Consider the following 68,370-nt stretch of genomic DNA (forward strand, 5'->3'; position numbering starts at 1 on the left):
CTTGTCCTTAAGGCTCACCACCTGTGTGTGGTCCTTGCCTAGCAGCTCGTCCAGCTTGCGGTCCTCCCGGCGCTCGGAGATGCTCTTCTCCTCCTCCACGGGCTGGGGGCCCTTTCCCCGGATGAACCACTCCAGGTGGTAGCCCACAGCCCCGACCACGAAGGCCACCGGAAATGTGACATAGGGAGCATAGGTACGCACCACGGTCCAAAGCACCGGCCACATGGCATCTGCAGAAGAGGACGGGGCAGCGTTAGGGAGAAAGCAGTACTTTCCCCAGTGAATATGGTCAACTCACCAGGGCTCGCCACTCACCAGGCAGCCAGCCCCCGCTGCCTGAGCACTCGGCCTGTGCAGACCAGTGCCCGGCTCTCTGCTCTGTTCCGCAGCTGGGTTCCTGAAACTCTAGGGCAGGGGTTCTCCACCTTCCTCATGCCGCGACCCTTTCATACAGTTCCTCCTGTGGTGGTAACCCCCCAACCATTACATTATTTTTGTTGTTACTTCTTCACTGTCATTTTGCTACTGTTATGAATCGGGTGAATCCTGTGAAAGAGTCGTTTGACCCCCAAAGGGTCGCGACCCACAGGTTGAGAACCGCTGATCTAGGAAGTTCTGCAAGATTCACTTGTTGGGGAGTAGAGAGACACGTCTCCCGTTTCTCTGTGCTACTACCTGGTCACCAGAACAGGCTCGATGGCAGTGATCCTGAGTCCATGAGTGCTCCCCGACTGCTGTGCCCACCAGGATGGTTGTGTCCCCTGGGAGGGCCTCTGCACTTGATCTACCATAGCCCCAGCCTGGAGCTGAACCCAGGCCCGCCCTCTCTGGTCCGCTGACATTTCAAGACGGGAAAAGAAGTCTTTCTCTGCTCTACACAATTTCTGCAGGAGCACCGCCAGGTGCAGCCCTCCTTGCACAAGCCCACCAGGAGAGTCCTAACTGCAGGTCAAGAAGGAGCTGCCTTTCCCACGTGATGGAACAGACGCATGTTTAAATGGCCAAACTTCTAACCCGTTACCCGACCACTCTGAGTTCAACCAAGGGCTGTTTTGGTTTTTCTATTCTGAGCTTAGTTTTTCCAAAGCAGAAATGGGACAAACCTGTACTGTATCTATCTGCCGGCCAAGGCACGGTCAAAATGCACACACTTCACCAAGCCCATATCCTCCTCCGAGTTGCGTCATAAACCCCCAAAAAGCAAACCCAGTGCCATCAAGCGATTCCAATGCATAGAGACCCGACAGGATAGAACAGGGCAGCTCCCTTAGGGTTTCCAAGACTCTGTGTCTTTACAGGAGGACACAGCCTCAGTTTTCCCCCGTGCAGCAGCGGGTGGGCTCGAGCCACCAATCTTGCAGTGAATAGCCCATGCTGCAGCCACAGCATGAGCCAAGTGCCTCTGTGCATAGTAAGTTCCTGGCAATGTCACCAATCTGGACACCTACACCAAAGGCCATCCTGATCCCACTGTGTCCAGTCAATTCTGGTTCAGAGCGGCCCGACAGGCACAACAGCCCCAGAGGGTCCCCAAGGCTGCGGTCTTGGCTGAACCACTCAGTTATACGCCTCAGTTATCCGCCAAGCCCTTAACCACTGCACCATGAGGGCTCTGAGCCCTGAACCACTAAGTGCTTGAAAAGAAGTGAAATGCCTCCTGAAATGATGTCGGCTAGCTCCAAATAATATAAAACCCCACAGATTGGGTCCCTCTACTGGCCATTTAGTCTCAAATGATGATTTACGTTAATAAGGAGGATTCACAAATATCATAATGAAAAATAGGATGAAAGGAGGAAAATATTAAGAAAACCAAAATCCTTACAATAAGTAATGAGTAACATGATAATAAACGGAGAAGAGATGGGAGCTGTCAAGGACGTCATCATCTTGCGTGGATGCTCCTGGGAGCAGCAGTCAGATGAACCGTCGCATGTACTGCGCGGCTTTGCAGGCCGCCCAGAGGCAGTTTGGAAGAAATGCCTGGTGAGATCTACTTCTGAAAAACCAGCCCCTCAAAACCCTGTGAAGGCTCATGGCTTGAAAGCATCCTGGAGCCATGAGGGTTGGATAAAGCCCTAAAACTACTGTAGCCCTGAGATGAACTGTAATCTTAAACCAAAAATATCCCAAACTCCTTTAAAACCAGGTCAGCTTAATGAGTGAAAAAACCTCCCTTGGACACAATGTTCTCCTAGGAACAGTCTGCATGGGACCACGCTCACCAGGGCAACAACAAAGATTAGGAAGGGGCCTGAGAGGTCGGTGGTTTTCATGGGGTTTTTTTTTCTCACTGCTTTGGCAGAAATGTATCATATTTCATAAAATTATCCCAAATTTTGTTGTTATAACTACAAAAACACCTTTCTTAAGCCACATACGTCAATACACCCGTGATTGGTAGGCGCTCTTACGTAACAGAACAAAACACTGCCCGCTCCCTGTGCCGTCCTCACGATCGTTTCTACATCTGATCTTACTGTCGCAGCCACTGCGGCCAATCGGTCTCCTAGAGGCGGTCTTCCTATTTTCCCAACCCTTCTACTTTCCCCAGCAGGCTAGCCTCCTGGGGTCCATGCTTCCTGATAACATCTCCTAAGTATGTAGGACCAACGCTCAGGACTGTGCCTTCTAAGAAACATTCTGGCTTTACTTCTTCCAAGACAGATTGTTCTTTGGGCAGCCGTTGGCAACATTCTTCACCAGGACCATAACTCAAAGGCATTCGTTCTTTAGTCTTGCTTATGCATTGCCCAGTTTCCTCGAGCATCTGAGGTCTTTGAAAATACCATAGTTGCATCAGGCGCACCTTAGTCTCCAAAGTGGCATCTTTGCTTTGCACTGCTTGCAAGCAGTCTTTTGCCGCAGCTCTGGCCATTTGCAATACACGGTTTGATCTCTGGACTGCTGGTCCTATGAGCGTGGATGTGGAGCCAAGTAAAATGCAATCTCTGGCGACTTCTATCTTTTCTCCGTTTATCAGGACATTGCTTGTTGGTCCAGTTGTGAGGACATGTGTCTGATCTGTTGCCTTGTAATCCATACAGAAGCCAAACATCAAAATCTTTTATCTTGATCAAGTGCTTAAAGTCTTCTTTGCTTTCAACGAACAAGGTTATGTCATCTGTATATCTCTGACTTGTTAAGGAGTCTACCTTTGATCTTGACACTGTTCTTGTTTAAAAAGAGGCTTCAAAAACAAGCAGGTATGGGGGCCAAAAGGTTTGTTCGTGGAACGCCTAAGGCACAGAGTCAATGTTCTCAATCTTACTAAAATGCCGAACTGCATGTGTTGCTAACACGGAGTCAGCACAGAAAAGCTTACTGTGTGCCGAACATGGATTCACACTGAAATCTTAATGTGCACTTCCTGGACGGCCTGATCTCACCAGCCAGGTCCACGCACAGCACAGGCAAAGGGCAGGAGAGTCTCTCTGAGGTCGGTGCTTTATGTTAATGTGGGAAGAACAACTCAGGAAAGGCGTCTGAAATGATCACTCAAAGTTTATAGGCCCTATCACTAAATGGGACACAGAACTGGTTGAATTGGTCTGTGTTCTGCTACGTCCATTCTCAGCAGCAATTAAACACATAAAATTACTTTCCTAAAAAGACAAGAGCATCAGATGAAGCACGGTTCAGATACACTTGGGGTCACCGTGAGCTAGAGGCAACTCAACAGCAGCCAGCTGGCTGATTCCACGGCGGGCCTTACATTAATCCTCACGCTACTCTGAGGCAGGTGGCAGTGTCAAAGGTTTAAGGAACTTGGCCCAAAGCGTCAACTGAGAGATCACTGTGTGTGCTTGAGCCCCTGTGTAGGTATGTCTCCAACTAGGTGATCTCTTTTCTAGAGCATGGCAGCAAAACCTCATCAAGGAAGAAGACGATGGCGGTGGCTCTCCCAGGGTTATGGGGTTGGTGGTTCAGACCTCCTGCTTTGAGGATCTGCCCAATGAATAGTGGCCAGGCACTACCATATTGTTACTATTTTAATGCCCTCCTTGCTTTCTTATGACATGTATTAATCTGGGAGACATAGTTCTGCCTTTGTGAGTGTGTGTGTTATTTAAAGTGTTGCCCTATCACCAAGCTCCATTCTTTGTGTAAATAGTCATTTACGTATTTAATCTGTACAAGTTAACAACTCATATATTTTGTTCTGGAAAGCGGCTTATACATGTATAATTTCCTCTTCTCCACAGTGTTTTAAATTTTATACCATTGACATTATTGACACTATCAGTAGAATTACCTTATGCCCCAGGAGGATGACTGAGAATGTTCTCTATGATAAAATGATCACTATGTTTCTAAAGTGAACCAGAGGCATATATATAAACATAGATACATGGATTTTGAGCTTGCACTTATTCTAGCCCCAATCTAGGAACAATTCGTTCTTATGACATGGCCCTGCTCAATGCTCATCCTTACATGAGGAGATCACTGAAGATATGAGTGCTCTAGCAAAATGTGGCAAAGAAACCAGATGATGGCAGGCTACCAGAAAGAATAGTGTCTGGGGTCTTAAAGGCCTGTCTTAAAAAAAGCAGCCGTCTAAGTGAGGCGTCAACTAAGTCCACATGGAAGAAGCATCTTGGCCTGTGTGGTCCAAGCATTGTAAATACTAAAATCCAAATCTGAAGGAGGGAATGGTGCCTCTGGTGAATCCCCTCTGCACATAGTTCAGGGATGTGAATAGCCCTGTTATCAGAAAGAAAGCATTGTAAAGTTGATTATGACAGAGGTTGTTAGGTTAAAATGTGATATCTTATCATTTGAGCTCCCTTTTGATCTAAAGTTGTTTCAGTCTTTAATATTTTCTGCTTTCTTTTTTATTAAGGTTTTTCTGTTTTGTCTAATCATTGTTGTTGTTTTGGTTTGTTGCTTGTTTTGCTCCCGTGTTTTATATAATTTTCTGTATATGAAATCCAGGATAGGAAGATCTACAGAAGCAGTAACTGGACTGTATTGCCGAGGGGCATAGCAGAGGAGGGTGGGGGAAATAGCAGCTCACAAGTATGAGAAGAAAATATTCTGAAGTTAACTGTGGTGATGATTGCATAAACCTTCTTAAATATGATTGGTTAAATTGCATGACATGTGAAGGATATGCCAATAAAACTATTAAAAACCAAAAAACCTCACCAAGAGTAAGATGATTCTCTCCCGCTTTCTTTGGTTCCAATTTTCTCTTTGAATGAGTCCAGTTTTTTGTGAATCTAGGATATGATGGCTGGACCGTCATCAACAGGGAAGAAAAAAAGAAACAATTCTTGCGGCAACTTCAAGATTTCCCTCCTGGTGCTTCTCAGGACCAGGCACCATACTGGACAATTTATACAGGAGTCAACACCTGATTCTCACACTTCCTGAAATAGAACCCAGTAACCTGGTGTCTATCTAAGGCCACACAGATTACGAGAAGCAATGGCGTCACGGATTTTAAACCCAGGTTTCTCCAACTTCAAAGCCTAAGAATTCAATGCGGGGCAGGTATGTGCATGGTTGTCCTACAAATCCTGGATTGAGGGCCAGCTTCCTGCAGTTTTGCTCCCCCCCACACACCCCCTGCCAATCAGCTTAGCATTGCATTAGCTGGGAAAACCTCCCTTTCTGCTAATTTCAACAGTACTCAAGAGATTTATGAAATTCTAAGATTGAGAAGTTCAAAGTGGTCCCCCCACCGAGTCTCAAAACTAATCCTCCTCTGTTTTCTTTCTCACCTTTTGAACAAGTTCCCTCTTTACAAGGAAACCTTTTCCTAAGGCCCAACTTCCCCATCCCAGCTTCCAGTGTTGCCAAATCATACCAAGCATGAGTTCATACTGAAGATTGTCTCACAGGCAACACAGGGTCTCTCTGGTCCTGTTCACATGACAATTACTACTAAACAGCTCCATTTATTCATCTATTCAATGCGACAAAGCACTCTGTGCCTCCGCGCTACCCCAGGCTTATATCCCTCGTCTGTTTCCTCATAAAAACCTAAGTTCCAAGAAGCCAAGAACCGCTTCTCGACCACCTACCGTACCTACCATTATGCCCACCTCATTCATTCCCCTATCCCTTCACCCCGCCCCACCTGGCATAAAGAAGTGCTTGTTGGAATGAATGGCAACTTATGTAACTCACTAGGGGGGCAACACGACCATCACCCCCGCTCCTAACGGTGGCAGGGTCACCGCGGCAGCCGTTGCTGACTAGAGGAAGTTACAGCCACCCCTTCCAGTCATTCCCAAGCTATTTTGAGTGATGGATGTGTCTCGTACGTAAACACATGACGCGGATTTCCAGCCCAGCGCGGAGAGCACGTGCCAAAGCGTCCGGTAAAGGTCAACGGGGCGGCTGGTCAATGGGGCGTCCGTCCTTGTTCGGGGGCCCCGGAAGCTGCAGTCCCAAATTCGAGAACTGCTAACAGGGGGAGAGGAGGCCTGGGCCGAGTGGGAGAGGTAACCCTGGCCGTCACTAGAGTCCCTGTCCGGGAAGCGCAGGTGCGAGCAGGGCCAATCTACCCTTCCTCCGCTATAGTGTTCCGTCCTCTGCCTCTCTTCCTCCCAGTTTACGGCCCCGCGGCCTCCGGCCTCAACCGGGAGCCTGAGACCGAGCGCCGGGGGCGGGGCCTGGGGGGAGGGGTAGCCGGTGGGCCCTCAGATTCGGATCGAAGCCCCAGAAAGGGGAGAAGTCCGACCTGGGCCGGGAGGACCCTCGCGATCACCCCGCCCCTAATCCAGAGGTCACTGCCTGGAGCCGTCATCTTGGTAACAAACGCCCCGGCAACCCCCGCGGCCAGCGAGCTACCCGCCGGGGACCGGAGGCTCACCTGTGCCCCAGCCCCACTCGGTCCAGTATCCGCGAGCACCGACCTCGCCGTTCCCGGCGGCTCGCGGGGCCCCGCCCCCTGGCCCGCCCCCTGGCCGCCAGCTCTCTCGGAGCGTGGGGATTGGCTGAGCTCCCGGCCGCAGGAGAAAGCCATGCGTCTATAGCGGAGCCCCGCGCCACTAAATTAAGAGCAGCGCCCTCTCCTGGCCAGGAGGTTTCCCAACGGTGCCGCTGCGAGCTGTTCACGTGGAGAAAGTGAATAGTCTTCATCCATTCAATGATGTTTATCAGGTCTTCTTAAAGCCAGATCCGAGCGCACAGGAAAAGACCAGACATGATTCCCTGACCTCAAGAAACGTTCCTTAGTCGGGTGTAGCATCCAACTTAAAACCTCTTCCTATCTGAACTACCTTTCTATCTACGTGACCTTGGAAGCAGGACTCACCTGTCTGGAGCCTCCTTCCCCGCTTCTGAGTTAAGATCATAGTACCTATTTCATAGCGGTGCTGTGCACGACAGATGAGATGATAGATGTAAGGTGCTGTGCCTGCCGCTTAGTGTTGTTGTTTTTGTACCTGATGTTAGTCTGAAGTCCCTCCGAGGTGCAAGTGGTTTGCTAAGCTAAGGGTTGTCAGTTCAAACCAACCCAGCAATACAGTGGGGAAAAAGCCTGGAAGTCTGCTTCTACAAAGTCTATAGCCAAGAAAACCCTACGGAGCTCAGTTCTGCCGTAGCACACGAGTCCACGTGGCACGACAGCAGTCTGTCTGTTCCGTTTGGGGTCCAGGAGTCCCTGAGGAATGCACATGCCGAAGGGCTCGAGTAATAACGGAAAGGTTGGAGGTTGGAGTTCATCCTGAGGCCACTCAGCAGAAATGCCTGGCAAACTACTTCCCAAAAATTCAATCCTTGAAAACCTGGAGAACACGGCTGTACTGTTGATACATATGCCATGGTAAGTCAGGACAAACTCCATGGGAAATGGTTTGCTTTGGGCATTGTTAGTGTACAAGTAATTGAAATCTAGTAGAACTTAACCCAAGTCTTAACCTGATTCTTCAGGTACAAGTAGTTATACTTGCCTCTGTGCCCCTACTGTGCCCTCTACATAACCTATTTCATCAGCTACTGAAGGAAAAAAGCCTTCATCACATAAGCTCCTTGGCACGGTTCAAACAAACAAAAACCATAGTAGCCCCCAAGCCCATTTCCACTCACGCAGCCCCGTGTGTTATAGAGCAGACTGCTCCGTTGGTTTTCTTAGCGATAATCTTTACAGAAGTAGATCACCAGTCTTGTCTTCCCTGGCACCTTTGGGTGTATTCAAACCAGCAACCTGTAGGTCAGCAGCCAATGGAAAACCATTTGTACACAAGGCTCACCAGAGTCTCTTTAACATCCCTGCCTAGCCCTGTCTTTCCAAACTAATCCCACTGATCTCTGCTGGCACGATCATTTGCCTCTATTAACGCAGCCCTAACCAAACCAAACCCACTACCACCAAGTGGATTCAAACTCATGACTCCTGTTTTCCCCATCCCAGACTAAACTTTGCCTTCTTGTTGTTAGATGGCATCAAATTGACACTGACCCATTGCGACCCTATGCACAACAGAATGAAACATGGCACAGTCCTGCGCCATCCTCTCAATTATTTCTATGTCTGAGGGCCCACTGATGCAGTCACAGGGTCAATCCATCTCACTGAGGGCCTGCCTCTTTTTCACAGCCCCTCCTCTTTCATGAGCATGATGTCCTTCTCCAGGGACTGGTCTTTCTTAACAGTATATTCAAAGTATGTAAGACAAAGGCTTGCCATCCTTACCCCTAAGGAGCACTCTACCAAGACAGATGGGTGTGTTCTTTCCAGGGTACTTTCTGTAGTCTTCTCCAGCACTGCAATTCAAACGCATATATCCTTCCTAGGCCTTGCTTACTCAATTTCCAACTTTCACGTGCATATACATGATGCAATGGGAAATATTGTGTCTTGGGTCAGGTGCACCTTCTTCCTCAAAGTAGCATCCTTGCTTTTTAAGGCTCTCAAGATATCATGTGCAGCAGATTTACCTAATGTGATACAATGTTTGATCTCCTGACAGCTGCTTCCATGAGCATTGATTGTGGATCCAACTAAGACAAAGTCCTTGACAACTTCAAACTTTTCTCCATTTATCATGATGTTACCTATTGATCCAGTTGTAATGATTATGGTCTTCTTTACATTGAGTCATAGACCATACTGAAGGCTACAATTCTTGATCTCCATCAGCAAGTGCTTCAATTCCTCCCCACTTTCAGCCAGCGAGGTCGTGTCATCTGCATAGCGCGGGTTGTTACTAAGCCTTCCTCCAATCCTGATGCCGCACTCTTCTTCATGTAACCCAGCTGCTCTGTTGAGCTGCTCAGCACACAGGTTGAACAAGTATGCTGAAACACAACTTGCTGACTTTAAACCATGCAGTGTGCCCTTGTTTTCCCTTTCTTGGTTTTAAGCCATGCAGTATTGCCTTGTTCTGTTCTCACAACCGCCTCTTGATCCCTGTACTAATTCTGAAGGAGCACAATGAAGTGCTCCGGGACTCCCGTTCTTCTCAAGGTCATCCAGTTTCTTACGGCCAAACAGAATCCCTTTGTATAGTCAATCAAATGCAGAAGTTACATAATTCCGTGTCAATTTTAAGATAAAGTGTAAGGATGGCATTCAACCTGTCACTCAAGTCACAGTCTGATGGTACCTCCTTATGGGCGTGGCCTTCTCATAAGGAAGGTCCTGGGAACGTCCTCTCTCTGCCTTCACCTTCCTGCTGGAGGGCCACTCTGGGACCTGTCAGAGCCCCGTGATACTTCCACCACCATTGGACCCACAAGACTTTGTACCCATTGGCCTGTGATACTCCTGCATTCTGCATCACTGCACGTGACTTCATGAGCCTGTAGAAGGACTTAGGTGACTAGTATCAGACTTATGGACTTGAATTGGACTGGACTGAGATGTGTTCTCAATATATAATTACTTCTTGATATAAGGCTGTCTCATACATATATATGCATCTCTGAATTTTTCTCTGGTCAACCCAGCCTAATATAACATCTTTCTGGTATTCTCTGCTTTGAGCCCAGATCCATCTGACATCAGCAATAACATCCCTGTTTCATATCCTCTTCTGAATCCAGCTGGACTTCTGGCAGTTCCCTATCAGTGTTCTGCTGCAACCTGTGTCGGATGATCTTCAGCAAAACTTTACTTGCATGTGATATCAATGATACGATTATATAGTTTGAACATTCTGTGGGGTCACTTTTTTTTAGAACAGGCACAAATATGGATCTCTTCCAGTTAGTGGGCCAGGCAGCTGTCTTCCAAATTTCCTGGCATAGATGAGTGAGTGCTTCCAGGGCTTCTTCAGCTTGCTGAAATATTTCAATGGGCACTCCATCAATTCCTGAAGCTTGTTTCTGGCTAATGCGTTCAGTGCATTTTAAACTTCTTCCTTCAGCACCACTGATTCCTGTTCATATACTAACTTCTGAAATGAGGGAATGTTGACAAGTTTTATTTGTTTTTTTTGTAGAGTGACTGTGCATTCTTTCCATCTTCTCTTGATGATTCCGGAATCATCCAATAGAATCTACAGAATCTTTCAAAATTGCAATTCAAGGCTCGAACTTGTTCTTGAGTTCTTTCCGTTTCAGACATGCTGAGTGTGCTCTTCCCTTTTGGTTTTCTAATTCTAGTCCTTGCACATTTCGTTAAAATATTTGGCTTTGCCCTTTGAAATTTTCTGTTCAGCTATTTGACTTCATCCTTGCTTGCATTTGCTTTAGCTGCTCTACAACTAACGAGCACGTTTAGAGCCTCCTCCGACATCCCCTTTGATCTTTCTTGTCTTTTTAATGAGCTTTTCCTCTCTGCATGAATGGTTGTCTTAGCATCCCCCACAGTTCACGGGTCTTCTGTCATTAGTGTTCAATGTATCAAACTGTTCTTGTGATGTTCTCCAAATTCAGGTCAGAGACTCAGGGTCTTATTTTGACCCTTGTGGATTTGTTTTAATTTGCTTCGGTTTTATCCTAAATGTACATATGAGCAATTGGTGGTCTGTTTCACAGTCTGCCCCTTGGTCTGGTGTTAGCTGCTGAGCTTGACCTTCTCCATTGTGTTTGCCCACAGATATAGTCAATTTGAATTCCGTGTATTCTTTTTTTTAAACATTTTATTAGGGGATCATACAACTCTTATCACAATCCATACATATACATACATCAATTGTATAAAGCACACCGTACGTTCTTTGCCCTAATCATTTTCAAAGCATTTGATCTCTACTTATGCCCTTTGCATCAGGTCCTCTTTTTTTCCCCTCCCTCCCCGCTCCCCCCTCCCTCATGAGCCCTTGATAATTTATAGATTATTATTTTGTCATATCTTGCCCTATCCGGAGTCTCCCTCCCCCCCCCCTTCTCTGCCATCCATCTCCCAGGGAGGAGGTCACATGTGGATCCTTGTAATCAGTTCCCCCTTTCCCAGCATCGCCCCTCACACCCCTGGTCCTGAAGGTATCGTCCACCCTGGATTCCCTGTGCCTCCAGCTCCCATATGCACCAGTGTACAACCTCTGACCTATCCAGTCCTGCAAGGTAGAATTCAGATCATGGCAGTTTGGGGGAGGAAGCATCCAGGATCTCGGGGAAAGCTGTGTTCTTCATCAGTACTACCTCGCACCCTGACTGACCCATCTCCTCTCCTAAACCCCTCTATGAGGGGATCTCCAGTGGCTGACAAATGGGCCTTGGGTCTCCACTCTGCACTTCCCCCTTCATTCACTATGGTATATATATATATATATATATATATATATATATATATATATATATATATATATAATATTTATTTACATTAAAAAATTTTTTTGCATGATGCCTTATACCTGGTCCCTTTGGCACCTCGTGATTGCACAGGCTGGTGTGCTTCTTCCATGTGGGCTTTATTGCTTCTGAGCTAGATGGCCGCTTGTTCACCTTCAAGCCTTTAAGACCCCAGACACTATATCTTTTGATAGCCGGGCACCATCAGCTTTCTTCGCCACATTTGCTTATGCACCCGTTTGTCTTCAGCAATCGTATCATGGAGGTGTGCAGCCAATGATATGATTTCTTGTTCTTTGATGCCTGATAACTGATCCCTTTGGGACCACATCCTCACACAGGCTGGTGTGTTCTTCCATGTGGGCTTTGTTGCTTCTGAGCTAGATGGCCGCTTGTTTATCTTCAAGTCTTTAAGACCCCAGACACTATCTCTTTTGATAGCCAGGTACCATCAGCTTTCTTCACCACATTTACTTGTTCACCCGCTTTGGCTTCAGCAATTGTGTTGGGAGGGTGGGCATCGTAGAGTGCCAATTTAATAAAAGAAAGTATTCATGCATTGAGGGAGTGCTTAAGTAGAGGCCCAAGGTCCTTCTGTTACCTTAATACTAAACCTATAAATATAGACACATAGCTCTATTTCTATATATATATATATTTGCATTCTGTGTATTCTATCTGGGGAAGTCCAGGGATAAAACCACCTTTGTGCTGTTGAAAAAAAGGGTATTTTCTATGAAGGAGACATTAGTTTTGCAAATTCTATCACGCAAACTCCAGCTTTATTTCTATTACCCAGTCCATATTTTCCAACTCCTGTTCCTTCCTCTGTGTTTCCAGCTTTTGCATTCCAATCACCAGAAGCTATCAATGCATCTTCATTGTAATTCTGATCAAAATCTGTTGGTAGATTTCCTCAATTTCTTAATCACTAGCTTTTGTGGTTGGTGCATAAATTTGAATAATAGTTGTATTGATTGGATTTCCTTGAATTCGAATTGTTATCATCCAATCACAGATAGCATTGTATTTCATGGTGGATTTAGCAAGATCCTTTCTGACAATGAAAGCCACACCATTCCTCTTGATTGTGTTATTTCTGGCACATAGTCCATTTTGAGTGCCCTCAGGCCTGAGGGGCCCAGCTGTTGGCTGTATCTCTGACAAGGTTCTGCTCCCTTTGTTTAGGCTTTCAGTATTTAACAATGCTTCAAAGCTCTGCATACTTTTTTGGAGATTTCTTCCTCCAAAGTGAGGAGCTGAGTCCTTCTTCATTGCTTGTTCCCAGTCTGGAAGCTCTGCTGGAACCTGTTCACTTGGGGTGACTCTGCTGGCATTTGAAATACCAGTGACATCGCATCCAGCATCACAGCAACATACAAGCAACAGTAATGTCACAGTATGACAAACCGACAGACACGTGGTGGATCTTTGCCTTTACTTATGTTTTTCATCTACTTAGGGTGTCCTTCCTACTACCAAAGTAGCTCTGGCTCATTTTTCAAATTTAAGGATTACATCCTGCAGGGAATCTAGTAGAACCTAAGTCTTAACCTGATCCTTCAGGTACAGTTATACCCTCCTCTGGATATGGAGTATTGGAAAAGAATCAGTCCATTTGAATTATAACGCTGGCAGTGAATATTGAAAGTGCCCTAGACTACCAATCTGTCTTGGAAGAAGTACAGCCAGAATGTCCCTTAGAAGGAAGGGCAGCAAGACTTCATCTCATGTGCTTTGGACAGGTTATCAGGAGAGACAGGTCCCTGGAAAAGAGCATCATGTGTGGGGAAGTAGAGGGGCAGTGAGAAAGAGGAGGACTCCTGACAAGATGGATTGCCATAGTGGCTGCAACGATGGGTGACAACGTAAGAACAATTGTGCGCAGGACCGACAGGGTGGTGTTTTGCTCTAGGTGTCGCACCTAGGGTCATTATGAACAGGACCCGGCTCGATGACATCTGACAACAGCGACCCACAGGAAGCCCCTAGATTACATGAACAGTTGAGAGGCTCTTCCTCTGTGATCTCAAAGAGCCCAACACAAACCGCTTTCAGTAGAGATGGAGAGAAAGACCCCGTGTGCGGTGTTTAAGATACGGTATTATCAGAACTTGCTCACTAATTGAGCACATGGAAGAAGGAAACAATTTCCCAGAACCACTAGCACTCATTCGGCCAATCAACGCTGAGGAAGTAAAAGTGATCAAGACCATTCCTAGTCTCAAGAAATTCTCTGACCAATGAAGCAAACAGATGGGTCAACAAAATGTCACTAGAGTAAAATGCCATGGCATTGTACAGAGTTAGAATGCAGAGGTATCCATCCACAGGTAGTCACAGTCAGCCAGGAAGAATCTAGGGAGGCTTCTGAGAAGCAGTTACCCTTGAGCTGAATCTGGAGTGATGGCTTCAAGCAGAACTAAGTGGAACGTGAGAGCACAGACTTACCGATCAGATAGACCTGGGTTCAAATCCTGACTCTGCTGCCTGCTTTACTCTTTGTTTTCAAAAGATAGTAATAGTACCCACCCATCCCCTCAAGTTGTTATGGGTATTAAACGATCTCATTCACTGCCGTGGAGTCAATGCTGACTTACAGCAATGCTATAGGACAGGGTAGAACTGCCCCTGTGAATTTTGGAGATTAACTCTTTACAGGAGTCGAACGCCCCACCTCTCCCCCAAGGAGCAGCTGGTAGTTTCAAACTGCTGACCTTGCAGCTAGCAGTCCAACACATAACCACTAATGAGGATAGAGTGAACTTGGCTCAGTACTTGGCACCTATTAAATGTTCAGCAAATGTTCTTAACATGTTTCATTGCTCCTGTTGTCATGACCTATGTCCATTTACGGTATTAGTCATTATAAAGCCAAAGAGCCTGAGTGACGTCTTCCAGACTTCTGTCTCCTAGATGTTCTCAAATTCATCATTGTGGGAACAGAAAGATTCCTCCCAAGTTGTCTCCCCCAAATCTATGCCAAACCCAAGATGCTGCTTGCTACACATGGTAAATGACTGTACACTAGAAGATCAACGAAAGTAGGTCAGAGGCTGTTCTCCGTAAGGGTATCTAGAGCAACCAGACTGTACAGTCTGACTCACCCTCAGTAGGGCCCACTCCCTTCTGGTATTGTTGCCTTGAAGGAGTGCCCGAAGGCAAGCCCGGGACCACTCAATTGTGCCTACCGAACCCGTGATTAGTTGTGGGGGGCTGGCTACTCCCACACATCATCATCTCTTATCTGGGCCTCCTTAGCCGCTCCTTCAGTGGTCTCTTTACCTTTCCCATCCCATTCTGTTTGCAGTCTTCCAAACCCGTGAAGAAAATCATAAAGCCTCCAGCTTCTCAAGCGCGTCCCCTCCTGGCCCACATCTCCTCCAGACCCTCCAAATCTCTGGCCCAGCCGACACGCATCGCCAACCTTGACCTCTTCCCACAAATTGCCTGCGCACGTGCCCTTCTATGCCTCTGCCCATAATTAGTATCTTCTCTTTCTTGACTGCAAAATTCTAATCATCCTGCAAAACCCAAGTTCAAAGGCCCATCTTGCAGAAGGATGTCTGGATTGCCTAGCTGTAAATGTCCTCTCTTGGTCTCCCCAGTCCCTGTGTGCCCCGTGTGCCGGGCTCCAGTCAGCGTGAGACCAACGCAGGCACGGGGAGGGTCTAATTCTTCACCTACCTATGGGGTTCCATGCCACCACCAGGATGCAACACCCCAAAGAGACCTCGAATCACATGGGAATATTGTAGGCACCATGTCCACATCAAGAGGGCCACACAAGCGACACGGACCTGTTCCTCTGTGCCCACCCCCAGAAACTTTATGATCCCATAACCCTGGCCAGCTTTTGACCCATAAAATGATCATGGAGAGCGCCCTTTTGATCTGGAGTAAGTTGTTTAACTTTGCCAGGCCTCAGTTTCCTCCTCTGTAAACTTGGGGGGAGGGTGTTGGGGGGTGAGAATCATGCCTGCTCTGAGATCCATCTCTAGTGCAAACCTCACCTATATCTCAATTTCAGAGATGAGAAAACTGGCTCGTAGAGGGGTAAAGTGGTCCACACAAGGCCTCACTTGTTAAGCCTGTGAGATGTGGACAGCGAGCAATGAGAAAGCTATGGACGGCGATTCCAAATGGGTGTTCCCAAACGGGCCGCCCATCATTAGACACTTGTGAAAACTCCCTCTAGAGCAGAAAGCCGCCGGCTCAAGTCTTAGGCAGGGCCCAGGAATCTATAGGGATCGGTTCCAAGGTGATTCTCTTTGGGGAATTTCAATCACGTGGGAGTCCACACTCCCTGCCTGTGGTCTCGTGTGAGCATGTGTGTGACCTCTTGTTTTCCATAAAGGATCTTCCCAGTTAGCTGACATCCGTTCATGCCACTACTTACAACCCTTCGGTGGCTCTCCACCGCCCCTGGGGTCCCAGTCTGACGCTCCTGCACTTGACTCCTGACCCTGCACGATCAAGCCCCTGCAGCCCCAGTGCCCCCGTCTCCTCCAGGACTTGGCACAGTTCTTTGTTAATCTGGAACATCCTTCCCCGCCCCCAGCCCCTGTCAGTGGGTAATTCCTAGTCACTTTCCTGGTACTCCCCCCTGTATTTGAACTACTTAATGAGTATTTGTCTGCTTTTTCCCACACCAGAGTAAGCCCTGAGAGTGGAGACAGCCCGTTCAGGAACGTGTTCTTGATAAATGTTTGCTAAATCGATGACCGAGAACCTGTTGGTTCCAAGTTGGCCCAAGTGATAGTCAACCCACCCTGGAAGGCTTCTCCTCCTGCCTCAGGGTGACACACCAACCCCTGAGGAAGACCAGACAGGGAGCTTTCGGTGAAGGGGCTGCCGTTCAACCTTCAGCAGCCCTTTCTGAGCTAAGGCAGCTGTGGTGTCTTCAAGTTCATGTTTGACATTAGATAGATGTGAATCCAGCAGTTTAGCACTGTGACTGGATATATGCCTTAGTCTGTCCCCAGTCAGCTTTCCCAGCTGTTGTAAGGATGAGCTGACTGCTCAGGGCACCCTCTTGCCTGGCGTACAGCGAATATTGGATGCAGTCTAGCCGTCACAATGGGGGTTTGGTTGGCAGTAAGCTTCCCGGGAAAGTTCTGTGTTTGGTTCCCTTTCTTCTCTCCCGGATCTCTCCCTGCCCCAACACCACAGTGCCCACTCAGAGAAGACATCAGAAACTGTGGCAGGAAAACATGAACTTGACCAAGCTTTTCTGAGGTCCATCCACAAACGCGGACCAGAGGGAGCACTGGATTCAACAAACAGCATTTGCTGACTGTGACAATCATCATCATCATCATCATCACCACGGTTAAAGGAGCCCTGGTGGCATTGTTGGGTAAGTGTCACGCTGCTAATTGCAAGGTTTGCAGTTCAAGTCCACCAGCCTTTCCCCGGAGAAAGGTGAGACTGTCTGTTGCTATAAAGAAAAGTTGCCTTAGCAACCCCTCACAGAGTTGCTAGGAATCAGAATCAACTAATTGGCAGTAGGGTTTGGTCGTCATCACAATCACACAGAGAACCCTCCGTTGATCCGGATAGGACTCTCCGTGGCCCGCGTGTCTTACAGTCGATTGATGAACTGCATTCCGCTTGCTGTGACCTTTCAGAAGGAGCTCACCAGGCCATTCATTCGTCTGAGGGCCCCATTACGTAGCCAGCGCTTAACCCTTTTCATCACCCAGGGACACCGCTAATAACCACACTTCCGGTTTATTGAGCACATGTTGTGTGTCAGGCAGTGAGTGCTGCGCGTGTCTCTGGGCGAGCCCTGAAATGACCAGAAGGTAGAAGGGGCGATGGCCTGAACCATGGGAGCGGGGGAGGGGGGAGATTCACACCGTCTTTGACTTCCTCCTCCCTCGCCCCTCCGGGAGGGTCCAGGTGCTCAGTGGGACCCCAGTGAGGCGAGATCCCTTTCTCCCAGCGGGTGCGTGCCCACACCCAGGGCGTAGGCTCCCGCCCCTCACCCGGAGCCCCTAGGCCGGGCAAGAGGCGGCCTCTTCTCCAGAGAGCAGCTGGCTCCGAGTGCAGTTCCGCCGTTTTATTTTTCCTGGGATTCTCAAGGGGGTGTGGGAACAGCCACGGGTGTGGGGAGGGGAAGCCCCCATCTCCCCGCCCCAGCCGCTAGGAAAGGGGAGAGGCCCAGGCGCCCTGGTCCTGGGTTGGCCCAGCCACTGTGACCCCTGGGCCCGGTGGGCTGCGGGCTGAGGGTGGAGCCCCGGGGAGGGGTGGGGGTAGGGGGCGGGCTCCCAGGTGGGGTTGGGGGGATTCTTCATAAAAAGCCACGAAGCTTGATCCCCACGAAGCCCAGCCCCGCGGGGTGGGGGAGGGACGCAGAGCCCAGAGGAGGGACCCAGCCCGGCCTGGCCCCTGGGGGGAGGAGGTGGGGGAGAGTGGCAGAGAAGGTGCCCCGGGCGCAGGAGGTGGGGACAAAGCGTCGGGCCAGGAGGGAGGGGGTTCCAAGTGGTGCGGGGCGCAGGGCGGAGAGGCCCGGCCCCCGGCCCGGCCCTGGCGCCTTCTCGTGGGGGTCAGGAAGGTAAAAAACCCACGAGGGTGACGGGCGTGCGGGGCCGGCGGCGCGGCGCACGGACGGACGGCCGGCGTTCACAGTGACCTCGACGCTGGGCGTACAGTACGGGAGAAGGCCGCGGGCCGGGCCCGGGGCGGGCCGGGCGCGCCGGGCCGCTCACAGCCGGGTCTGGGCCTCGGGGATGTAGATCTCGATGCTGTCGGCGCTCTCGGTGGCCGAGCTGTGGCGGAACGAGGCGGCGCGCTTGGCCGCCAGGAGCCGCTTGCGCGCTTCCTGCCGCTGCCGGTCCACGGAGTCCAGGGAGCGCTCCTTCACCGGCACGCCCCGGCCCCGCGAGGGCTTCTTTGGTATCGGCGGAGGGACCTTCTTTTCCTCCTGCCGGGACAGAGGGCGGCGGCTCAGGCCCGGGCCGGGTGGCCTCCCGGGGCCACAAACGCCGCGCGTAAGGAAACGCCACCGCAGCCGCCACGGGTCTCCCCGGCCGGGCCCGGAGCCCCAGGTGGGTCGGTGCCGGCCAGGTCAAAAGGCTGCATTCGAGCGCCACCTGGTGGTCACCCCGCTCGCGACACCTGGGACCACACGGTCCCCGGAAAGGGTCTGCAGTTCGCCTTGCTGGCACCCGCAACCCACCACCCCGGACAGAGTCATGGAAGTCCCTACACCACCAGGTCGCAGGGTCCGTCGCTGACAAGGTCTAGCTGCACAGCCTCGGAGCTGAAGGCCCTGCCCCCGTGGGCTTGGCCAGAGAACAGGTGGTCTGCGCCCTCTGGAAGCACCAGCTCTGCTCCCTCGACCCCCAGCAGACCCAAGCTCAGGCAGTGATGAGCACGGAGGTCGAGAGGGCAGTCTTTCTGGAAGAAGGACGTTGCCCATCACCAGTCCATGGATGTCCCTGCTGCCCATGGTTCTCTTCTCCTTCCACAGCACACCCCCAACCCCCAGCACGCCTCTCCAGGAAGAGCACTTGGCAGGGCCTGGCCTCCTGGCCTGAAGCGCTACCCACTGTACCTTCTGTTCCAGGAGTTTCCAGCTGTTGGCCTTGAGTTGCTGCAGCTCCAGGAACTTGAGGGTCACATCCTCGATGGAGAGTTGCAGGAGGTCCCAGAAACCCGCCAGGTCCTGGAAGGTGGGCACGGGGAACGCAGTGGGGTCCTGCCAGAGAGGAAGTCAGGGGAGAGACAGTGGGTTTGGGAGGACTGAGCATGAGCCAGGACTAGAGAGAGCCCCCGCACCACACCCCATCTGGTGCTGCTTTCTTGTTGGGGTGGAGGCTAAAAGAGAGACAAAAAAGCCAAGGCCTCTCCCTCTTGGGTCACAAGCATCTGGTCCCACTTCCACACACAATACTCAGAGGTACCTGTGCAGCTACCTGGTCTCACCTCCAGACAGACAGACAGACACACACACACACACACACACACACACACACACACACACACACGGTTACCTGTCAGGTACACAAAGCCAGTCAGCTTCCTTCAAGAGCACTCACCATGCTTTGCTGGCACAGCCGGAAGAACTGCTGAACCTTCTGGGACAGGAGGAGTTGTGTGCTGCCCACAGCACTGCGAATCTTCTCCAGGACTAGAATGCAGAAGGACACTCAGAGAAGGGAGCAACGTGGTTCCTCCCTGGCCCCCAGGCACCCACCCTGAGTGCTGTGCCTCTTCAGTGCATTGGAATATGGATCCATTGTCCAAGTCCCTCCCAGTCCCAGTCCCAGCCCCGGCCCCAACTCCCAGCCAGCCACTCCTATCCCATTCCACCAGACACCAGACATGCTTTCCTTCGTACAACCTATACTTACAGTTCTCATTCTCCTGGTGTCAGAGAAGAGCTGGACGCCAGGCCAGCCTTAGCCAGGGAGAGGCGCCAGCTCAATGGCCACCCATTGACAGAACTCTGCCACTCACCAGTATACAACTACTTGATCCCTTAAGAACTACCAAATAATCTCCGACCCTTGACACTTGTCTTCCCTGTCGAAACCTGGGAGTCGAGGGCAAAGCTGTGTCTCCCTCTGACAGGTCTTGCAGGGAAAGGCCACACCCTCCCTTGGACTAAGGGTGTGTCTGCCTGGCTAGATCTCCGACCTGATCTCAGAGTGATCCACAGTGATCCACATCCCCTTTCTGCCTTGACCTCGAACTCAGTCCTCCCACCTGGATCCTCACACCAGCCAGACTGTAACAATGTCCCCATTGCCACCAAGGGCTTGGTGACTTGGTCACCATCTCCTTGACGGCCCAGTCCTTCTGCCGCCTCAGTTGCCCCTCGCTGCCTCCTTTCACGAGCTCCCAGCATGGTGGACTGCCAACGGTGACCCATCAAGCTCCGGTGCAAAAGAATCAGTACATAAGGCCAGCTCATGCCCGGGGCCAAGGGGATCTTTCATTCTGCTGCTGCTCTGCCGCCCACCACCACCAGCTCTCCGCGGACGCCCAGAGCCCCTCACTCACTCTCCTCCGGCAGCTCATAGTCTTCCGCCTCGCGCTCCATCTGCCGGGACCAGTGCTCCAACTTCTCCACCTCTACTCGCAGCATCTTGATGAACCACTCGCCATCGCGGGGGCAGGGGGACGTGCGGCCCGAGTCGGGGAGGCTCCGCGAACCGCGCTCCATCCAAGAGTCACGGCGGCCGGCCCCGGGGCCGGGAGCGGGGACGGGGGCAGGCCCGGGGGACCCATCGGCGGTCGGTGGCTCGTACGGCAGTGGGTAGCCCTCGCGGTAGGCCCACTGGCCCTGCGTGTGGACGGTGCGGAAGACTGAGTAGGTGGGGGCCCGGGGCCCAGGCTGAGGCTCAGAGGCGTGTCTCTGGAAGGAGCGTCCGAACTGCAAGGCCTTGTCTTCCGTGGCGACTGCGGCCAGACCAGCCAGGCCCTCCAGCTCCAGGTCTGCCTGCACCCCGGCCGTCACGCTGTTGGAGCGCTTGAATCTCGCCCGCCTGATGAGAGAGGTGGCTGTCATCTCTGCCGCCACCCCTCGTCCCCGCCCCAAGCCCCAAAGGAAAAGAAGCCTACAAAGTGATGGGTATTAATCCACACACTGCAAACAGGTTAGGTCTGGCAGCGGGTAAGTACGTGATCTCCCTACCTGTTGCCCGTGTGGGCAGAGCAGATGCGGGGCCTGACAGAAGCGGGATTGTGGGGTAGACCAGAGGATCCAGAGAACTGGCTAGTTCTTAATGAAGCCAGAAAGATTTCACTATTTTTATAAATGATACCGCTGGGCTACTATGGCCTCCTATCTGTCAAGAGGGCTCTGCCCACCCAGCTATAAAACAGCAGAACCAGAATTTGGACCCAGGTCTGCTGGGCTGCCCAGCCCCACCCCCTAAGCCCCATTGCACCAGCGGCTAGCCCACAAGAAATGCCTTGCTAGAAAGGGGGCTGGAAACTCAGTAAAAGAGCCCGTCCCTAGGGATCCACTCCACCCCCTCAGCCCAGAGTTTGGTCAGCCATGGCAGTGGAACTGAATTAAGTTGTTAACAGAAATTTCTTGTCTTTGAATTAGTGGTATGCAAATGATATGCAAAACAGAACATCAGTTGGCTTTGTTCTTTTTTTCACTGGAGTTCAGAGTAGGAGTGCTTTTTTTCCCCTGTGAAGTCCATTCCTGACCCCCTCATACCCCACCCCATCTCCCACCCACCCCAGTACCCGATACATCAGACTGGGGCTAGACGTTGCTTTAAAAAATGGTAGTCAGGGATGGGAGTTGAAACCAAAGTTTGAGATCTAGAAATTCATAGATTGAAAAGAAAATCCATGTCTCCTAAGCTACCGTCACCCACACAGGGGCCAGGGTCAGAAGAGGGAGAGGCTTGGAGGTCCGTTCTAGGGTCCCCTACATCATTTCAGGGATTCCCTCCATCCCACCCTACAATTTGAACCTTCCTCTTGCTGCCCAGGCCTTACTGCTTGCCTGTCTGCTTCCCTCCAGCTGGCGGGCTGCCTGCTGGGAGCCTGTTGCCATAGCAACCAGGCCCAGAAGGATGCTGCAGGACCCAGGCAAGAGATGCACTCATGTGCAATCTCCAAAGAGCACTATGTCCCAGCCCCCACCAAGAGAGAGAATGCATTTGCATTGCCTCCCACGTGTACCACCCTGCCCTGGTCAAGATTTGCAGCATCCTCTCTACCTTGACTACGAGACCGGCCTCCTTCTGGTACCTTTGTCTCCACTCTGTGCAGCACAGAACTATGAATCAGACCAGAGCTCCATCTAGGCCAACGATTTATTTATTTATACATACAAACATAGAAAAGTGTGTGTGTGGGGGGGGGGATGAACTAGCAATTGCCAACATGCCTCGTTAGCTCAAAACCTTGTATATTTTAAGATCTGGGACGCAATGATCGCCCATCAGTCTACCCAAGACCAGAGTGTCATCCTAAAACTGAATTCAAACCCTTGTTTGAAATCCTCTTGTTGTTCCCGCTGCCAACAAGGTAAAGTTCAAACTTCCTAGCCTAGCATTCATCTAAGGCTCTTACGCTTCTCTCCAACCTCCGGCCCCTGCATTTTCCCTGTCCCCCAAGTATACTTTGTCCTGACTCTAAACCTTTGTACAGCCTAGTCCCACCTGAAGTGGCCTTCCTTCTCTTTGTTTCCTGGCCATTCCTGGGATTGAGCTTCCTCTTGCTCTGAGAACCTTCCTGACTATCCCAACACTGATCCTCAACAATCTCCATGCACCTAGCAGCAGCCTCCTTGTTTGGTTAAATCCTTCTCTGTTTCTGATGAAAGGCTTCTGTGTCTAGCTGAACTGGAAGGATGCACCTTGGCTCCCTTTGAATATGTTGGTGCCTCTGAGCTTCTGTGTTCTGTTGGTTTGTTTGGAGCTCCAGCAGTTGCAAATCACATAAGCGAAGGTGAAACTTACCCTGATAAATACATTATTTAAGATCTTCCATCGCTGCTTGCTTTCCTGTTGCCACCAGTAAACACAGATCTGGCTTTTGGTACCAGTGAATTTGCTGCCTTTCACCCCATTCGCTGAGAGGTCCTGAGAGGACACATGCTGCCTTGATGGAAACAGGCCACTAAGTCCAGAACAGAAGTATACATTCCCCAGGGATTTCATGGCTCTCAGGTTGGTGCCCAACTGAGCTCCCTGCATCTGCTTCCAGGAAGATCAAAGACATTGAGATGCTTATGGGATTTCTGGGAGCACAGTCCTCACTAACACCTCCAGCCTGGTGCAGAGATCTGCACAGCACCCGCAGGAGCAAGTCCTCCTTGCACAAGTGGTTTTTAAAACCAGCCGTCTGGGACAAGGTCTCCCCCCAAAAAAGATGAGCAAAGTAATGGGTCCAAGAAAAGGGAGAAAAGGTGTGTTTCCAAGATTAAATTCAAACAAAAACGGTCCAAAGCCCTAGGGAATGCAGACATTTTCAGCGGCCGGTAGAGTCTAAGCCAAAGAAGATGATCAAGTAAACCAGGGGGACGTGATCTAATGGCAGAGAGGAGAGATGAGAATCTCATGAAGAAATGGACAGCCAACCACAGCTGGTGAGGACAGAAAGTGTCCGTGGATTTGGTGATCCGGGAACCAGCAGTAACCAGGGCTGGTAGGACTGTAGTAGAGTGGTGGGAGCAGGCACAGACCACAGTGGGCTATGAGAAAGCGGAGAAAGCCAGGAAAGACAAGGTTTCCAAGAAACTTTTCAGCCAGCAGGATGCACCACCAAGGGAGGGGCCCAGTCCTTGAAAGAAAAGCCTGCTGATCTACTTCCGTAAAGACCACTGAAAACCCTCTGGGCGCAGACCGACTCTGACATACGTGGAGCCATCATGAGTCAGCATCGACTCCATGGCAACTGGTTCGGTTCATTCTGAGATGGTTCCTGAGCCCCATTGTCTTGAAGGGAAAGAACCTACGGGGTCAATAAAAGGCACCCTCAAAGAGATCCACGTGCTAGCCCCTACAGGAGCTGACCTTGCACGGCATCTGAACCGATTACCTGACGAAGAGGTTACCTTGCCCGACAAAAGGGACTTTGTAGGTGTGATTCAGAAATGGGGACATCAGCCTATATTATCCAGATGGAACCTATGGGATCACCCACAAAACCCGCTGCCAAAGAGAGGATTCCAACTCAGAGTGATCCTATAGATTGAACAAAGTAAAATTGGCCCCTGATGGTTTCAGAGACTGTGCCTCGTCAAGGTGTCAGACGGCTTAATCTTTCTCCCATTGAGTGGCTGGCATACTTGAACTTCTGACCTTCAGTTACAGCTGAGTGCTTAACCCATGAGGCCACCAGGGCTCCTTAATGTCATCACATGAGTCATTAAATGTGAAAGAGGAACCAGGAAGGCCAGAGAGTGAACACGTAATAAGAGAAGCAAGGTTAGAACAATGCCATGTGAGAACTCAGCCCCCCATTTCTGCCTTTGAAGATGGAAGTCTGGAGAAGCTGAAAAGGCACCTGGCCCTCCCCTCAAGCATCCGGGCTGAGGGTACTGATGGGAGTCAAGTCAGGCGAGGGGAAAGGGAGAGGACACATCTAGGGGAGCACGTGGGTGGGGAGCGGGGAATAATGAAAAATATGCCACATTGGCCCAGGGTTCTGGGCGCATCCTGGGGACCCAAGCCAAGTGCCCTTGAGCACCGGGGCATTGAATCCTGGGTCTTCAGGGGGCACAACACGCTCCAAAGGGCACACAAGAGAGGGCCGATGCGGAAACGCCACGAGGAGAACGGGACTCTGCCTCAAACCCGCCTGACCCTGAGGACCTGAGACTGAAAATCCAGGGTGTTTGAAGAGGCAGAAGATGGCTATACCAAGAGCATTGAACTGTGGGTAGATGGACAATCATTGCCTTACTACATCAATGCCCGATACGCTGTATTAAGATATATATTATTCCTGCAAACCTGGGACTGACATTCTCAGTGAATATTATTGTAAATTTTCCCTGCCAACCAGCTCTCACTGTTTGTGTAAATAGAGTCCAGCCATGAAAGGATTAATTTTGCATAGGTGAATAATTCTGGTATTGTGATATGGAGTTCCCCTATGTTGGCCCAATATCCCACTCTCAGCAGTGCTTTTAAAAATTACTACCAGGAGCTAATCAATGACAATAGTAACCAAAGATCTTTATGCCCCAGGGAGGTTATTGATAAGACTCTCTACCATAGATTCACAAGGAGGTCGCCATAGGGAGCCAAAGGTAGATTTAAACAAACAAACAAACAAACAAACCATAGATCCAGGAATGGGTTTGGGTTTTCACTAAATCCTAGCTTAAGAACAATTAGTTCTGTACATTCTTTGCCCTGCTCGATACTCACCCTCAGGAAGGGAACACAGAAAATATGGGTGCTATAGGAAAATGTGATGAAGACATTAGAAGGTGCCTAGCTATCAAACAGAAGAGCATCTGGGGTCTGAAAGGCTTGTTTCCAAACAAGTAGCCATCTAAGTGAGATGTCAACTAAGTCCACAAGGAAGCAGCACACCAACAACAGTGATCAAAGGATTGCAAACAATATCATCTGAAGCCGAAGAAGGGAATCCTGTCAGAGCCTAAACTGTGAGATTCTGGTTTGCAGAAGGCTATAGGTGACAGTGGGAGTCCGAGGTACATTTGTGAGCTCTACATAGGAAAAAGCCTCCACTGATTTCCCTCTGTCCATAATACAGGGATGGGAGGAAACTGGTTACCAAACAGACTGCATTGGAGAGATGACTCCAGAAGATCAAAACGATAAACCTGACTTGAACAGTTAACCCTTGTCAGTTAACCCACGCCTCTGATGCACGTTGAACATAATCTGGTTTTCAACACTTTTGGTATGATTTTTTGTTTGATTGTTCAAATTGGGATTTATCTCAGATATATTTTGTCCATCCAAGGTGACCCTCTTAAATTTTTGTTATACGTTTTTCCAGTTTGCAGTTTATGAAACCCAGAACTGATGACCCTATAGCAAGCAAGTACAATAAGGGTTCAGTAGGGTGAGTGGGGCGGGTTAAGGGAGCTGATGTCAAGGAGTTCAAGAAGGAAGCAAATGTTTTAGAATTGATTGTGGCAACAATTGTACAACACTGCTCGATGTGGTTGAACTATGGAATGATATGCTATCTGTATTAGCTTTGAGTGAAACAATTTGGGGGGAAGAAAAATGTGTATGAATTGTTGAATGGAAAACTTATTTGCTCTGTAAACTGTCATCCAATTTACAATAACAATTAAAAAAAAAACTAAACTCTAATTCTCTGGGCACCTAAGATGGGCTAGGCTAAGCACATTACATGGGTAAGCATGTTGGGTCCTCACTGTATTTACAGATAAGAAAACTAAGGCATGGGGAGGGCAAGTGACTTCCCTAAGAACAAGATAGGGACAGCTGTCAAGTTAGCAGCTGACACACCACAGAGGACACTTCATCAATCATTACACTCCATGGTTTGCCTAAGATGAAGCTGCCGGAGGAGGCCAAGGATGAGATGCAAGGAAGTTGGGAGCAGAAAGCTTTCCCACCAGGTGGCCTCCAGCATCACAGTGAAGTGATTGGGACCCTTGGATGCTGTAAGTTCCTGGCAGTCAACGGAAGAATGAGAATGAGCAGCCACTGGCGGGGTGGTTAGGCATGAGTACTCTGGAGCCAGACTGCTGGGGCCAAACCCCAATTCTATGACTTGTACCTCAGTTTCCTCACCTATACATGAGTATACTATTCCATTCTGTGTAGAGAGCTTGGACTGTCACCTGGCTCATCATGGTAACTGTTAGCTCTTACAGAGAGGGGGACAAGTTTGGAGCGCTCGCTGAAAAGAAAGGGTGATGGACAAGCCAAAATGATCCGGCTGCGGCTCTGAGGACCGAGCCTGAGCATTGTCGTCCATCAAGATCGCTGTTGCTCATTCCCATCTGCTTTCCCATGGCACTAACACAAATCCTCTTTGATACTCCATATCACGTGGTATCAGTTATTTGCATATCTGTATCCCAGGCTCAACAGTATGTAGGACAATGGCTCACATATAAACACTGGTTGGTTGATTGGTTGGTTGGTTGGCTGGGAGGAATGTGACTGGAGACTACTAAGTATCATCTCCTCCCATTATCCATTCTCCCTTTCTTCGTTATAATAGGATGCCACAATTTTATAGCTTGATACATGCTGCTTAGAATAAAGATATGTTTTTACCGATCTCCTTGGAGCTGAAAGCAGCCCTGTGGCTAGCTTCTAGCACACTGGGTATAAACTGAAGTGGTAAGGGAGATGTTCTTAAAAGAAGAGGACACACCCTATTTCGTCCCTTCCTCCTTTATGCTGACCCACTTGCAGATGTGATGGCTGGACCTCCAGCAGCCACGTAGGAGCAGGAGGTAGAAGTCACATGGTGAGGCTAGGAGAGCAATCAGATAGAAGGAGCCTGGGTCTTGACACTGTGAGGACCTAGCAGTCCTCAACTGACTTGCCCCGCACGTCTTCCAAGCAAGAAAGACATGAATTTCTCTCGTGTCGAAGTCAGTGGCAACTGGGGGTTTTCTTGCAGCCAAACCTGAGCTAACTATTTTGTTGTTGTTGTTGTTAGGTGACAGCAGGTCAATTCCAACTTACAGTGGCCTCATGTGTGCAGGACAGACGTACTGACATATGGTCAGGAGAGACCCGGCCCTGGGGAAGGACCTCATGTTTGGTAAAGTGGCAGAGAGTGAAAAAGAGGACGGCCCTCAACAAGATGGGTTGACGCCGTGGCTGCACCAATGGGGATCAGGCAGAAGAACAATTTTATGAGAACAGCGCAGGGCTGGGTGGTGTTTTGTTCCGTTGTGCACGGGGTGGCTATGTGGCAGAACCAATTCTAGGGTACCTCGCGACAACCACATGTGTGCAGAGCAGAACTGTCCCACAGGGGTTTTCAAAACTATGACCTTTCGGGAGCAGACTTCCAGACTGGTCTGCCAAGGCACCTCTGGGTGGATTCAAACTGCCAACCTCTCAGCTAGTCATTGAGCTCTTAACCATTTTGCACCACCAAGGACTCTAACTGTAAGGGATAACTTTTCAGGGTAGTTAATGTCCCTGTTTCGTTCTGGATTTGGCAGGCGTCCTTCCCATTTGCTGTGGTCCTTCAGCCGAGCTGGATGGAAACGGGCTTCAGTTATGAGTCATCAATAATCCATAACGTCTTCCCCCATGATTTTCTCACAAGGCTGAGGAGCTTCATCCCCTGAGCCCACCTTGAGTTTCCCAGGGTAACAGTGATCGATTTCCTGATGATTCTGAGAGCTGCGATCATGGTTGCTTCAGGGAGACTTGACTACTGTGATTCTCTAAGGGATCGCACAGAAAACCTCTGGGAAGAAACTGGATTGTCCCAAGAGACACAGTGCACAAGAAATGCTTAGCATCCAGGAGCTGTCAAAAGAGGTTTTTTCCAGGGGTATTTGTCAGCAGGCTGGGGAGCAGCAGGGAGGGAGGTGGGCAGGGAGGAAAGGGGCAGTGCCGTTTCAAGCACTGTCCCCGTCTCTGTAGAAACCCACCCCCCTCGCGGAGACAGTACCTTGAGTGGCTGAACATACCATCACTCAACAGCCCCACAGCCCATCTCCCCAGCCTGGGGCCTGGGAGGCTAGACTAGGCGGTTTGAGAGGAGCCGTGAAGGTCAAAAACTGTCCTTGGAGCTGAATGCTGTGGAACAGAGGCGGTGTGCACGGTAGGGGTGTGTGGCCAACCAGCTCTTCATCTTTTCAATTTTTAAATGTTTAAATTCTTGGAATTTAATTTCACAAGGATGGACTCTTCCTTCTCTGGGCTCACGGGACTCTGCTCTTTTAGCACGGCCTTTACCACTGCGCCAACACTGGAAATGATCAGGACGGGGGTGGGAGAGGGTCTGCACAGAATCTTCCACTGCACTGGGTGGGCACATGCAGGTGTAGAGAAGGAGGCCATGTAAAAACGACATGGACATACTTGTACCTTTTTTTTTTTAAGGCCTTAGTGTTTATGTGGTAAACAAATTGAATCGGGCATCCTGGCTTCTTGTGGTTTGCTAAATCTGGAAACACAGGTAAAAGGTAAGGTCTTAGCGAGAGGAGTTAAATATGAAAGAATCGGGGGGTGGGGGGATCCCAATGGTTTGAGAGGTGGAGGCCCTGGGAGCAGTCTTCAAATTCTCAGGACATCGCTGCATTCTTTCATCAAGATCCAGAGTCTGCGGGGTCTGGGGGAGCAGGACTGGTAGGGCACCTTGAGACAGAACGGGTAACCATCTCTTAGGTATGTCCCCTCCCACCATGGGTCCCTGACATATGCTATCTCAAGCACTCTTGTCTTCTAATTCTACTGCATTAATTACTGCCCATCCTGCTCAGATCTCTGCTCAGATGTCAATTCCTCTGCGAAGTCATGCCTGACCCCTCAGACTCTTTCTAATCGTGATGCACATACCTCTTCTTTGTGGTACCTGAAGACATGAATGACACCGAAACCATTCTACCTCATTTATGAAATCCTTAGAACACGGCAGTAAGCTTCACACGGGCAGGGATTCAGGGTTCTGCTCACAATTTGGTTCCGAGTGCCTAACACAGTACTTGACGGCCATCAAGCGGACAAAGCAATCTCGAGCGGGAGTGGAATGGAGATGGAACTGGCAGGGTATCATCCCCACCCTTGTATATTTCCAGACCAAGTCACCCATAAGGAGAAAATGGAAAAAGGGACAGGTCGCTATGGACAACTCCCAGGTATAAGTGGGACAAAACTCAAAAAATTAAATTCACTGTCATTGAGTTGGCTCCTGGTAACCCTAGAAGACAGAGTAGAACTGCCCCCGTGGGTTTGCAAGGCTGTAAATCTTTACAGGTAGAGAACGCTTCTTTTTTCCTCCAAGGAGAGGTTAGTGGCTTCAGACCGCTGACCTTACAGTTAGCAGCCCAAAGCATAACCCAGTACGCCACCAGGGCAGCAAGTTTGATTTTCTCACCCACGGGGTTGGCAGAGAACTCCTTGAAAAGACAAGGAAGGAGAGGTCTTGCCTCTCTGGCAATTTTTAGTTGAGAGACAGACAAACAGACAATGGGACCCGTTGAGATGGGAGAAAGGACAAGAGAGTCCAGGAAAGTGGGGCAGCATTGGCTAAGAGTTCCGCCCTGGAGGTCTGCCCAGAAAGTTTCTGGTCTTCCTGGCTCCCTTTTATGTACCAGTTGGGGAATGGTGTGGGGTGAGTCAGACTTACCGTGCCAGGGACATAAGGGACAGAAAGGCAGGTGCAGGTGCACGACGAAGGATGCCTGTAGCTGACAAGTGAGAGAGCCTAGCCAAAGACAAGTGCCAGCATTCTCTCCCCACCTGTCAGTCCTCCTAAATCCCCGCTATAACCTGTCCTAGGCAATTGGGTTTTTTCACACATTGATTGAACACCTCTTTGCCCTCACCCCCCATGTGCCTCCACGCCACCAAGACCTCCGCTAGCACTGATAAAGACCTCATGCTCAGCCTGTCCTTACCCCTCCCGGACTTGTACTCCCGAATGCTTCATGCATTAGTGCACTCCTCTCTCTCTCTCTCTCTCTCTCTCTCTCTCTCTCTCTCTCTCTCTCTCTCTCTCTCTCCCTTTCTCTCTCTCTCTCTGACACAAACAGCCAAGTTCAGACAGCTGATCAACAGAGTGAAGTGAACCAACTTCAGCAGTTCCCACCCATGCCCCAAACCCAGAGAAGTCCTGGGTGAAAAACAAATCAAAAGGTCTTACCACGACAATGCCACACTTGAGAATGGGAAGGAGGAACACTTAGGTGTCAGAAACCAAGAGGAAATCAAAAGCCTAAGTCGCTGAGAGGAAGTCTAAGCCAAGTGTCCACAGGAAGAGCGGACCCGTCATAGGCTGGAGTCTAGATAGTCATGCCGAGGGAGGACGAACGCAGAGGGCGCTAGCCTGTGCAGCACAAGGCGCTGGAGGCAGACCTCTGCCGAGAGCCAGCTGCCCAGAATGGCCGTCTCATCTACAAACCCCGGCTAGAAAAACCCTTGCCTCTGATTCAGGATTGGGGCCTGGAAGTAAGGTGCTGGGAAATCAGAACATGATGGATGTTTGGTGTGGAGATGTGGCGTTCTAACAGGTACTACCAGGGAAATGCGGAAACCACAAGTGGAGCTATTCGCTTGAAAACTGGTCCCAAGCTTGAGAAGTACTTCAGCCTGAAGGAAATTGAACCCAAGGGAAAAAAGTGAGCAGCGGCTGGTCCGACTGCAGCGGGGTCACAACCAATGATCACAGCCAGTTACAGTTCCTTTGTTCCTTCGCCACCTCCACTGCTTCACTTGACCGGTCTTTAATAAAAAAATTTTTTAATAAAAAGAAAAAAGTGAGCAGTAACAAGCAATAGAGAAAACAAAAATAGTTAAAATGTGAGTAAATCTAAAATATCGAACCATCAAAGAAGGTAGACAAATCATGTCAGACAGAACATTTAGATAGAAGTCTAAATAGATCGTTAATCAGAAAATATACAAATGGAATAAATCTGTAGCTCCATGCTGCTTACAAGCAAGGTATGTCAAACACAAGGATAGAGGAACACTGAAAATAGAGGGACATATTGGCAAAAAGAACCAGAAGAAAGCAATAATAGGCTGAAAGCAAATCATTAGCAGAGATGGGAAGCCCCTGTTCCGTGATGAAAAAGCCAACCCCGCGAGAAGGTACCACAATCTCAAGCCTGACTGCTTCTCAGCAACACATCCTCCAGGCTAAAGTGGAAATTAATAAAATTACCAGGGAAAAGGACTCATCCACAATCCTGTTGAGACATTTTTAACACCCCTCTCTCAGAGCTGGTAGACCACACATTCAAAAAAAATCATGAAAGATAAACATTTGAAAAATACAGTCCATAGTCTGATGTATTATTGAGGAAGCCTCGGCAAGCTCTCAGGAGTGTTCATCATTGGAGCACATCCGTGCCTGATGCTCCTCCAACTCTTCCCTGCTTTCCGCTCCCTCCCTGGGACACTTCCCCCCAAACAGCTCCAGCCATTCTTCCAGTCTCAGCTTAAATGCCACTTCGACTACATAAAGCCCCTCTCTCTTCACTCACTCACTGCCATGGACTCCATTTCAACTCGTTGCAACCCCACAGGACAGGGTGGAGCGGTCTTGTGGGTGTCAGAGGCTGTAAATATAGACCAGAGGAAGGTGCCGCCTCTTCCTTCAGCAGAGCAGCTGGTAGTTCCGAACTGCTGACACAGCAGTTCGCAGCCCAGTGAGTAACCCACCATGCCGCCAGCACGCCTTCCTCCCTCTTAGCATCTTCTTTATTTCGTTCATCATCCAACCATAATGGAAAAAAATTCCATTACATATCATCTACGATATGTAAATGTATATATAGTTTTAATGACATGCAATTTACATATCATACATTTCAATGGTTTAAGTATATTAGAGTTGTGTATTCATCACCACAATCAATTTTAGAATTTTTCTTCATTCTTCTATCCATTATTATTAGCTCCACGTTACCCCTCAGTATCCTCTGCCATACCCCTAAGGAGCTATTAATCTAGTTATTGTCTCTATACATTTACCTACCCTGGATTTCATGTAAAGCAAATCATACCAAAAGCCCCAGGCAAAGCAACAAAGTAAAGCACAAAAGAACCTCAATCCAAAAGACAGCACAAAACCCCAAAAACCAAACTCACTGCCATAAAGCCAATTCTGACTCATAGTGACCATACAGGGTAGGGTTTAACTGTGAGTTTCTAATACTGCATCTTTTTACAGGAGTAGAAAGCTTCATCTTTCTCCCAAGGAGAGGCTGGTGGTTTTGAACTGCTGACCTTGTGGTTCGCAGCCCAACTCAAAACCCACAATGCCACCAAGATGGCTCAGAGAAAGCAGAAAATAAAAACTATAACAATTTTAAATGGTTCAAAAAGTAGAACCATTTAGATGTGTTAAATGTGTTTAACCTAACAGTATCTTCAGTAATCCACTTTCTAATGCACTCTGCCTCTGAGCAAGACGATTCACATCCCTGGTCAATGGTCTAAAGGAATTCAATGGAGACCTACTCCAAGTGAGGACTCTCAAATGGAGTTAGGCTCTCACTGTCATGGATAGCCTTCTGCAAGCCATGTGCTTAGAATTTACGTTCTGATACAATTATCTCCTCTGATCTTGGATTTTTATTAGTGTAAATATGTTTTTATTTATGAATTATTTATTCATAACCTCAATTTCCCCCTAGACCATAAATTCTAAGAGGGCAAAATTCATGTCTCTGATGCACTTGAAACAATGCATGAGATCTTCCACATGCTTTGAAAGCCAATTAATAAATGCCAGATGCTTAATAAATATTCTCGGCCAAACTGCATGGCAGAATTTGCTGATTTAGCAGGGGTCTCAGCTAGATGCCAGCTGCACTCTTCCCCACATTCAGGCTTGTCAAACGGGTAGGGGAACCTTAAGCGCCTATCTGGACGAGGGACCAAGAAGTCTCCGGAGGAAGCGCGAGGAGCACCTGAGCTTGCTCCATGGTCAACCTGGCAGCTGGAGGGTGGGGACAGGCTGCTTAGCACAGGCCTGCAGCCAGCCATGACTCCCATCCCACCTCTCAAGCGTTAAGTCGTAAGCTCAAGGAATCATGTTTGCCAATAAAATACGGCTTTTCTGTGATCTCTGTAAGATTTAAAGGAATGGCAGTCCAAGCCTGGGGAGGGCCACACGGGCAGCTCGCGATCACTCTCGATGAAGGCATTTACAGCCCCAGGAACGGCCGAAACTGTGAGGAGCCAAAGCAGGAATGGAGAAAAATGGTGAATCCTCGCAGGAGCTACAAGATGTAAGCAGCACATCCCCAAGGTTCCCAAAAATAGTCAGGAGAAGCTTGGGGTCCAATAATAGCAACTGGGAACAGCTGCTGGGACTGCTACTATGACTTTTGTTTTATTTCTCTAGTGGACTTGGCCTGGGAGAAAGAATACCTTAAGCCCCTTCTTGCTTGCCCCAGGCCGGTTCTCAGACAGCACACCTAAGGTCACTGAACTGTTGGCATCACAGCCTGAAAAAACAGATGGGCCAATCTGGTACTGCCATGTGGCCAGTAGAGAACGTGCCTTCCCCCAGGAGCTCAACCATAGAGCGGTGCTTCCTAGTGTTGGCGCTAGAGCTTCCAGGGCTAACTTTTCCATCAGAAATTACAGAAGCTATGTTTCCGAAGCCACCTCAAGCCAGCATGGTAACTGCCATCGCTGGTACACCCCAGGCTCCAGCATATAACAGGTGCCCCGAATGCTTAAGTGCTCGTGTGAGCCAAGTGAGGAGATGCGTTATGTCTGCCAGGGGGCCCTGAAAGGCAATCTCCATGCTGATTTTCATTTTGTTGTTATTTTAAATTGCTGTTGTTGAGCTCACACACTCGTGCAGCACATGGTCCAACAGGGGGTCAGGAGAATCCTAAAAAGGACAATTTTTGGAGGCCTGCTCAGTACCTATCTATACCTCTGGCCCTCACCTCCCCACACTAACCAACCAACCAACAACAAAAAAATGCAAGGCCATAAAGTTGATTCGGATTCACGGGGACCCGCACATGAGCACGCCACACGGGTTGCTTGACTGATCCTTATGGTAGCAGATCACCAGGCCTTTCTTCCACGTCATTTCCGGACAGCCTTGATCTGCCAACCTTTCAGACAGTGGTTGAAAACAAACCATGTAGGCCCCTCCGGGACACCTGGCCCTTCCATAGCATCCTGTGTATTTCAACCTGGTGTGTCTGCCTCAGAGCACCTGGGACAGGCCTGGATACAAGGACTCTCTACTGCCCTGATGGTACCTCTGTGGATCGCCTCTATAGCTATTCTGGCTCCTCCCTAGTCAAAAGCCTGGGTCTCCCTTCTCAGAAGAATGAGCAACAGGGCTTGGTGAAGGCCTCTCTTTCCTCTTCCCCACCCCAAACCAAACTCAAACCCAAACCCGCAGCTATCAAGCCAATTCTGACTCACAGTAACCCTATATAGGATTAAACCCCAAAACCAAACTCACTGCCATAGTCAATATTAACTCACAGTGACCCCTGTGGGTTTCTGAGACCATAACTGATTACGGGAGAAGAAAGCCCAGGCCTTCTTCCTCGGAGCGGCTGGTGGTTTCAAACTGCTGACCATGGAGATTGTAGTTCAGCGCATCACCACACACCTACAGGGTTAATTTTTCCCACCTAGAGGTTGTAAATCTTTCTGGGAGCAGACAGCCTCATCTTTCTCCCTTGGAGTGGCTGGTGGTTTTGAACCACTAACCTTGGGTTTAGCAGCCCAACACTTACCCTACAGCACCACCAGTTCTTCCACAAGGAACCATGGGGTGTGCCCCCCCTCCCCCCCCCTCCGGCTTACCTCTTGTCCTCTTCCACCTGAACGCCGATGGAGTGGAACTCTCTTCGGCTCCTGTTCTCTGTGTCTGAGTCTGAGATAGTCTCCACCTGGGGGAAAGGTGGCTATGTCCATGGCTGGTGTGGTCCAGGTGGCCCTACCTACCCTGCAAACCTTCCCAGGGAGAAGGGCCAGCAATGGATGAGCCCTAAGCCAACTGGCAGATTCTGCACGGTCAGCCCAGATGAATGAGAGACCCACGCGATGGGGGCGGTAAGGTGGCACCGTGAGCGCATTGAGAGGGGTGATTGTGATAGGATAACGGACAGTGAGGTGGAGTGGAACTGGTTGGAGCAGCCTGGGTGTGGACCTGTCACCGAGTGCACCTGCAGCTCTGAAAGCAAACCCTGGAAAAGGTTTAGCTATCCCAAAGGTTCCGTTGCCAAACACCCCTAAACTATTCCCAACCGGCCAAGGATGGAGTTTCCCTTACCTGCACCCCAATAGACGGCCGCCACTTCCGCTGCCGCGCCAGGCTCCGCAGCTCCTCCCTGCCAGGGATGGTCTTGATGATGAGTGTGGGGGGCTTGGGGCTGGCCCGGGGTGGGACCGGCGCCAACTCCAGCGTGCGCGCGCCCATGGCGGGGCCGTCCAACCCATCCGCCGAGCTGCAGCGCCGGGCGGGCCCCTCCGCCGCAGTGAAGCTCTCGTGGGCGGAGTCGGTGCTGCTCTGGGCGGTGATGGAGATGCGGGGCGGGGCCTGGCTTCCCGGCGGGATGGGGGGCGGGGCCTTTCTGAAGTTGAAGGCTGTGGCCAGGCAAAGGAGAGACAGCAAAGGAGAGCCGCGAGTTTTGCAGACATCCCACGTCCACCAACCCGCCCAGGCGCGGTCCCACAACCCTGCAGCCACGTATCCCACGAATGCCACTGCTGCTGCCACGTGCAGAGCCCATACTTGTTCCTCCAGTCACCAGGCCAGGGGAGGCCAGGGGCCTGCGCAGTGTCACACAGCACCGCGGTGGCTCGGGCCAGAACCAGAACCCGAACCCTGAGGGCACCCGGCTTTCCCGCGCAGGGCCAGGCCAGAGGCAGGGGGTGCGGACTTACAGGAGCCGGGCCTCCCTGAGACAGAGGCGGGGGCAGCAAGGAGGGGCAGGCAGTCGTCGTCTTGCGAGCAGCCGGCCTGGATGGCCCGGAGGTAGCTGTGGCTGCGCATGCGGAAACAGCCGGGCAGGTCCAGGGCGTCCACCGCCTGGGACTCGAGCTCCCCAAACACGGACCCGCACACGGCCTCCAGCTGCTGGTTCAGCTCCTCGCTGAGCTGGTGACAAGGGCCAGAGGACAGTTATGAGGAGGACTTAGGCTCAGTGAAACCCTGACCCGAGAGCAGAGGCAAAGAAATAGGAGGTTCCCTCGGCCCTGGGCTGCTCCCCGGCTCAGTCTTGGGGCTTCATCCTACACTGAAATACCCTCACCCCACCTCTAGGGCACCCTGGTGCTTACAGCCACAGATGGCTAAGCGCCGGGCAGCTAAAGGAGAGGTGGGCAGTTTGAGCACACCCTGGGGAAGAAAGAGCCCTGAGATCTGCCTGGGCAAGGATTGCGGCTAAGAAACCCCCGGGGGCAGGTCTACTCTGTTGTGCGAGCTAGGACTGACAGAACAACCCATCTGTGCATTTCCCAAGTGTCTCCACGCCATCTTCCTCCGTCTACCTAGTCCTAGCCCCTTGGAACAAGGCACCTGAGAGCAGCCCCCCTGCCCAGACACGAAGGATAGGGGATAACTCCACATGACAAGAGTGACGGAAAGCGTCCTATAGAGATACATTCCGAGTGGCAGGAGGGAAATTCGTGGGTAAGGAAGGGATGGAGCAAAAATTACGCAGCTCAGAATGTTCTAAACTGTCCCCCGCCCTCTGCCCACAAACCCCGTCCAGACTTGGCCTGCTCGTCCCTCCCTTACTTTCATCATCCGGGAAAAGCTCACTCATTGCCAGGGGCGGTTTTGGTTTTTGTTTCCCATACTTTGTGATCCTTGGTGTTAAAAAAAAAAAATCAAAACCAGTAAGAAAGAAACCAAACAGGGTGACCCGGAAGCAGAAGTGATTCTCCACGGGCGGCAGAAAGAGCAGCGCATCCGTGTGCAGCCCCAAACTGGGAAGAAGGTGCCCATTAAAGAGAAGACGCTGACCGGCAAGGAGATCGAAATTGACATTGAACCCACGCACAAGGTGGAGCGAATGAAGGAGCGTGTGGAAGAGAAAGAGGGATCAACAGCGCCTCATCTCCAGTGGCAAACAGATGAATGAGGAGAAGACAGGAGCGATGACAAGATCTTAGGTGGCTCAGTCCTCCACCTGGTGTTGGCTCTGAGAGGAGGAGGTGGTCGTCTTAGGCAGTAATGGGCCGTGTTCCCTCCTCGCCCTGTCACTCGACACCATAGATCCTCTCATTCTCTGGGACCCCAGAGCCACTGTCCCCTCCCCTGGATGCCCAGCCCTGTGTATCTGCTGGGGGGCAGGGGGACTGTGAGGATCCCAGGATGCAGTGGTTCTGGTCCCAAGGGCTCTGCTGGCTATTAGGTTTTAGTTTGCGGTCCTGCGTGCTCCTCTCTCACGGCTGTGTCCCTGCTTGTCAATAAAACATTTCCTGGCCTCCTAGGATCTCTTTTGGAAGGAAGGAAGGGAGGAAACAAAATGTTGCTCATGGTTCCGTGTTGCACAACACTGACCTCAGACTACACTTACCACAGTGAAAGAACAGGCCCGAACGGGAAAAGGACAGGCGGAAAGATGGTGCCGGAAGTAAGCTCTGTACCCACGGGCACAGGCAACAAGGTCCTGTGCATTGCTTAAGATGGGGGCACAGTTGACCCTGGGCTTCTGAACAGCCAAAGCAACGAGTGGTATCCTTGGTGATGGCCTACACAGGTTGTGGCGTGAGAACCAGCTGGCGCTGCCACTTCCTAGCAGTGGTATGGCCTTGGGAAGCCATTGAACGTTCGTGTACTCTGGTTTACTCACCTGCAGAGTGGGAGTGGTAGAGAGTGGGGCCAAGATGCTAGGGCTATTGAGAGGACTTAAAGAAAAACATAGGAAGCATGAGGTGCATAGCACCCACATAGGCACTCATTCATGAGACCCACGGAGGCTCCTGTCACTGCCTCCCAAAGAAACCCCACCCCCACCCCCAGTGAATGATTACCTTGAGGTCAATGGATGAGGGCCTCAACGTGGGCAAATATCCCAAGCTGTATCTTGTGGCATCTTCTTAGGAAAGATGCTCAGCATCACATTTCGGTGTAATCAATGGAGGCCCTAAAGAGTGGCTTGGTCCATGTGTAACATGTAGCTCAAGGTTCCCTTTACTTGGCCTCCAAAGCATAACATGATTTCACTAGAGCCTCCCATTGGAGAAAGCAGAATTTCCATCCCTTTCTCCTGACGGGTAAACCAAGGCTCAGAGAGGATAGATGAACTCTCCAAGGATGCCCAACGGGTATGTGGTGAAACCAGAATGAAATGCCAAGTTGTCTGGCGCCCATGTCGGGCCACCTGAGCATTAGAATCTCCTAGGAAACTTTGAAACCTGTGTTTACTCAGGTCACCCCTAGAATCCGACTACATGCCTCTCTTTGCTTTGGCTACTTGAAAGCTCAGAGTCAACTTTTCCGAAGGTTCATATTCAGAGATGCCAACGTATAATTCCAAAAGACTCTCCAGACATTCAGGGAAAAGCTGGAGAAACTTCATTCTGAAAACTCAAGAGAGTGTAAGTCATTAAAAAAAAATCAATCCAGGATTCTGTGAAAACAAGTACCAGTGGGCACTCAGAGTTGCTAGGTTGCTTCCTGTAGCTCAGAAGTAATCTAGCTCCTACTCTATCTGGGTCAACATCATGTTACTCCCAAACAGAACCAATCCAGCCCAGAGGGGCTCACTTGGACCAGAGGGGAAATGATCTAACTCCCGCTCTGAGGGTTCTGGTCTCCAGCTGGAAACCAAGTGTGGGCGAGCCCTTCCTGTGCACATCTGGGTCCCCAGCACTCTGCTGGGTAGAAAGCACTAGGTGTGACATCGAGATGCAGTCTAAAACAAGCCACTACCACCTAGTCAATTCGGACCCAGAGTGATCCCACAGGGCAAGGGAGAGCTGTCCCTGGGGGTTTCTGAGACTAACCAGTTAGACCCACAGAGCAGCTGGTGGCTGCAACTTACTAGCCATGTGGTCAACAGCCCAACCTGTAACCACGACATCACCAGGGCTCCTATTAGGTGTAGCCACAATATTCACGAGACCTCTTTTTCCCAGGGATCGAATGCTCTTGGAATCCTACTCATGACCATCCAAGGTGACAACTGTCCACTGCTACATACCCCCTATCACGACCGGCCACGAAGAGTTTCTGGGGATTCAACAAGGGATGGTAACAATTCCTATCAATGAGCCCCACAGCAAGTCACCCGCCTCCATGGGTGATTATGTAGATGCCACTGGATGGACATTTGCATAATCATCCACAGGCAAGGACTCGAAGGAAGCACACACTCATAGGAAGTCTCAAAAGAATATTGTACCTAAAATCATCATGACTCTATTAAGATTATGAAATTATAACACGGTACTATGAATTCTATCACCCCCCACCTCTTTCTATCAAATTTTCCCCAAATCCAGCTTATAAGAGGGTACTGTTAAAGAGTCCCCTTGAGGAATGAGATGCTTAGCCTGTCTCCAAACCAGAATTCAGAATCAGCAGCCATTTGCAAAATCATAGAAAATCCCTCGTGTGGATCAAATTGAAAATGTCCATGCTGGAGTTGGTGGGTCCAACTGAGGGCCAAGCAACATTGTGTGTTTTTTATATATGCTATTTAGTTTAGATAACATTCTGAAGGCCCTCCCATTCCCAAATGCTTTAAAACACTAGATGAAATACAGCAAACATTGCTTTGTATGCATAGCTGAGCTCACAAGGAAGCAAGAGAAGTTCCCAGGGGACAAAAGCAAAGAAGAGACAGAAAATCAGAATATTAACTGGGTGAGCCAATGCTGCAAGCAGCACAGTAGGGTGGGCACAGGGGGCAGAGGTTGTCGGTCTAAGTAACCACAAGAGTTGGGTTTTAACACCACTCGGACACAGGGGTAAGGCGTTGGAGCCACATGAAGCAGGATATTAGAAATGAGAGCCTGCATAAAGCCAAGTAAAGAAAAACCTTTGGTGAAAAGGTAAACTAGAAAACAAAATTCCATCATCAGCACAGACTGATGACATGGAAGCTGGTCTGTACGCTTGGCTCTGGATGGAAAGTGGCAAAACTCCTAAGAACATATCACCACAAATTGGCACAGAGTCTATGTATACAGCCTGCATGAACAAGGCCTCAAAATCAAACATTAACTTCAGATGGTCCTAGACCAGGAATACTCCTAATGGAAGCAATTGTGAGACCTTTCCTGGGGAGCTTCCTCCTAACTCAGGCTGCTCAGGATTCTTAAAGACAAAGCTCCACTAAAGAGGGGCTTCCATTGGGCTCTGTGATAGACAGGCTCTAAGATGGGCCCTAATGACCTGCATCTCTTGCCGTTCACACCCTGAGCGATCCCTTCCTCTGGAACGTGGACTGGCCCCTTTCTCAAGAATAGAATATGGCAGATGCAATGGGATGGCATTTCAGAGTTAGGTTAAAAAAAGACTTAGTCTCTCTCTCTCTCTCTCTCTCTCTCTCTCTCTCTCTCTCTCTCTCTCTCTCTCTCTCTCTCTCTCTCTCCCTCCCTCCCTCCCTCCCTCCCTCCGTCCCTCTCGGAGTTCTCCCTCTTGGGAAAGCACACTGCCATGTGATTCACTCTATGAAGAGTCCCACGTGGCGAGGGGCTGATGTCTCTGACCAATAGCAGCAAGCATCTGAAACTTAGGGTTGCCAAAAGCCACACGAGCAAATTTGGCAGCGGATCTAGTCAAGTCTTGTGATGCAGATACCTTCATTATCGCCTCGTGAAACATCTGACTCAGGTGGCACCCAGCTGAGCTGCACTCAGATTCCACAAAGTTTATGGAAAATAATAAGATCACAGACAACTAACAGACGTCCCAGAAGCAGAGACTACATAGAATGTGGAAGCGGCAATATTTGATAAGATGATGATAGTGGTTGAGAGTTTTCCTTATTTAGGATTTTGGGAACGACAGTGTAAAGAGAATACTAAATCTTATACCCCAAGACAACTATAAAACTGGACAAAAGTGTCTAAAACAACCACTTCTTCACCCTGATAATTGGCCAAGGGCACACAATAAAGCACCTAGTCAGGAAAAGTACTCAACTTTAAGCCAGAATAGTGATGTCCTTGCTACGACTTCTCCTGTTGCTCAACCCTTAGGCTCTAATAGCACAAAGCTCCACCAGATGGGGCAAGCTACGAAAATCAGCTGCGTGACGCCACTGCCAGAGGGCTCGCTTGACTTGTAGCACTGTCAGCTAGCGTGTCTACATGGAGGACTCGCAGCTCTGCTAACTTAGAGTCCGGTACTGCTCGAGGCAAGCAGTGGACAGGTGGGCGAACTGAAGATTTAATGTGCAGTTCCGGGAGATGAGACAGCCCTAAGGGATGTGTATGAGAAGCTCTTCACTCCTCCCAGATTGACTAGAGCCATGCACATGAACGGCAGAGAATGGAGAGTCCTGTGCCTCTATGATGCAGTGAATTACTTCATATGGCTCTTCCGGTCCTAGTGTAACTCATACCAACTGTCATTTTGGATGGTTCAAAATAGACCTGACAGGTCCAGGTAAGAGAAGGTGAGGGACAATGCAAATCGTTTTACATAATTCGGTTGTGAGCTTCTATTAACAGAGCTAGTCATGATGGCAGACATTTGGATGTCTTGAGGATGGGTCAGTTTTGCCCTCCTGGTGAGTGTACAATAAGCTATCTCGGCAGCAGAAAGGAGGACTCTCACTATGACCAAGAGTTAACAAACAGTGGAGCACGTCCTTTGGACCCTGAGATGCCTGTACATTGAACCTCTTCAATCCAGAGCCAGGAGGCTGTGCCACCAGGGAAGGGCAAAGAACAATAAGGAAGGTGGTAGAGGACTTGCAGCAGCAGAACCCAGAGCCAGAGTATAAGGCAGAGCAGTGGGGGTGGGTGTCCCAGTCCATGGAGTGAGAAAAGCTGAGTGCTCTCAGGAGGGGGCTTGCTTGGGAAGTGGGGTGTCTCCAAGCATTTCATTGGGAAGCTAAGCCTAGTGACCCACAGAGCAGAGCCAAGCCCCTTCAAGTTGAGCCTTATGGTGGAGTCGGGTGCCCTGTGGGCATTTATCAACAATGCTAAAAGATCTTTGTAATATAGCCAGAGCAGGGCAGCGGCCAGGCCAAAGGACTACGGGTCAGAGAGAGACTTGCCTGCAGGCACAGTCGAGAAGAGGCTCTCAACTGGAAGAATGGTGTGCTGAACATTTCTGATCCTGAATTGTACCTGTTGACTTCTCTAAAGTTACATAATCTGGTGTTGTTTGAGAGGATCATGAGTGAAGGGGTGGAGCCTGGCCTGTCAATCAAGATATAACCAATGAAGCCTCTGTGTGGGCATGGTCTTCTCCTGAGAATTCTGGGAACTCCTGGGATTCCTCGTTGGAGGCGGGAGCCTCTCTCTCTCTCTCTCTCTCTCTCTCTCTCTCTCTCTCCCCCCTCACTTCCTGGGAGAAAATGCACCTGACAAGACACATGGAACTACACTAATGCCCTGACCTGGAGAAGCCATACGGAGACCGCTGCCAGCGCTGAGATGCTTCTACCACCACGGGATCCACAAGACTTTGCACCCACTGGCCTGTGATCTTCCTGTATTTGGCGTCATTGCATGTGTTTCATGAGTCTGAAGAGAACTTTATAGATTGGTATTGGACATATGGGCTAGTATCAGACTTATGGACTTGATCTGGACAGGTCAGGGATGTTTTCTCGATATTAGCTGCTCTTGTATGTAAAATTCTTTCCTATATACGTATATGTCTTATGAATTTGTTTCTTGAGTCCACCCAGACTAACACATCTAATAAAGCACATCATCATGAGTATGCTCTGTGCCTCCTATGGGGCCCCTGAAATGAATTCTCCACCTAATCTGAGCAGCAGGCTGCTGTGAGAGAGATGGTTGCTCTCGGCATTGGCGAGGAAACGCGGAGGACGGAGGCACATCTCACCTCAGCCTCACAGAAATCAGCATTGGGTGGATGCTCTGTCTCTTCCTGCCCCCTTATGAAGTCAGGGGAGGTCAGAAGTTGTCCTCCATATTTTATTTCATAGCCACCCACACATACCTGGCCAATGGAGACTGTGCACACATGCAGAGGAGACATGAGAGAGCCTGGGCAGATTTTAAACTGGTCAGAAATGAGCACTACCCAGCCTACACATAGAACTATACACAGAAAGAGGATGCTCCTACTAGCCCGAGATTGTTAAGCACAATCCTGGGCTGACTACGAAGCTGTATGGCCACAGAGACAACCCTGAGGAAGCCGGTCTTAGCATTAAAACCAGAAGAACAAATACAAGCGGAGACACATCTTGCACGAAACAGACTTCATAGATTTCGTCCAGGCAAACAAACAAAGGAACAACAGTTTGGAGGCATAAGAGATCCAGAGTTGCTACAGTATATGATCTAAAAATATTTCGTATCCACCAAAAATTATGGGACATGCAAATAAACAGGAACGTGTGAATGTCTCCAAATGTCGACTCTATGAGACGAAGATTACAAGCAGTCATTATAAACATGTTTAGAGCACTAAGTAAACCCTGTTGAAAGTAATGCCTGACAACAATGACTCCATTTGTAGCGAATCTGAGAACAAAGAGACCGAAATTATAATTTTTAATTAACCCAATTGAATCGCAGGAATGTCTGGAGTTCCTCACAATAACATAATTGAAAGTTTTTCCATAGGGGATCAACAGAAGAAATGACATTTGACGACAGAGCGGTAGAAATTATACAACCTGAGAAATGGGGAGGAAAAAAATGGATAAACACAGATCTTCAGAGACCGTCGATTCCTGTGAAGATTGGCCAGTTTGGAGAGGCACAGGGGCAGTTCTAAGCTGCCCTGTAAGCTCACTCACTCTAAGTCAGAACTGACTTGATGGCTGGGGGAGTCATGCCCCAGGGGGATGACTGATAATGTTCTCTAACACTAAGTGACAAAGACGTCTCCAAGTGAACTAAAGACACGTAAACTACAGATGCATGAGTGAATTTTGGGGCTTGCATATTTAATTCTGACCCCAAAGAAAATTAATTCTTAGGACATGTCCCTGCTTAATGCTCGACCTCAGTGAAGAGTTCACTGAAGATATGGGTGCTATAGCAAAGAGTAGTGAAGAAACTAGATGGTGCCCAGCTAGCAGAGAGAAGAGCATCTGGGGTCTTAAAGGGTTGTTTCCAAACAAGCAGCCATCTAAGTGAGACATCAACGAAGTCCACATGGAATGAGCACATGAGCCCGTGTGATCCCAGGATTGTAAATAATATAATCCATATCAAAGGAGGGAATGGCATCAGAGTTTAAAGTGTGAACACCTGGTTTGCACCTGGATGACAGTGGAAGCCCAAAAATCCATTTGCAGGGACCGCACATGGATTTCACCTCTGGTGAATCCTCTCTGATCATAGTTGAGGGGTGTGACTAGGCCTGGTATCAGACAGACAGCATTGTAAAGTTGATTATGGCAGATGTAGTGAGGTCAAAATGTAGCACCTTATCACTTGATTTCCCTTTGAAACTGCTTCAAATTTTCCAAAAAAGCGAAGGGGAAATATATGTGGATTAAGCCCCTGGGGAATCCCCTCTGACTACGAACCAGGATGTGAGCGCCTTGCTAACAAGCTAAATTCACTGGAAAGTGGGTTTGTTACGGATGCAGTTAGGTTAAAATTTAACATGCTATCATTTGATCTTCTTGAGGATCCATTTAAATTTGGCCGTTTTTAATACTTTCTGCTTTCTTTTCAATTGAGATTTTTATCTGTTTTACTTTGTTCTCCTTGTTAGGATTGTTGTTGTTGTTTGTTTCTTAAAGTTTTTCTATATATGAAATCCAGGATAGGAAAATCTATAGAGACAGTAACTGGATTAATGGTTCCTTGGTGATACAGCAGGAGGGGTTGGGAGGAAATGGAGAGCTAATAAAATGAGTACAAGAAGGAATAAAATATTCTAAGACTGATTGTACAACTCTTCCTGATGTGATTGAACTATTTAATTGTACTATATGTGAATTATATGCCAATAAGACTGTTGGTGGAGAAAACAGAGCCTCAGAGACCTGTGAGACATTGAGCATGCCAAAACACATGTAATGGGAGTCCAGACGAAAGAAGAGAGGGGAAAAAAAGGGGGGGGGGAGATTTGAAGAACTAATCACCATAAAGTTTTCAAATGTAAGAAAAGCATTATTCTACCGATCAAAGCAGCTCGGTGAAACCAGAGCAGGCAACACAGAAAGATCCACATGGAAACACCTAGCAGTAAGAAACCAGCCTGCAGTGAAGTGAGATTACTTAGTTTGGCTCTTATCTGCACAGCCCTTGTAACAGGGTGAGAATAGCAGTTACTGGGATGGGGGAGGGGGATATGTAAATAGTGTCAAAGACTCTACAGCAGAACTGGTCAGTTTTGCCAATTCACTGAGTGAGCCAACACAGAAGCAGGAACACAGGAAATCTCACAACCATCAGAAAGAAGAGCCACCAACAGAACACAGGTGAGATCCCTTTTTGCATCGGTAAAGGCAGCAGAAACTCCAGAAGCCTCAGCAACACGAGACAGAGCAGAGGAGCAACCATGAAACAAAGTGGGCAGGCCTTACAGAACAAGGAAAGTTGAGTGCCTTGGGCCAGGATGCTTGGTCTGTAGATTAAGGTAGGTGCCTCTGGACGTTATCAGTGCTAAAGGAGCTTTGAACACTTGCTTAAGCCGGGCAGAGGCGAAGGGATCCCAGGGCTGAGAAGTTGAGGCTGGGGCCTGCCAGGATGGCTAAGAAAATGTACATTTGTCGATTTGAGGATTAAGAAAGTAGGGGTGGAGTCTAGCCTGTCAATAAGATCACAGTCACTGAGGCCTCTGTGTGGGCATGGCCTTCTCCTGAGAATTCTGGGAAATCCAGTATTTCCTCCTTGGAGGCAGGAGAGACTGTCTCTGCCACTTCCCTGGGAGACACTGCCACTGACAAGACACATGGAACTACCCTAATTCCCTGAGCTGGAGAAGCCACATGGACCTACCCTGATGCAACCAGTCCTCTGAAGCTAGAGAAACCACAGAGAGACCCCTGCCAGTGCTGAGATGCTCACAATGCCATTGGATCCAAAGACTTTCTACCCACTGGCTTGTGATTGTTCTGCATTTGGCATCATTCCATATGCTTCGTGAGTCTGAAGAGGACTTTATAGATTGGTATCGGACATATAGGCTAATATCGGACTTATGACCTAGGACTGGACTGGGTTAGGATGTTTTCTTAATGTACAATTACCCTTTATATAAAACCCTCTCTTATATACATATGTGTGTTTCTTTGGATTTGTTTATCTAGTCAACCCAGACTAACACAAGTATGGACACAAGAACTGTATCCTTACCATTTTGTAACCTGTCACTCAAAAACTTCCAGCCTAGAGTTGCAATCTTGAAAGCTGCTATGGGTAAGAATCACGGAATGAGGCAGGAATCCTCGTGCGAAGATGAAAAGGAGACACAGCGTCGCTGTACCAAAATGAACCGGTCAACATTCCACAGGTTGAGCAGGTAGCATAGGACCAAGAGCAAAGGGTGCTGAAGGAAGATGAAGTTCAAGCTGCACTGAATGCATTAGCCCTAAACAAGGTTCCAGGATTTGATGGAATACGAATTTAAATGTTTCAACAAGCGGATGAAGCAGTCACTCATCTATGCCAGGAAATTTGGAAGACAGCTACTTAGTCAACTGACTGGAAGAGATCCATATTTGTGCCCATTCCAAAAATGTAACCCAACAGAATGCTAACTATAGAACACTATTATTGATATCGCATGAAAGTAAAATTTGGTGAATGGGAGGGGTGCGGGGGGGGGGTCGGGAGGAGGGTGAAAAGTTAAAAAGAAAGTGACATTTTTCTGGAGATCATCTGACAACAGTTGCAGCAACACGTTAACAGGGAGGGACCAGAGGTTCAGGCCGGATTCAGAAGAAGACATGGAGCAAGGGATCTCATTGCTGATGGCAGATGGATCTTGGTTGGAAGCAGAGAATACCAGAAAGGGGTTTACTTGTGTCTTATTTACTATGCAAAGGCATCTAACTATAAAGATCAAACTAGGGATAATCTTGAGAAGAGTGAATTCCAGAAAGCTTTACCGTGTTAATGCAGCACAGAACAAAGGAGTACTACATGGTTTACACTCAGGAAAGCCGTGCATCAGGATTGTGTCTCAGCGTAGCAGCCAATGACTACCCATCCCTGTACTTATCTGGTCTGTATGCTGAGAAGACACTTAGAGAAGCTGGATTATATGAAGAATATGGCTCTGGGACTGGAGGAAGGCTCATTAACAACCTGAGATATGCAGATAATACAATCTTGCTTGCTGAAAGTAAGGAAAACTTGAAGCACTTGCTGATGAAGATCAAGGACTGTAGCCTTCGATATGAATTATGACTCAATGTCAAGAAAGCTAAAGTCCTCATAACTGCACTGATAGGTAAAATGATAAATGAAGAAAGGTTTGAAGTTTTCTATGATTTTATCTTGCTTAGAGTCACACTCGATGCTCATGGAAGCAGCAGTCCAAAGAACATGTTGCATTGGGTAAATCTGATGCCCAAGATCTCTTTAAAGTGTCAAAAAGCAAGGATTATTCTTTGTGGGCTAAGGTGCACCTGACCCAAGCGATGGAATTTCCCATGGCCTGATATGCATGTGAACGCTGGACACTGAATAAGGAAGCCTGAAGAAGAACGGGTGCCTTTGCATTGTGGTGCTAGAGAAGAATGCTGAAAGTGCCAAGGACTGCTGAAGGACAAACCAACCTGCCTTTGACAAGGGAGGCCAGGGTGCTCCTAGGGCAAGCATGGCAAGACTTCATCTGACATACTGTGGACATGTTATAGGAGAGACCAGTCCCTGGAGAAGGACATCATGCTTAGTAAAGTAGAGGGGCAGTGAAAAAGAGGAAGGTCCTCAACGAGATGGACTGACACAGTGGCTACAACAATGGCTTCAGGCATGGGAACAATCGTGAGGATGGCACAGGACCATGTAGTGTTTGGTTCTGTTGTGCGTAGGACCACTGTGGATCATAACCAACTCCATAACCTCTAACAAACAAGAGTACCTCAAAAACCAGGCTCAGTGCCATCGAGTCAATGGTGACTCACAGCAACCCGATAGGACAGATGAGCCCCTGTGAGTTTCCAAGACTGTAACTCTATACAGGTATAGAAAGCCTCATCTTTCTTCCAAGGAGGGGGCTGGTGGTTTCCAACTGCTGACCTTTCAGTTAGCAGCCAATGCCTAACCATTAGGCTACCAGGGCTCCTTCCCACATCAATTCTCTATAACATGAGTGCTATCTGTTGCGAGTTCTGTGTGGCCTCTGCAATGAATTATTGAACCCAGCAGAGTAGGATGCTGTGGGAAGAACTGTTGGTGTCAGAGTCGAGTAAAGAAGGATGGAGAGTGGGGGCCTTTCTGACCTCTGCTTCACCAGAGTCAGCCTTGGGCAGCTTTGGAATTGGATTCTTGGTCTCCCTATGAAAGTCAGAGGTAGTCAGATGAGGCATTCATGCTACGACAAAATCCATTTCATAGAGAAAAATAATATAATTAATAGCTGACCCCTCTTCAAAAATCATGAAAGCCAGAAAGAAGTGCAGTGGCACGGTCAAAGTGCAGGCAGGGGGAAAAAGTCAACCAAAAGTTCAGTGTCCAGCAAAACTATATATCCCCCAAAAGAATGATATTCCCAGATAAACACATGCTGAAGAATTTGTTGTTGATAAAATCTGTCTTACAATAAATACTAATGAAGTGCACTGTAAATGGCAAATATAAAGGTAGATTAAAAAAACTTGTATAGATGTATTTTTCTCAAATCCGTTAAAGGACACAAGATTGTACAAAACAATAATTATAATACCATACTGTTTGTAATACAATGTATGTAGTATTTATTACAATCATGATACAAAGAAGAGGAAACAAAATGGAGGTCTATTGGAGCTATGGAGCAATATTTCTATATTTTACCCAGAATGAACTTGATAATCCAATTTCACATGCCCATTTAGTTCATAGGACAACCACTTAGAAAGTGGCTCAAAAGTATAGTGAAAACTTAGCAAAGGGGTTGAAATATTACACCAAAAAATTATCCATCAATGGGGAACAAAAGAACAAAAATTATATGAGTTAATCTAATCAGATCAATAATCATATTGAATATGAATGAACAAAACACTCTGGTTTACAGGTAAAGATTATTAGACTAGATAAAAAGCAAGATCCAACTATATGCCATCTACAAGAGAACGTCTTGTAACACCTGTGTTAATTTATATGGAAGATTATCCATTATTAAAAAAAATTAAGTACCATTACAGGTTACAGTGGGTGAACCTCGAAAACATGTGAAGTGAAAGAAGCTGGGCATACAGGTCATCATATATTGTATGATATATTTGTAGAAGAAATATCTGTAATAGGCAAATCAATAGATACAGAAGGCAGATTCTTGGTTGCTAAAGATACAATGGGGAATAATTATCTAATGGGAAAAGATTGTTCTTCGAGGACACTGAGAATGTTTTGAAACTAGGGAGATCTTTCAGTGGGTTCAAGGTCCAGGAGATACCAGGGGGACCCTCATTCATCAGCCCTCATTCTCCCCACCCTTTCAGTACCCCAGAGACTGCTCAACAAAGTGGTTTGACCACAACTCCATACGCAAACAGAAAAGAAGTTACAACACTGTGAGTGTTTTGTAAATGTGAATTGCACATATGTAGGTTGCTCATTGCATATGTCTTTCACCTGAATTAATGCAAATTTAAAAAGAGATATACTTTAGACTCAAAACACAAATAGGCTGAGCATAAAGGATGCCATATACACAGCAACCAGGAGATGTTTTCCCAAATGAACTGCCAAAAGATACAAATCCTTGTAGCCAGGGTGCACACAGGCCCACGTATCAGAGTGAAAATGCAGGACGTCAAAAATAAAGACAAAATCTTAACGGTGACCAGATAGAAATGAAAATTATCTACATGGAAAGATAATTGGACTGGCAGCAGATTTCTCAAAAGCAATAATAGAAGACAAAAGATTAAGGAATACCTTCAACACACTGAGAAAACAAATGTTGACCCAGAATTCTCTAAGAAGCTAAACTATATTTAGTGAGGGTAAAATACTTTTTTTTCATTTTAAAAATGGAGTTTTCTGCAGACATTTACAGAAAACATTTACTAAGGGATATGAAGAATTGTATCCTTTCGCTATATGCATCCAATCTAAATTCTGAGCAATAAACGGACACTCTGGATGAAGAAGAACATGGCATCAGGACCGTGGGAGGGTTCATTAGCACCCTGTGATGTGGAGATGACACTTTGCAGAAGCACTTATTAATGAAGATCAAAGCCCCCCTGTCTTCAGGATGGATTCCATCTCAATGCAAAAGAGGAAAAGAAAGCTCTCACAAACGGAGTCAATAGACAACATCACGATAAATGGAGAAAAGACGGAAGGTGTCAAGGATTTCATCTGACGCGGCTCCACAGTCAACACTCATGGACGCAGCAGTAAACAAGCCAAATGACATAATGCATTAAGCCAATCTGCAGCACAAGACCTCTCGAAAGTGTCAGAGAGACAAAGGTGTCCCTTTGAGGAAGACTGAGGTGGGTGTGACACAAGCCACAGGATTTCTCAATCACCTCACATGCATGTGAAAGTTGGACACTGAACCAGGAAGACTAGGGAAGAATCGATCCTGGAATTAGGATGGGAGTGACGCATAGTGACAGTACCATGGACTACCAGAAGAACAAACACATGTGTCTTAGACAGTGTCCCTTGGTGAACGTTTATCTCACATCCTCTGGATGTGTAATTAAGAGACAAGTCCCTGGGGAAGAAGCTCCAGCTTAGTTAAGGAGAGAGTCGCAAAAAGAGGAAGGTCTTCAACCACACGGATGGATACAGTGACTGCCACCATGGGCTCACACGCATCAGGAATTTTGAGGATACTGCAGGCCTCGACAGTGCTCCATTCAGTTGTACATAGGTTCTCAGCGAGTCAGCTTTGACTCCACCGCACCTAACAACAACAGGACCAGGCCCCCTGCTGGTGCTATGGGTTAGGCATTGGACTAAAGCCAGTCGCTCAAACCCACTAGCAACTCCAGAGTGGACAGACGAGGCTCTCTGCTCCCATAAAGATCGACAATCTTGGAAACCCTACACAGGACCACTAGGCGTTGAAAGTGAGTTGATGGCAGTGGGTGTGGCTTTTGGTTTCGCAGCCCCTATGCATCGGGTTCTTGTGTAGCCTTAGATTAGTGCAAGAATAGACGTCGAGCCTTTCACAATGACTTTAAAACTGCACAGGCGACAAGTAAGGGGGATTGTGGTTAAGAATGTATTGTGAGTAGGGGGTTCGTTCGCTCCAAAGTGAGGGCAAATTTACATAATATTAAATGGGAGGTAGAAGCTGTCTGTAAACCGCGTGTTAACTGCCTGTATCTGAAATGGGAAGGCAGGGGAGCAGGATTTCTTGGGGAGAGAAGAGTATCTACAGCGCGGCCCTGGCTGTCTTAAGTGGGAGTCGTCTATTAGACATTCAAGTGAGATTTCAATACATAGACAGAGATGCATGCCTGCCATCTTTGCAAGGGCTTGGGTTGGTGATATGAACTTGAATGTCACCAAACTCTAGAGCGTATTTAAAATCACGAGAGTTGATGAGGACCCCTGAGGAGGGAGTGGGGGCGGGGAGTCCAGAGATTTCTAAAGGTCAGTGTTCCGATTCCAGAGTACTGAAGAGGCCTCCGGGATGGAGACGGAAGGTGCACAGCCAGGAAGGGACTTGAGGAGAAGCTAGAGTGTGGTTGTCCCAGAAGCCAATTGGCTGATGGAATTCCAGGAAGGAAAGAGTCACCGGTTGTGTTGGGTACTGCTAACAGGCCGAGTACAATGAGGACTAAGCATGGATTAGTGGGTTTGGCAACATGTTCTTTTTTCTGTTGTCACGTCCACTCCCAACCTATGGTCACCCATGCAAAATGGAAGGAAACACGGCCAGTCCTGCGTCATCCCCATAAATTGGTTGCAGATTGGACCATTAAGTCCTACAGGGTTTCCCTTGGATCTCCTTTTTGGAAGTAGACGGCCAGACTTTTCTCCCTAGTCTGTTGTCCAAGTCTGAAAGCTCTACCAACACCTGCTCAGCACCTTAACCACTGCTAGATGGATGCATGATGGCTGTGCGTGAGGTGCACTGGCTGGGAATTGAACCCTGGTCTCCCACACAGAAGACAATAACTGTATTTGGGAACCACCAATGGCCCCATGTAGGCTGGTCTGATCAGATTCCCTCAATTGGGAAACATACCAAAGGCACGCAGGCTGCAGCAGTGTACAACAGGAGCGTCGTCTTTGGCATTGCTTTTTTTGCATTGCTTTTTCTTTTTCCAGCAAACAGTAAAAATAGCTAACCTTTATTGAGTGCTGGCCATGTGCCAAGAACATTATTATGATGCCTATTTTTAAACAGAGAAAGTGGGGCTCAGAAAAAGTCAAGTAATTTGCCCCCAGGTCACTTAGTCGGTAAGTAGCTGAGGTGGAATTCAAACCCATCTCATACAGTTAATTGCTAAACTGTGCTGTCTCCATTTCGTTTGAGGGGGAGAAGGTTTTCTATCTATAACTCTGTATGGAATTCACATTTATCAAATACCAGGCACTGTGTGAAGATGGCACAGGATTAGGCAATGTTTCACTCGGATGTACATAAGGCAGCCCTGACTTGGAGCCAATTCAACAGCCAAGAACCACCGCCACCGCCTCGTGTTTCCATATAGCTTATCACTGAACTGTCACAAACCCCTGTGCAGTAACTCTCACTACTATTGTTCTGCACACAAGAGAAGGTAGTTATGAAGGAAAGCGTCTTGCTCGTGGCCAGCCAGGTGGAGGCAGAATTCCAGCTCAAATCAACGCCGAGGGCTCGGCTCTGTCTGTCTTGTTTGGAAATTAGCCCCACCTTTTACACGGAGGTGCGTTGGGAGCATTCGGGTCAGGCCCAGGCTGGGGAACCTCAGAGAATTGATGTTGCGCTTACAAAATCATCACTTTAAGGACACTTAGAGGGTTGAAGAGACGTGATTCTCTGAGAAGCAGCTGCATGAGTGCCAAGTCAGCCTTCCTAGCTTCCTGGGATCCAGATCTGAAGTCTCTCGATAAGAAATCCTGATTCCCATGGCCTAAGCCGAGGATGGATGGAATCCACCCCTTCCTTCGGATGTCCAGGGCCCCTGCATACCTGTCCAGTGGTGAGGGAACGGGTGTAGCCAGGGATGGAGCTCCGGGGATGGATCCGGGGTGGGACACAGCAGCTGGAAAAGTCAAGATTCTAGAATCAGAACAGGGTTCAGCTAGGAGGTGTAGGAGGGGGAACTACAGCACTGGGGCTCCCCCCATGGAGCCCCATGCAGAGTTCTCCCCAGGGTCCCTAGTAGAGATTCTGATTCCCCAATGAGGTACTTTGAAAGGAACATCACCAAGAGTCCCCTTACCAAGACGCAGCGTGAGATCTCCTAGGCTACCCAGGCCATCCCCAGGCTACACACATCTCCTGCAAGGGCCCACCATCAGCTTCCGGTACCCCTCCCCACTGCCCCACAATATGACCCCATTCTTACTTGAGTCGGGCCTGGTCCACGCTGGAGGAGCGGCGGGCGGTGAAGCGCCGGGCAGCTGCTTTGGGAGATGTCTTGGGGCTGCCATCGGAGTCTCCACTCTCCTCGTCCCCCATGGCTTTGATGTAGCTGCCGCTCCGCATCCTACGGCAAGGAATCTCCCCATCTTTGCCACCAGTCGGGTAACCCCCCCAGTCATCTTGCGGCACCTGTGGGGACAGGGCCCTCTGTCTCTGAGACCCAGTCCTACTAAAACTCGAATCAGAACCCTTTCTCCCCACCGCCAGCAGGAGGTGCTCTGCTCTGATCACACCCAGAAGCATGCAGCTGTAGGGTCAATAAAGGTAAGGCCTCTGGCTATGCCCCCAGGCTCTCCTTCACAGGAAACCATGTGTCCTCACCCTCCCCAGACCTTCTGTGCCCTAATTGAGAGGCACCTCAAGAATCGACTGCCCCCTTCCTTCTTATGAGGAGCCAGAGAGGATTCTGGGCAGGGGTGTGACACCAGATGTATGTTTCAGAAAGAGCACTCCAACCATCCGAGCGGAGGATGGATTGCAGAGGGCCAGGGCCAGGGCAGAGCTCAAGTGGTGGCAAGGAGACCTATTAGGAGGTGGATGCTATTCTCCAGGCAAGAGATGATGAGGCCTAAATTAAGACAATGACAATGAGGGGGATGAGGAGGAGATGGAAATGAGAGATGTTAAGGAGTTTCAGTGAGCTTGATTAGACGTGGGGGATGAGAGGGTGGGGAGGAGTCGAGGATGCCTGTTAGGTTTCTGGCTGAGGACCTGGAGGCTGGTGCTGTGCTCACGGAACCACAGACTCCTAGAGAAATGGTCTTAGCGGGAAAGGTGATGGAGTCAGGGTTGAGGGTCTGGCGTTTGGCATGGAACTATCGAGCAGGGAGTTGGGTTTGGGGTTCTGGAACCCACTGGGAAGATCTGGGCTAGAGGGGAATATCTGGAAGTCACGGGCAGCAGCTGAATCGAAGAGTGAATGAAACAGCCAAGGAGGAAGAAGAAAAGAGAGCCGGGGAGGGATCCTCTGACATTTAACAAGGCCTGGCAAAGAAAGAAAGAGGAATCTATGAAGTTACGTGGAAAGGAGTGGGCAGAGGGGTAGGAGGGAAGTCAGGAGAATGCCATGTCATAGAAATAGGAGGCATTTTGGAGATGAAAGAAGTCGATAATGTCAAGTGCCACAGGGCATTCAGAGGTCAGTGACTTGGGCCCAGGAGTTAGACAGATTCAAATCCCAACAGCCCCATCACTTGCTAGCTAGATGAACTTGATCAAAATTGAGTAATATGCAAGCCTCAGTTTCCTCATCTGGAAAAATAATAGTGATCACTACGCCTATATCATAGGATTGTTAGGAAGAATAGATCAGCCAAAATAAAATGCTTAGCATATAGCAAGTGCTTAATAAATCTTTGCTATTATTAATATGAGCATTGGAAAATACCTTTTGAGGCTAGCACTTCGGAGAGCAGTGCTACCACCACCAGGGGATTCCAGAGGAGAAAGACTACAGAGAAAGGACGAATGAAGGGGAGGGAAGAAGTAGAGACTGTGTTCTAAGAACGTGAGTATGAAGAGAAGATAGTCTATAAAAGGGCACACAGAGAATGGAATGGAGTCTTCGCCCCTGTTTTCCAGGGAAAGAACCAGTAGAGGGAAAGATGGTTTCTAGGTGCCTAGGTCAGGGAAAGATGGTTTCTAGGTGCCCAGGTCAGGGAAAGATGGTTTCTAGGTGCCCAGGTCAGGGAAAGATGGTTTCTAGGTGCGCAGGTCGGGGAGACAGGTCCTGGTCGGAAGAGCTCCTAAGGGGATGATCCCAAGGTCATTGGGGTTGTTTCAGCTTAGCGTTCCCTTTGAGACGGGAGGGGAAAGTAACTGGGAATCTAGAAAGGTCTACAGGAGCGTGGCCAGGAAGGAGAAATTGGCCTACATGGCTGGTCCCCACTGTGAAGAATGAGGTGCACGTGAAGGTGGCAGGGAGAGGGTGGGAAAGATGGAGAAGATGTTTGCAGAGCACCTGCCGGAAGGAAAAGGGTGAGTGGGGTGAGGATGTGGGCTCTGGAGGAGGTCAGGGGTCAGGGAAGGCATGAGATTCACAGATCACATAGAGTCTGGGAATGGGACTAGGTGAGGAGACCAAGAGAATGCAGATCAGAGATGGGACTGGGCTCTGCAAAGCCCCCCAGTCCAGACACAGGGTTCCACAAAAGAACATCCAGTGAAGGAGACACGGGCCCAAGAACACTCCAGGAGGTCATGAAGGAAACGGGCTCAGGGTAGAAATCGGGCGGGGGGGGGGGAGGTTCCAGAAGAAGGTTGATGGAATGCTGGGGTCTGATGAGAGAAATGAGCTCTCCATAGAGAAGCCTAGTCTAGTGGAGCCAGACTCTCCTGCGTTTGTACCAGGGAAGCAGAAGGCTGTTGGGAGGCTCTCGGCAGCCCGCCCCCCCACCCCCACCCAGCTCACTTTCCGATAGAACCAGACTTTCCAAGGCTGACATGCTGTAGAATCTCAGACCTTGGGTGGCTCATTCCCCTGCCCCATACTCTCTGGAGAGGAGCCACAGGCAGGTCGAGAGGCAGGCCAGCAGATGGGACAGCAAGGACATGCTCTGCCTCACTGCAGGGTTCTGGCTCCACAGCCGCTGCAGAGCTCCTTGCTGCTCTGCAGGACACTGTGAGGCGCATGCTAAGAAGGAAGCCCCCGGAGGTCATGGCAGCCCTGGAGAAGCAGCGGGGAGCTGTAGAGTGGCATTGACGCTCCAGAGCTGGCACGGGCCCCCGTATAGGGGTGGAAGTGTGGTTGTATACTCCCCAGACCCCTTCTGCCAGAACCTTCAATTCTCAGCTTAGAGAGCATCCCAACCCAGGGAGGGTGCCATTCAATTCCAAATCAGAAATCTCCACTCCTAGAAGTCTCTCACCACCCCTCTGTCTCTGATCCCCTCCTGCTCCTAGTAAGCCTTGTATGCTCTCTTGGGTTTGCGGAGCGTTCCCCAGGGAGGCTCAACCGCGTGCACATTTTACAGGCAAAACCAGTAGCGCCCAAATGACAGCAATGGTCACACGTAGTCTCCAGTCCCCAAACCTTGGAGCATGTGTAGTCTCTTCCTAGAATGTCATTACTCTGCTGGACCAAATCCATATCCACCTCGAAGCCATTCCTAGTCACGTCCAGCCACCATCCCTCCAGGTAGACGAAATGCCTTCGTTGTGCATCACAAAGACCAGGACTCTGCTATCACAATCCCGTCACACTGTCCTCTACCCCCTCCTTAACTGCGAGCGCACCCCAAGCAGTACCTGTGTCTTCCTTTCTGGATTCAGGGCACCCAGGAAGTCTCAGTGAATGAATGGGGGACAAGCAAGAGGCCTGTGAGTGTTGGTGATAACCCGAACCACCTGTAGAATTTGTACTGTTTTTCTCCCTACCCTCTAAAACTTTCGGAGGCCTCATGAAAGCAGACCAGAAGGTTTGGGGAGCCTGAAGCAGAAAAGGAAGAAATAACAGAGAGATAAGCTCCTGATACCTCGTCAATGAGGAGATGGAGAGGGGACAGGGAGAATGGGTAAGGGTGGAATGAAGGCTCCTGAGAAGAAGGGGTCATAACTCCGAGCCTCACCACAGAGGTGGTAACACAGGGTGGCCGTGTCCCAGCTCTCATATGCACCATCCCAGGAGGCCCTGCCTATTACTGCATATGGGCTCAGGCTTCAGCATACCTGTGTACCACACAACCCAGGAGACAGGGCTCTCGGCTAGCCTCTACAGCAGGGATTCTCAACCTGTGGGTCACGAAACCCTTTGGAGGCCAAACAACCCTTTCACCGGGGCCACCCAATTCATAAGAGTAGCAAAATGACAGTGATGAAGTAGCAGCGAAAATCATTTTATGGTTGGGGGGGGGGGTCACCACATGAGAAACTCTATGCAAGGGTCGCAGCATCAGAAAGGTTGAGAAACACTGCTCTACAGGGTAGCCCACTACCAGCACCCCACCACAAAAAAATGCCAGCAGAGGAACCTTTGGAAAGAGGAACCGTTGTGTTTTTGTTTTTTTTCGAAGGTCAGCTTGACCTTCACATTCAAACAAAAGCTGGATCTGTCTGCGGTGCACAAAAAGGGATCCGGAGAAGGCCTGGGGCGGGAGATCTGTGTCCGAATGCTGATTCCAAACTCAGGAGAGGCTACAACCAGGTTGTCTGACACTCTGTTGTCTGGTGTTGACCCTCAACCTCACCCCTGCTTCACCCCCACCAGACAGGCCAACATAGATAGTCCACAAGGGCACATCAAGGGGAAGTCCTTCTGGCCCTGACCTACCACGTCGGAAAAAAAATGTCATTGCACACATGGGGAGATGGAGGTCCCTACAGAAAAAGAGGAATCTCAAGACAGCACCACAAGGTTATCCCTGCCTCTGTTAAATGGGGTAGCAGACCCCCATTTAGCCCTCCCGACTGCTCCCTGGGTGACAGTGCTGGTGAGGGCTGAGGACCCTGTTGCCCACCCGTACCAAAGCCTCACCTGCAGATAGTGGTAAGTCCTGGCTTTGGCCTTGGTCTCTGGACCCAGGAGGCCCTTGCCTGGCCCAGACCCTGGATAGCCATCCCGGCCCTGGCTGACCATCATGGTATGCCAGGCACTTCTCTTGACTGATTGTCCATCCAGTGACATGGACATGCCAGTGCAGGCAAGACAGCGGCCTTCTGACCCGCCTGAGCGGCCCCTGAAGCTCAAGTCCCGGTACGACCCATCTGGAGCCTCCAGGCAGAAGGGCCCACCAGGCTCCCCAGGGGGCTGCCCGCCCACCAGGAAACCACTATCGCTGTCCAGGTTGTCGTCGGAGCTCCACCAGCCTGCCACCTTGGTCTGGTGTCTCCCATCCCCCTTTCGGTCCTTGCTCTTGCTCCTCTTGCTGTGCCGGGACTGGTGGTGGTGGTGGTGGTGATGGTGGTGGTGGTGGTGGGAGCTGTGAGCGCCTCCAGAGCCGGGGCCAGAGTAGCTGTCTCCCCCAGAGCCCCCTCTGCCCTCAGCCTTGGGCCCATTATAGTCCCGCTTCCCCGGTGCCTCCAGAGAGTGGGACTTGGCAAAGAGCTTCTGCACAGAATGAACCAGGTGCCGGATGCGGCTGGGGCTCTCGCTGCGGGCCTCGGGGGTCGTGCCAGCCCCCGGTCCTGGTCCAGGCCCAGCCCCTGCTGGTCCTCGCTGGTAAGGGAGCGTGTGAAAACCATCTTGTTGTACTGGCAGCTGCTTTTCAAACTGGTCCAGGAGGGTGGGAGGCAGGCGGGGGGCGCCCTTGCCCTGTGGGTGGCCCACACAGTCTTCACAGGTGTCAAAAGGGCCCTGGCCGGGGTACATCCTGGGGAAGGTACTGCTACCCCCCCCAACCCCACCCCCTCCTGGCCCGCCCTCAGGGCCTACTGATGGCCCCTCACTCAGGCTCAAGGGCCCTTCGGGAGAAAGGTGTCCCAGGCCAGCTCTCTGGGCACAGAAGCGGGGCTCGGTGGAGAAGGCCTCCCCGGAGCCCAGCAGGTACGGGGCCCTGGCAGCTGGGCCCACGTCCATATGCTGTTGGTCAGCAAAGCGGGCTGGGCGGGGATGGCTGCCTCGGTCGCCATGGTAACCCCTCATGGCCTCAGCAAAGGCTCTTCATAGTGTTGGGGGCCAGGCCCCAGGATCCTCCTAAGAAAAGAGGGAGAAGGGGATTTGAACAACAGGTCACTTCCCGTAAAACCCCCTTCATGAGGTATTGTTTTCCACATTTACTGTCACTAATTGTGCTGTCTTTCCACAAATAGGCTTAAAAAGCCCTGAAAATAGGCAGACTACAAAGAGACACTCACAAGGCCACAAAATAATCCCATCATTCACCAAATGCTGCAAATTTGATAAATATTTATTCACAAGAAAGAAATGCCCTCAGCCAAATGGGTTTTCTAAAATCCTTGAGTTACCCAAAATGAAAGGACACCCGAAGAGAAATATAAATATTCAAAGGAGCCAGCCATTAGGTGAACTAGCTTTTAATAATCTGGCTTTGGGCAAAAGGATCCAGAGCTGGCCCCCTTCCCAACCCAGCTACCCAGTGCTCCCAAGAGCCGGGCTTCAGCTCCCAGCAGCCATGACCAAAGCAAATCCTCAACCCAAATCCAGTACCATTCCACAGAGAAAGCCCTCCCCTTCCTTCTACGCCCTGTTCCTCCCATGTGGCTGCAGGCTCACACTCCCTTCCCTTAGGACTGAGATAGGAATGAAAACCTCAGATGACTCCTTCCCTCCTCACCCCCCCAAAAATCAACTCACTACTATCAAGTCCATTCTGACTCATAATGACCCTACAGGACAAAGTGTAACTTCCCCTGTAGGTTTCCAAAGCTGCAAACCGTTACAGGAACAGAAAGACTCATCTTTCTCCTGCCTTCCCCCCCCCCACCCCTTGCTGGTTCCAAAGATCCCCCCAGTGAAACTGTCCCTTTCACTTTTATCCCCACCTGCCCTATCACTTCACCACCTTGGAAGAGACCACTGCCCACCGGAGGGGGGCGGGGTGAGGAGAGGAGAAATCATAAAGAGGAGGAAAGCTGGGGTGGGGCAGAATCTGAAACTCAAACTAGGATTGGAACCCAGGCACTCCTGACTCCTGGAGGCAGTGGGATGGCAGGTCAGGGAAGTGACAGGGAGAACATTTTGGAACCAGTGCCCCTGGCCACCATCCCAGACTTGCCCAGGCTACAGGACAGAGAGGTCAGCTCTCAGCAAGATCTGCTTCTAATCAGGACTCCAGGAGCTGTCAGGACAGGAGCTCTGGCAGGGGAGGGTATCAGCAGGAGGGGCAGGGATTGAGGAGCTGGCAGACGGCTCTCTCCCTCACCCGAGACGAGGCTCCTGAGCCATCTGCTGACAAGGAGCGGATGACAGCCTCCAAGACTCCGGACAGTTACATCTCAGAGACTCAGCCCCCTCCCTTCCTGCCCTTCCCACCACTTCCCCATACCCACCCTATCTCAGACTCCTTCCAGAGCTTCCCTGCTCACAGCTCACTGCCTATTATTCCTCCGGCACTTGCTATGTGCCAGACACGGCGCATACCCCACTGAAATCCTGCGATGTGGGTATTAGCCACCTTTTGCCTATGGAAAAATTGAGGCTCCACAGGCTGGTAAATGGGTGAGTCACTTTGAATTAAGATTCAAAGTAAGGTGTTCTGCCTTGAGAACCTGAACCGAATCCCCAACTCCCATACACCTACCACTCACCATCTGGGGTGTCCCATCCTGGGTTTCAGGGCCCCACCACCAGCAGGATCCTAACTTCAGAAGGCTCAGGACCGCTGACTCCTGGCAGAAAAGAAAAGGACAGTGAGTAAAGAAAGAGCAATGTTCTCCCAGAGTCCTCAGGGAGCCATCTATGGCCCTGACAGTCTCCCTGCCCAACCTCCACACCAGAACTGATTGGATCCCCCATGATGCAGCGCCTTTGGACCCCAGGGAAATGAAGTTAGCTTCATTATGCAAATGCATGTAAATGAGCTTACAGGTTGGACTACCTCCAACTGCAGGTGTCTGTGTGATCTGTCCACGGTGCTGAAAAACTGCTATTTCATTGCCTTTAAATATGATTCTATTCCACAAGCATTTGTTGAGTAACTACCACAAGCAAGATTCTGGGTAAAAAATATATAGAGATGATTTGAGTGCTTTCCCCATCTTTAAGGGGCATATAGCCTCACATAACAAAGTTGTTTGAAGTCCTTATAGTCTTGCACAAGATGTTCCCTCCTACAAACGTCCTTTCACCCACCCTAAAACCCTTCCCCTAACACTGAGCTAACATAGTTATTATGCATGGCCTTCCCTCAAAAATCTTATACACTCTGTAGGATGCTTCGTGGGGCTTTATCGGGGGCAATGTAACCGAGAGGAATTACTGAAACCTGAATGAAGGCCAAACATGATAGTGGGATAAGAGGAAAGGAAAAGGAAATAGAGGAAAGAACTAGGAGGCAAAGGTCATTTATAGAGGTCTAAATACAGGCATGTACATACGTAAATATATTTATCTATAACAATAGGGAAATAGATCTATGTACATATATTTCAATGTTAAGTATTAAGGTAGCAGACAGACATTGGGCCTCTACTCAAATACTCCCTCAACTCAAGAACACTTTGTTCTAATAACCTGGCATTCTGAGATGCTAACCTTCCCAACACAATCGCTGAAGACAAATGAGTGCATAAGCATATATGGTGAAGAAAGCTGATGGTGCCTGGCTATCAAAAGATATAGCATCTGAGGTCTTAAAGGCTTGAAGATAAACAAGTGGCCATCTAGCTGAAAAGCAACAAAGTCCACATGGAAGAAGCACAACAGCCTGTGTGATCATGAGGTGTCGATGGGATCAGGTATAAGGTATCAAAGACCGAGAACAAAAAAAATTATATCAATGTGAATGAGGGGGAGGGTGGAGTGGAGTTCCAAAGCCCATCTATAGACAATTGGACACCCCCTTACAGAGGGGTCACAAGGAAGAGACAAGCCAGTCAGGGTTCAGTGTAGCCCCAATGAAACATGCAACTTTCCTCTAGTTCTTTAAAGCTTCTTCCCCTCCCCCCAGCGGCCTCCACTATCATCACCCTAATTCTGCCTTACAAATCCAGTTAGACCAGAGGATGGACACTGGTACAGATAGGAACTGGAAACACAGGGAATCCAGGAGAGACCAACCCTCAGGACCAGTGGTGAGAGTAGTAATACCAGGAGGGTGGAGGGAAGGTGGGGTAGAAAGGGGAAACGATGACAAGGATCTACATATAACCTCCTCCCTGGGTGATGGAGAACAGAAAAGTGGGTGAAGGAAGACACCAATCAGTGTAAGACATGAAATAATAATAACAAATTATCAAGAATTCATGAGGGAAGGAGGGTGGGAGAGGGAGGGGGGAAATGAGGAGCTGATACCTAGGGCTCAAGTAGAAAAAAATGTTTTGAGAATGATGATAGCAACAAATGTACAAATGTGCTTGACACAATGGATGGATGAATGGATTGTGATAAGAGTTGTACAAGCCCCCAATAAAATGATTTCAAAAAAAAAAAAGAGTTGCAGCCTTCGAAACCCACAGGGGCAGTTCTACCCTGCCCTATAGGGTCACTTTAAGTCAGAAGACTTCATGGAAGTGAGTTTGGGTATATATTTGAATATATACATATATAGAAAAACATTGGGTATTGGGTATATATATGTGTATATATATGCATGGAAACATACATTAATGTGCTTCTCTAGTTTTAGCCTATGGAGAACCCAGCCTGAGACAGTGGCCATGATTAACAGCAGTGGAAGAGATGAGCCTGACATCAGGAAGAGAGACATGAGACTATGAGGAAGATTGCAGACTCTCCTGCAAATCTTCCGTGGAGAAGCACGGGAAGGGGAGGGCAGCCTTGCCAGTTCCTGACCCCGCCCGTGGCTTGCTCTGGAAAAGTTGCTGGTTACCTTCCCTGGAGGGAGATGGGGTGAGCTCACAGATACCAACTGCCTGGTTCTACATGACAATGCTGTTCCTCCAGTGGTCTTCTCTGGGGAAGCAGCTGGGGCTTCATATCAAGATGGTTTCCCAAGTCGTTGTTGAAAAAGCAGGCGGCAGCCCCCCGACCCACACCTTGGAAAGAAGTTTTGAAGGACTAGTCTCTGCTTGCTCCTCCTCTCCTTCCCATGCCATTTGCTTGGCTTCTGGCTACCTCCAGCTGGAGCCCCACTCTGAGCCTCAGCTCAGGATGTTCCCAGGTTCCCCCCACCCACACCCCCTGCCAGCCCCTGAGCTTCTTTATCAAGGCCTTATCAAACCTCAGCCTCCTTGGCATCCATTTGTGGCCTTCTAGTCTCAGGGGAGATAGGTCCCTGTAATTGCTCCTCGCCAGACAAACAGCCCCCTGGCCCCATTACATTGGGCTCTCATGGCCTCTACAAGCAGCAATATCTAGCGGAGAAGGCAATCATGCTGGAATCAGAAGATCTGACACCCAACACGTGACCTGCCGTCTCTGAGCCTAATGATACCTGCTCACCTCTCTCCCAGAGTTTTAATGAATATCAAATGACAACATGCATATTTAATCACTTATATAAACTCTAAAAGATTACACAATATAACCCTTCATGTGAAGTCTTTGTTTTAGATTTCAAAAATCCCCAGTGTCCAAATATTCAACAATAATATAATCTAATTAAAAACACTAGGGGAAAAGATAACCAATTTATGGATTTAATCAATGGCTAGCTTCCTCCGATATATTATACTTTAATCTCATTCCCCCACCCGCTGGCCCCATTGATGAACATAATCAATAGGAAGAAGCAAGAGAAGAGAGGACTAATATTTCAATCTGTCACCAAATCTGATGGACTTTGCCTCAGGCATGCCCTCGTATTTCCAGATGCACCAAATCATTGTGGACTGGCTAGGGAAAACCCATTCCCACCCACCTTTTGTCTCTCCCAATCTTCCTGTAACTAAGAAGAAAAGACTGGGAACCGACTTCCAACAATCAGCCAATGAGAATCCTTTGGGCCACAAGTGATCCTGAGGATGGTCCCGGGACCAGGCAGCACTGCCCCGTTGCACACAAGACTGCCAGAGTCAAGGTCAACGCCACGGCCACTGACAACACACAACACTGTGGAACAGACAGCAGGTGTTTGCTGAGGGAAAGTGAACCCAGAGAACAAGCTCTGTTCCCTTCAGATAGGAATCCGGTTTGGCCAAGGAGGTATGTGTAAAAGGCTGATGAGGGTGTCTGAGAAATGTTGCCATCCCTGCTCTTTTTCTCGGTGTGAACCCAGCCGTGGTGGCTGGGGCGATGGCAGCTCTTCTGCTATCAGGAGGGAAAGGCCTAAAGATTAACAGAGATGCTCGGCCTGACAGTGCTGGGTCATGGCACCAGGACCAGCAGTTGCCTTCCTCCAGACTTGTTTGTGATAAGAAATAAACTCTTAATTGGAACCACCGTTGGTCATCTTGGCGGGTATTGGCAGTAGAGAGCACTGCTACAAATCCAGTCACCTCGAAACATCATCTCCTACCCGGACTTCTGCAAACCCTCCTGACTAGTCTCCCTGGTTCTCTTCTTGCCCTTCTCCAACCCACATGGTCATTTAGAAACACAGATCTGACCCCGTCATGTCTCCACTCAGAGCTCTTTATTCAACTGATTGATGGCCTCAGAATCAAACACCTTGACCTGTCCAGCAAGGCCTGCCAGATCGAGGTCTCCTTTCGTGTCTCCCTTGCTCTCGCTCTCTCTCCAGTCATTGCGCTTCTTTTCTCATCCATGCTCCCTCACATCACAGGGCCTGGTCCCCCTGAGCAGAAAGCTCTTCCTGCCTACCTCGGCCTGGCTAACTCCTACACACCCTTCAGATCTCAGCCCAGTTGTTGCTTCCTCGGGGATGCTTTCTCTGGCCTCCCTGACGAGGTCAGATCCTCCTGCTGGTTGCTCTCAAGGCACTATGTACTTGTGCAGTTACCATCATCCCCGTTTCAAACTGGTGTGAGATTCTGAGAGTTTCCGTCTCTCCCAGGAGAACAGAAGCGCGTGGGATCGCAGGAATCCTGTCCATATTAGTCACCGCGTGATTCCCAAGCCCTAGACCAGCGGTTCTCAACCTGTGGGTCGGCGACCCCTTTGGGGGTCAAATGACTCTTTCCCAGGGGTCACCCAATTCATAAGAGTCACAAAATGACAGTTATGAAATAGCAATGAAAATAATGTTATGGTTGGGGGGGAGGGGGTGACCACCACACCATGAGGAACTGTATAAAAGGGTCTGGGCATTAGGAAGGTTGAGAACCACTGCCCTAGACCAACGCTTGGGGACAGTGCGGCCCCGTGTTAGACTTCGGACCTTCTGTGCTGGAGACCCGGGTTCAATGACCATTTAACGCACTTCATGCACAGCCACCGCCCACGCTGCTAGGAAGTAGGAAGGAAGTTCATCTAAAGGGAGATGAGCCAGGAAGAAAGCCTTGAAGAACTCAGCCGGCGAGAATTCGAGGGATCACAAGTGACCACGGGGATGGCCCCGGACCAGGCACTTTCTGACTTGTTGTGCATGGGCCTGTCAGAGTCAGGGGCCAACTCAACAACAACCAACAACAACAAAGAACACTGCTGCACAGACAGCAGGTGTTTGCCGAGGGAAGGTGAACTTACAGAGAACAGCTCTTTTCCCTCAAGATCGTCTATCTGGTTCCCACATCTATTCTAAGAGGTAAATATCATTCCCCAAATCCAATGTACTGTACTGAAGCAACGGAGGTTGGAGAGGTTAACCGACTCACCCCAGGGCACACTGAGAGCGGAGGCTCAAGGCCAATGCTGCCAGGTTCTCATGCCTTACCTTTTCTCCCAGCTGGGCGGCAAGCCTAGAGAAATCAAGCGCACGAAATCACCCCATTCGGAAGTCAAAGTACTCATGAAAAGGGAGCCTGCTTTTTTAAAGAGCAAGCCAGCAAAACCACCTCACCCTTGCCGCACGCTTTAGAGCCACCAGGATGTGGTGTAGCCTTTTCCCCTGGGTGGTGAGCACTGAGTTTGTTCTGAACCCAAGGTCAGCGAAGCACAGCATACCTAAAGGAAGCTTCTGGAAGCCCTATGACAGCTCTAGGTGCTGGGTGTAGGCTCCCCATTCTGGTGCACCCGGTCACCCTGCTACTATGCCAGGACACGGAGTGGTCCCCAGCTGGTGAACCTCGGTGCCCAGGGAAGCACCCTTTGTGCTCCTGCCTGGGGCTGGCTGGGAAAGCGTGGAGTGAAGGCAGCGGCGAGGAGGGTGCCCTGGGTGACAAATGCTGCTGATGTAACTCGACTCTCTCTGGGAACGGAAGAAGTGGCACACACACCGTCACCAAGAAATTACCCAATTTAGCACCAACTACACAATCCAGCAATTAGTCTCTTAAACCGGAACTTGCTGGGGGCTGCCAGGCTGGCGGGGCTGTTGTTACAAATCTCCCTGGGAAACCAGCTGTGTAATTCGCCAGGAGGCTGTCACTGCCCCAAGCAATTACCTTCCAGAAAAAGAATGGGAAGTGGGGGAAGGAAAAGGGCTGCGGAGGAAGGAGTCCAGCGGCTTCTCTTCCTCTTCCCTGGGGCCCTGCCCAGCCAAGTCCCTTGATTTGCCTTTACGGCCTTTGCTGCTCAGAAGCTCCCAAGATCAAAGCCGTTCGCTGTAGGTTCTCTGCCATGAGGAGATCTGGGTTCAAAGCCTTTGGGGCTCACAAACTAGCCACGCGTACTTTGGGAACTTCTCCTAGGCCGGGTTCTCATCTGTAAAATGGGGAGAATGTCTAAACCATCATAAAGGTACTAATGATGTGAGTTAATGAAGTAAAGCACATAATTCACAAGCACTGTACCTGGTGCTTAACCTGCTGGACCACCAGGGCCCCTATGAAGGTGACTCTTGTTATTTGCACTTTTACTACTTCCAGAATTATTTTACAGTGTGACCTTAGGTCGTTCACTTAATCTCCTTGGACCAGTCACATAAGACCAAAGGCACACTGCTGGGGAAAAGGAGGGAGGGTGGGGAAGGGAAAGGGAAAAAATGAGGAGCTGATACCAAGGGCTCAAGTAGGAAGAAAATGTTTTGAGAATGATGATGGTAGCAAATGTATAAATGTACTTGACACAATGGATGGATGGTGATGAGTTGTATGAGCCCCCAATAAGATGATTAAAAAAAAAAAAAGGATTGTTCACACTTAGGT

The 68,370-nt window shown here is 49.3% G+C and overlaps 2 protein-coding genes and 1 pseudogene across 3 annotated transcripts in view; 1 reads left to right on the forward strand and 2 right to left on the reverse strand.

Moving 5' to 3' along the window:
• The window catches only part of SMIM12 (small integral membrane protein 12), a 7,517-nt gene extending 604 nt beyond the window's left edge, over positions 1 to 6,913 (reverse strand). Inside the window, exons 1-3 of one of the 2 annotated variants that reach the window (XM_075539091.1) lie at positions 6,827 to 6,892; positions 5,152 to 5,239; positions 1 to 230 (exon numbers count right to left, since the gene is read on the reverse strand). The exon at positions 1 to 230 is cut by the window's left edge and continues 604 nt beyond it. In XM_075539091.1, the coding sequence (XP_075395206.1) occupies positions 1 to 225 (225 nt within the window). In that variant the 5' untranslated portion in view covers positions 226 to 230; positions 5,152 to 5,239; positions 6,827 to 6,892. Of the gene's footprint in view, positions 231 to 5,151; positions 5,240 to 6,826 lie in introns of both variants that reach the window. The other variant, XM_075539084.1, reaches the window with a different exon arrangement.
• A 10,560-nt stretch (positions 6,914 to 17,473) lies between these two features.
• DLGAP3 (DLG associated protein 3) lies at positions 17,474 to 60,226 on the reverse strand. The gene is made up of 10 exons (XM_075539098.1): positions 59,120 to 60,226; positions 54,572 to 54,777; positions 54,193 to 54,265; positions 36,708 to 36,921; positions 36,094 to 36,407; positions 35,625 to 35,710; positions 20,707 to 21,191; positions 19,740 to 19,831; positions 19,256 to 19,399; positions 17,474 to 18,622 (listed from the first exon to the last, which is right to left on the reverse strand). The coding sequence occupies exons 1-10, from the start codon at positions 60,224 to 60,226 to the stop codon at positions 18,404 to 18,406; spliced, it is 2,940 nt and encodes a 979-aa protein (XP_075395213.1). The 3' UTR covers positions 17,474 to 18,403.
• LOC142428827 (ubiquitin-like protein NEDD8 pseudogene) lies at positions 37,112 to 38,002 on the forward strand (annotated as a pseudogene).
• Positions 60,227 to 68,370: the final 8,144 nt, after the last annotated feature.

This window comes from Tenrec ecaudatus, chromosome 1 (assembly GCF_050624435.1).
Source record: "Tenrec ecaudatus isolate mTenEca1 chromosome 1, mTenEca1.hap1, whole genome shotgun sequence".
Lineage (NCBI taxonomy): Eukaryota > Metazoa > Chordata > Mammalia > Afrosoricida > Tenrecidae > Tenrec > Tenrec ecaudatus.

Coding starts and splice junctions, on each gene's coding strand:
- DLGAP3 (XM_075539098.1), bottom strand. CDS start 60,226: ATGAGGGGTTACCATGGCGACCGAGGCAGCCATCCCCGCCCAGCCCGC. Junction 54,266..54,571: donor GTGGACCAGGCCCGACTCAA/GTAAGAATGGGG, acceptor TGACTTTTCCAG/CTGCTGTGTCCCACCCCGGA. Junction 19,400..19,739: donor GGCTGTGCCAGCAAAGCATG/GTGAGTGCTCTT, acceptor CCTCTCTGGCAG/GACCCCACTGCGTTCCCCGT.